The sequence below is a fragment of the Eleutherodactylus coqui genome, chromosome 2 (assembly GCF_035609145.1).
Source record: "Eleutherodactylus coqui strain aEleCoq1 chromosome 2, aEleCoq1.hap1, whole genome shotgun sequence".
Taxonomy (NCBI): Eukaryota; Metazoa; Chordata; class Amphibia; order Anura; family Eleutherodactylidae; genus Eleutherodactylus; species Eleutherodactylus coqui.
In genome coordinates, this window is record NC_089838.1 from 334,073,742 (window position 1) to 334,145,830 (window position 72,089).

The 72,089-nt window shown below is 45.7% G+C and overlaps 2 protein-coding genes across 2 annotated transcripts in view; both read left to right on the forward strand.

The window, feature by feature from the left end:
• The first annotated feature begins 10,264 nt into the window (after positions 1-10,264).
• Positions 10,265-30,382, forward strand: LOC136610377 (olfactory receptor 1468-like). Its single transcript, XM_066589609.1, has 3 exons — positions 10,265-10,460; positions 19,422-19,663; positions 29,450-30,382. Exons 1-3 carry the CDS (start codon positions 10,265-10,267, stop codon positions 30,380-30,382), a joined length of 1,371 nt encoding a protein of 456 aa, XP_066445706.1.
• A 41,324-nt stretch (positions 30,383-71,706) lies between these two features.
• The window catches only part of LOC136610378 (olfactory receptor 10A7-like), a 6,816-nt gene continuing 6,433 nt past the window's right edge, over positions 71,707-72,089 (forward strand). The window contains exon 1 of the mRNA XM_066589610.1: positions 71,707-71,793. Within this exon, the coding sequence (XP_066445707.1) occupies positions 71,707-71,793 (87 nt within the window). The remainder of the gene's footprint in view (positions 71,794-72,089) is intronic.

Consider the following 72,089-nt stretch of genomic DNA (forward strand, 5'->3'; position numbering starts at 1 on the left):
TAGCAGACAGAGAATTTGTTCCCGCAGGGAGTCAGGTTGCATGGTCCTCAGGTGGTACTGTGGTACTCGAGGTGCCTGCGCTCCTGGCTTGAGCAAAACTTTTACTGGTGGGACTAGCAGGAGGCCTACATCACCCAGGCCTGCAGCCCATAGAGAGGGTGGAAAACAATGTATTAAGTGAGATGGTAGTGACGTGGGGGGTAACTCTTCAAATAGAGGAATGCAGGTAAGTAGGCAGATTTCCTCCGTAGTTGGCTTTAGGTCCCCCATTGACACACAGATATCAGAATTTGAGTAGGAGATGGTAGCATGAAGTGTCTGTAACAAATCAGCCTCCAAGGGGTTGAGGGGGCATGTGGGCGAGACAAGAAACTGTGACAAAATGGTCTGGGTGTGGGGCCCCACCTGGAGGGGAACAGTAAGAGGGACCGATCTTGGTTCACCGTCAACACCAACACAGGAGACGGTGTCAGGAGAAATGGTCAGGTTGGCTATCTCTAAGGAGGCAGTACAAAGGGGGCCAGAGGGTTTAAGGGTAGGCAGGGCAAGAAGGAGGTCAGACACTGGGGCTTCTAGTTGTCAACGTGGATGCTGGAAACCTTGATTCTGATTTTGAGAGCTGCTATCAGCCGCCTGGGGACCCCCAAATTGTTGGGCGGAGTTAACTACCGCACGCTGTCCTGACCTGCTGTTATCCATAGGTGGGCAAGAGCGGCAGTTTCTTCTGATGTGGCCAAACCTCCCACAGGCAAAACACTGGGGATTTGATCCTTGGAATCTGGGGAACTGCTGGCCTTGATAGGGAGCATACTGATAGGAAGCCAGTTGGGGATACAGCTGTTGTTGTTGTTAGAGATATTGTAGCTGAGGCGGGAACAACTGCTGCAGGTACTGGAGGGTGACTGATATCTGTGGAGGAGCAGGCACCATGGCTTGGGTTGGCACCTGGGGGCCGGTGTCATTGTCATAAGTGAGGTGGCAGACTTGGTGGAAGGAGTCCCTTCTTCTTCTTTCTCTTCATCCATGAAGGACAGCTGGACAAGTTGAGTCACCATTTTCTTAAATGGAAACGTCTTCTCAAACGATTTAGCAAAGAGTAATGCTACGTGTGCTGCTGAGACATGTTGTACCACTGTGCTTCCAGCAGCACAGCACTCTCAGGGTTAATGATTGAGCTGACTGGGTGTGGTACTTCCTGCTAGCCCATCTCCTGGGTCTGTGCTCACATATAAACCCAGCTCCTGGTCAGTCTCTGTCTGGTGTTCAGGGTGAGCAGTATTGTTTGTTGACGTTCGCTATGTGATCTCTGTCTTGCTGGTTCATGTCTGTTTGTTCGTTTATATTCTGTCAGTTCTGTGTTAGCTTGCTGTGTGACCTGCTATCTGTGTCCTGTACTGTTGCAGCATTCTGTGTGAACTCTGTCCAGTTCTGCTGGACTCCTGGTTAGTATAGGGACTAGCAGTATAATAAGGAGCCGTGAGGTGGTCTGCTAGCTTCCATGTTTTGTACAAAATGTCAACTAATACCTGATATTTGTATTCAGCTTATCATCTGTTACTAGTGGTTGCATTGTGGCTGCTGTATGCTGTGTATTCTGGATCTGTGTGTCCTGTTGTTCGGTCCCTGTCATTTGGCATGTGAATGGGTCCTGTTCTGGTGCGTGGCTCCAAGGATCAGCTAGGGCCCAGGTCCGAAGACTGCTGGGCTACCCTCATTGGAGCAATGTCCCCGCTTAGGTAGGGCCAGGTCAACCTCCTAGTAGTGCAGGGTCAGTTGCTTGAAACCTGTGTGACCCGTGTGCGTACCCTAGTCCACTTTGTTCATGATTGTAACAAGTAATACCTGTTTTGGTTGCATATCTGGGTATTCAGGACAGGCCTTAGCCAATGACTGGCCAATTTTAGTTTTCAGGCCTTCATCAAAGGATTTATTAAAAAGAACATGGTGCGTAGGTGTGGAAATATCAAACCCATGGCTAGAGAACAAAAGGTGTAGTTTGGCATAGAACTTCTCTACTGATTCTGTGTCCCCCTGAGTGGAGTCTATGAGAGATGGAGTGGCGTCTGCCAGTCTGTCTTTAACCCAGGTATACAGCTTATGACAGAAACTAACGCATGATTGATAGGAGGTGTCGTCGGCGTCCTCCAGGATTGCAGCTTGGATAATGGGCCAGAAGGTGGGGCCTACGGCTAGGCGCAAACGTGGGCCAGATCACGGTGTGTTGCAGAGTATATGCCCTGCAGCTGGCAGACTGCTTGGTAGAAAGCCATGGGTGATTTCTCTGGGTCTGGGAGTTGCTTCACCATGGCAGCAACCTGGCTCGGAGGGAAACCCTCATACCTGGTTCCTTGTGCTCTAGAGATCTGCATAAGGGGTGTGTCCTGACTCTGCAGGGTTGGTTGGGTAGGGGGATAGACACTGAAGTAATCTTTTCCATTTGGCAAGTGGCCAGGATACCTTCTATGGTATCCTGCAGGACAGCCACAGAATGTTGTGGGTTGCCGGGGTCATAAATGGGTCCTATTGCATGAATAATGATCCCACAGAGGAGGTCGCCAGGGCCGGTCAGAGCCAGGTTCCCCCGGTCTGACAGGGCCAGTCTCTGCTAGCAGCTTGTCACAGTCGTGTTGTATAATGGGGCCTACTTTCCCCACTATCTGCTTGGCCAGTTCCCCCCTGTGGTTGAGATTAGAGTTAGCGGGGTTGACTATAGCATCAGTAAGGTGAGTGGTGATGTCACCTAGGCTTAAGGTTGATGGTGCGTCCTACGTATCCTAACCCGCATGGGCATTCCAGGTAGTAGATTATATAGTTAGTGGCACAATTAAGTAGGATACGTAGGACGCACCATCAACGCATTGAGAATACGCATTGGACAACACAGGAACAACATAACTAGGGGCTTTCTTAATCACAGCGTATCACGGCATTTCCTACAACATCATAACTGTGATTTCACCGGCTTAAAAGTAACGCCGATAGAAAAATTCACTCGAAAAAAATTTTCCCTTCTAAAAAGAAGGGAAATGTACTGGAACTACAAAATGAAGGCTTTAGCCCCATTCGGGCTAAATGAAGTTTTAGAGAAAAATATTTAACCCTTTGTTTTTATTAATTTAGTTTTAATTGTATTGTCATTATCAATATTTATAATTAATAGAATGCTTACTTGTTATTAACTGGTATTATTATTTATTAATAGACAGTATTATAATTTATTTTTCAATTTATGTTCCATTTTACTAATATTTATTGCTAAACTCATTTAAAGTTGTTCATTAATGCCTTCCCCCCCCCCTCCCCACCAATCCATAACCTCATATCATTTTTTAATACACCATACATCAATGGACCAGTCACTAATTTTATAGTTTATAATAACAAATAATTAATTATCATTTATTCCTACAATCGTTTTATTGATCATTTACATTATTAGGCCTTAGTCAGACGGGCGTTTTTTTGCGCAATTTTTTAAAACTATTGCTTTGCAATGGTATCGGACACATGAGCGCTTTTTATGCGCTCGTCCGATAAATTATAGAACAGAAATCGCAGATCGCACCTATGTGCGATCTGCGATTCCTGTTCTCTTCACTATATGCGCTCAATGGGGCCGGCGGCAGCAGCGCCGACCCCATTGAGAACATATAGAAGACAAATCATTCTTCTCTGCCACAGCTGTAACAGCTGTGGCAGAGAAGAACGATGTTTGCGCATTGAATTCAATGGAGCCAGCAATACAGCCGACTCCATTGAAAGCGCTGAGCCAATCAGGGGGCAGGTCTGACTCACACCCCCTTCACACCCACTGCAGGCCGGCTGCGCGGAGCTCCGGCTGCCGGGACCAGGTGAGTATGTATATATTTTTTATTTTAACACTTTTCTGGATGAATTGCAGGGAAGGGCTTATATATTTAAGCCCTTCCCGACAATTCATCCCACACTCGCCCGCAGTGCATTGCTTTCAATGGAGTCGGCTGTATTGCCGGCTCCATTGAATGCAATGCGCTGGACAGCTCCAGCCCATTTCTAATGAAACGCGGCTAGGAGCAGATTTTTGGGCGATTTTTTGGCATCGGTCACGCGATTTGCGGATGCGCATCCGTCATGCAATCCACAAATCGCGCGAAAAAACGCCTGTCTGACTAAGGCCTTACTGGAGCAATCCATAGTTGCTGTTATCGATGGTTGAGCTTCTTTTGGCTCCGTTCAGCAGCCCAATATAATGGGGCTGTGCCATACCGCCGGTCATGTGACCCCATAGCTACGTGACTATTTAATCCAGTCACGTGCCCCCTCTAAATGACACAGCACACTTTATTCACGTCAGCACACTCCAAATCGTATCCCCATCATTCATTTAACACGGCACACCAACACAGCGTGACCGCGTCACCAACAAACCCCTCTCATTAGAATGACTCGTCACGTAGCCCCCACGTGACCGCGCCATCCAATAAGCTTCATCCAGCTTACTGACACAGCACGCCAAATCAGCGTGACAGTGTCATACACCAGCCCCTCCCCTATTATGACGCGTTACGCGGTTCCCACGTGACCACGACGCGCTACTAAGCATGCCCCCTGTGTTCAATCGCCCCCACGTGACCGCGCCATCCAATAAGCTTCATCTAGCTTACTGACACGGCACGCCAATTCAGCGTGACAGTGTCATACACCAGCCCCTCCCCTATTATGACGCAGTACGCAGTCCCCATGTGACCACGACACACTAATAAGCACGCCCCCTGTGTCCTATCGCTTCCCCTATACTATACTTAGATTATCAAACATTCCACTGCTCGTTTTCTCCTGCAAATTTGATAGTTGTCCCTGGATCCACACACCTTTGATTATAATTGCCCAATTTTAACTTTTATTCCCTCCTTCAGTTGTTTTAACCCTGGCCCTTCCCCCTACCACCACATCATACATCATCACAGTAAATCCCGCCCACAAAATGGCGCTACCCACGGATGCATCTAGCAGTTCTATTTTCGGTTTCATTATAAATGTGAGTACATGCTTTATGTTTTTTATGTATCATATGGCTTGAGAAAGGTGTCATCTAGACACCAAAACGCGTTGCCTGCGTGTTACGTTATCCACAATCGGTGGATTGTTTAATAAAACCTTGGACTTTATCCAGTACACCGGTGTGTACCATCGTCTGTGATTGGAGTCTACACTTCAAGGAGGGGGCTTCTGTATTCACACACCCCCCTCCTCCCCAGTAAGTGTCTTTCCTACATTACCACTTGCCTTTACGCTTATCGCTAAAGACAAAGTGTTCTTCATACACATAATACAAGTACCACGTAGCGCGGTGACAATTCTTTCTTACAATACTGTGTCATATATCTCTTTGTGAGGGTTACCCTGTACTAGGGAACCCCTTTTAATGTCCTGCAGCTCTCCAGTTAAACACGTGGATCGGGTACTTGTGGAACCCCAGTGGAGTGGAGTTTTTGAAAACCTTGTGGCTCGTTCCTACCCTGCTTATCCTTTAACCCAGGTATACAGCTTATGACAGAAACTAACGCATGATTGATAGGAGGTGTCGTCGGCGTCCTCCAGGATTGCAGCTTGGATAATGGGCCAGAAGGTGGTGCCTATACGGCTAGGCGCAAACGTGGGCCAGATCACGGTGTGTTGCAGAGTATATGCCCTGCAGCTGGCAGACTGCTTGGTAGAAAGCCATGGGTGATTTCTCTGGGTCTGGTAGTTGCTTCACCATGGCAGCAACCTGGCTGGGAGGGAAACCCTCATACCTGGTTCCTTGTGCTCTAGAGATCTGCATAAGGGGTGTGTCCTGACTCTGCAGGGTTGGTTGGGTAGGGGGATAGACACTGAAGTAATCTTTTCCATTTGGCAAGTGGCCAGGATACCTTCTATGGTATCCTGCAGGATAGCCACAGAATGTTGTGGGTTGCCGGGGTCATAAATGGGTCCTATTGCATGAATAATGATCCCACAGAGGAGGTCGCCAGGGCTGGTCAGAGCCAGGTTCCCCGGTCTGACAGGGCCAGTCTCTGCTAGCAGCTCGTCACAGTCGTGTTGTATAATGGGGCCTCCTTTCCCCACTATCCGCTTGGCCAGTTCCCCCCTGTGGTTGAGATTAGAGTTAGCGGGGTTGACTATAGCATCAGTAAGGTGAGTGGTGATGTCACCTAGGCTTAAGGCCACGGTGCACGGCCCGCCCCACAAGGGTACCAAATGGTGTTCGGTCCACTCCTCTTCAGCGGCCAGGGAGGACGTCGGCTACAGGAAGTGGACCCGGGCCAGTCGTGACCGGTCAAATTGGCCAGGGGTGGTCGTAACAACTACGGGGGAGGCCTCAGTGGAAGTACCAGGAAAAGGATTGGGCAAGGGAGGTTGATCAAAGGAGCTAGTGGGGCTGGACGGCCCTGGAGACAGGGTGGTGGTTTCGGAGACCTGGCCTCGGGATGGGTCACCAGGAGAACATCTCCTCATGCTTGGCTAGTGGGTTCTGAGAAAGAGTCATAGCCTAGAGCTGTTCTCCTTTGATTCATCCTCTGCACAAACTCTGGGGTATGCAGGAGCTGCATGAGATCCATGGACGGGAAAATGGGTGCTACAGTATCCGACGATTGTGGATTGCCACCGGGGGGACATAAAATGAGCCATCTGGTAGTAATACAGGATACAAGGGTGCGTGGGTTGGCAGTAGGCCACGGTTGGTTGACAGGTGTACCAATATGGCTACTGGAACTGGAATTAGGACGTGGTTCTGGGTTAAGGGAGGAAGAGGCAGGGCCCCCAGTGCCAACCAGAGCAGGAGACATGGAAGTGCCTCCAGGAGTAGCCAGAGGGGCTGGGCTTACAGTGCTAAACAAGGGAGGAGACACGGGAGGGGCTGGAAGTGGTGGAGGAGGAGGCGGCGGTATTACTGAAGGTAACATTGACATGACAGGAGGTGTTCTGGGGCTGTGACAACTAATACAGTACTCTACAGAGGGCGGATTCTGTTGGCCACAATGACGACACACCCAACCCTTGTTGCCATCGCCATTATAGGGCGGTGGCAGTTCACTTACAGGTACTTTCTCAGGCAAATAACACATGTGCATACTTAACTTTCCCTGTCTGTCCCTCTACTCTTCTTCTACCCAAACTTCCTTAGCAATTAAAGCTGACATTTTTCCCCACATTTCCGCACTTTTTAGTAAACCTTTGTCTTTTAAAGCTCCCCTTTTGGTCGTAAGGACCTCCTCCCAGTCACCATACTGTAATCTACGGTGCGGATCCATGTCACACATTTTCATAAGGGTTTTCTTACATTATACAAACTGAGACCCTTGTCTCTCAGCCACTAATTCATCCGCCCGGTGACGGCCCTTAAGGGGCTCCGTCCTTTTTAATACAGACTTAAACATCCTAAAACAACACTAAAACTATACGTCTCACAGAGTACTTTCCTCCAGCTTAAATTATCTGCTCTCCGTGGCGAGATAACCGAAGTTCCCTGCTTCTGTGAGACTAACAACCTCTGCAGATATAACAAACCTACTCCCGCTACTGCTAAAGCAGTACAGACTTCGGAGTACAATTAGACTATAGACTAGTCCCTGGTGGATGATTGGTGCGCTTATCATGGTCAGTGGTCCGTGACGGCGACCCTGAAGCCCACAAGTTACCGTGTAAAACTCTCAACCCAACCTGTCCGGTCACAAAGCACAGATAGTCTCTCCAGCTGCAAGACTCTAAGCGTAAAACTCAACATAAAAATATGCTCGTCTAACCTTAAGTTCTGTGAGTTGATCAGGCTCGGTTGCAGCGGGACGGCTTCTCTGTGGTGTGGATCCGGAAGGTCCAGGTTGTACAGCTCCAGGTTTGCTGCCCCACAGTGGGCGCAAAAAATTGTCAAGGTAAAACTGCGTACAACACCAATCAGGCCCACCCCGTAGCCGGCAGTGAAGGAAAACACTACACAGAGAGGTCTGGTATAGTTCCTCACATGGGAGTCACTGCACACTTTATTGCAGGTTACATGCTGTTTTATACCTCTTTCTGTGTCACTAGGAATGTGTGACTGTCTTATTGGCTCAAATCCACCGCATATCCATATATGTAATGTCCGCAGTTCCGCCTGAGGCAGGGTTAATCATATAGGCAGTTAAGTTAATCATTATCCAGATAAGGCACTTCCAGTTTCCAGTCTTTTTGCAAGGAGTCACGTAGTCAGGCATCCTATTCTTCTGTTAGCTTCAGGTTACATCTCTCTGCCTTGCAAAACTCTGGTGTAATATCTACTCAATTATCATTAAGGTCCATATTAAGTTTTTTGCATTATAGTATTGCATAGTATTAGCACATGTATAAAAAAGGAATATAAATATATATATATATATATATATATATATATATATATATATATATATATATATATATCCATATCTTCTACTGCATACACATATATTTCCCTCTCACTGTGACCTTATGATAGATAGGGCCCACAGACTCACTGGGCCTAAATCCCTCCCTTCCTCCCAACTTGACCCCGCGGGACATCATAGCCCGCATACACTTCTACCATATAAAAGAAGCATCTCCCAAGCCCTTTCTTTGATGTCCCACTCTTTACAGACCTGTCAAAAGCTACAATACAGCCCAGAAGTCATTTCTACCCATAACCACGTCTCTCTGACAAATCAGCATTACATATAAATGGGAATTTTCCACAAAGCTCATTATAAATAAAGATGGCGAACTGCATTTTTTCCATAAAGTGTCATCCGGAGAAGAAACTGTCAAGGCTTGGCGGTACAAACCAAGAATATCCCAACTGCTAAGCCTGTAAAGCAAATCTAAGGATGGATCCATAAGAATTCTGCCCACTGATTGTAAGATTTCCTACTTAATGGAGTGAGAGGTTGCCATGCTTTGAAAGAACTTTCCACCCTGGATCTGTGACAGGTGTCAGATCTGCCATGAATGAAAATCCTTAGTAGGACTCTGGGTTCCTGGGGTGCCCGGGTTTTCATGCAGGCTCTCCTGTCAGTGAATGTGCAAGGGGTCAAGCTAATTTTTGAACTTTTAGTTACACTTTATAATTCTATGCTCTCATCCCAAAGAATGCAGATTCTCTTTGGTTGCAGCTCCAAATTCATGTTTCTCAATGATTGTAGATATTTTTCACTTAACATAAATGGTCTGAACTCCCCATTTAAGAGGAAAGCTGCTTGCCGTTTGCTTACAGGAAACACACTTTGCGGCCTCTGCACCTCCAAGAATGACTCATGCAAAATTCCCTACGATCTTCTCTGTCTGCGCTGGCACAAAGCAGGCTGGGGTTGTGATTGCCGTAAGAAATTACATTAAATTTTCAGTGGTAGATCAGATATTGTCTCTTAAAGGCCGCTTTATTATCTTGGTATGTGCCGTCAACTTTATCCTGGTGATGCTAGTTAATGTCTATGCATCAAACTCTCAACAGATCCATTTAAAAAAATGTGCTAGATAAGGTGCAAAGACTGTAAAGAGGAACTTAATCATTTAAATGGATTTCAACATGATACCAGACAGAGACTTTTACACTACCTTTCAACCTACTAAAAAAAATATCGACAATGTTTTACAGCTGGTTTCCCTACTGACTATATCAAAGGCTGAGGATGAGGCATCAGGAGCTCCATTGTCTTCGGTGAAGATAGTGGAGACAATAGCAACTGGGAAACCCTTGAAGTCCCCAGGTCGAGATGGCTTCGCCAATGAATATTTTAAATTATTTGTGAACCAATTAGCCCCTCATCTGATAGTGGCACTTAACACAGCAGTTCAGATTGGTAGGTTTCCTGAGCAACTTCTTCAAGCTACAATAGTAACCTTACCCAATCTCCTTACTGAATTCAGATGCTAACATTTATGCTAAAGCTATAGCCAGACGCCTCCGTAAAAATCCTACCCAGCATGATTCACTCATATCAGGTGGGATTCACTAAGTAGGCAATCTTAGGACGATACTCATAGAATTATTAATCTCCTATATTCTGTGGAGCCCTCTCAGACCCCAACAATATTATTAACATTGTTCACTGAAAAGTCCTTCAAAAGAATCTATTGGAGATATATGTTTGAATCCCTGGAGAGGTTTGGTCTTGGAGAAAACTCCATTAAAGCTATTAGGGCTCCCTTTATTAACCCTACAGCAAGGGTATTGGTAAATGGTACTCAGTCGAGGCCTTTTAGATTTACCAATGGCACTAGGCAGAGATGCTCATTGTCTCCGCTGCTCTTTACTATGGTCATCAAGCTGTTAGCTGGATTGTTCTGTAACAACCCGGAGATACGTGGAATAAATGCAGGTCTCTGGCGACATAAACTGGGGCTCTTTGCTGATGACATTATTCTCACACTAATGGATCCCCTGGCGTCTCTTTGTGTGGCCTACCGAACAATACAGTATTACGGCAAAGTTTCTTATAACTTAAATTCCAGTAAGTCACAAATTTTAGGAGCCAATGTACCTGCGGATCTTAGGGAGGCTATACAGGGAGTTTACCTTCGGTAGGCAAACTGATAGTGTGCAATAGCTGGTTATCACGCTAATGTACCCTTTAAAGCTACTGAAAAAAAATGTCATTCCCCTACTAACATCTACACAACATGAACTTATTTCCTATAAGGAAAGTCGCCTTTCCAGGTTGAGCAGGATCTCTATTTACAAGATGCTAATGTTACCTAAGGTTCTATATGTTTTTAGGGCCCTGTCGGTCTCAATACCGGAAAATATTTTAAATAAGCTCCAGAGCCAAATATTAGACTTCGTATAGGATGGCAAAAAACCCAGAGTGGTAGCAAACATATTAGCACTAAGGTTGGGAAAGGCAGGAGCAGGGATACCAAAGTTGGAAGTGTACTACAGAGCATCAATTATCAATCAAGCTAGGTTGTGGCTATCCATGGAGGGGAATTGAAAAAGCACTAGTAGATTTTAGGTCCTTGAGAGCACTACTGTGGGCGTCCCCTATAACATTTTCTGGCACTAGAAATCAACCTTCCAAGCTTGCCCCCAACTATTCAGGCTTCACTGGAGACTCGGCATGCTTTATCTCAGGCTTGGGACCTACCCCCCCAACTATGTAAACCAAATTTGCTCATACAAGTGTTGGATACTTTATCAGTGATTTATCGACAGGCATTTGGAAATCTACAGTGGCGACGCGGGTTGACAGCATACTAAAAAGAGAGGCAATTAAATCCTTTGAAAATTTACAGCTTGAAGAAAAAAAGATTACGCTATTTTCAAATCCGCTCTATCCTGGGCTCTTCAGATATGCACAGTATAGAGGTTCCAAAGGTGGTTCTCCAGTTCCTGGGGGAAGAGGTCTGTCTAATAGATCCTTCTAAAAACATTTACAACTGTCTGCAATTATTTGGTCCGAAAGAAAGTGCATATGATTAATTGGGAGAGGGAGTTGAAAGGCGTATTTTCTATAGAGGCTTGGGAGGCAGCATATAAATCGGCATCACAAGTGGTGCGGAGCGCAGGGATTCTTGAAACATGCACAAAAATTATAACGTGCTGGCACCTCATTCCCATGGCACTGAGGAATAGGGATGATCAGTGCTAAAGAAGGTGTGGCCACCCGGGGACTTTGCTTCATATATTTTGGGAGTGCCCATGCTTAGGGCCATATTGGGACGAAGTATACTCTATGGCACATAAAGTTACAACTACCCATATTACTAAGTGACCTGAGTGTTGCCGTTCATTGAACTCAATAAATAGCTGAGCGCTGCCTGTTTAGATGTCCTATCTTTTGGAGGTGCGAGTATTTTGCTCCTGTAAAAGACTGACATGCGAACACATCACAGGAAACCAATGATTCTATCAGACCCACTTTTTTTGCGCACATAGGCACACGAAAATCAACGCTCGTCTGACTTCGCCCTTACTTTACAACTTCTGCCTTGAACTTTTGTATAACACTATGTATAATGCTGTGCAAATGTTTAGAATTTCAAAGCAGACAGGAGTTTCAAGATGTTCTGTCCAAGCTCTTTTGAAGAGGCAAAAAAATGGGCAAAGTAGAGGACCGTGTATGCAGTGGTCAGCCAAGGAAACAGTACAGCTAACTTCCCTTTAAAATCAGAAGATGTCCAGCAGTGCTATCAGCTCAAAACAGGCAGAAACTAGTGGACCCAAGTGCACTCGGCTACTTTTCAGATTACATATTTAGTGCTCCCAAGTTCAGGGTGAAAAAATTAAATTATTAACTAGTAGAGATGAGCGAACTTACTCGGTAAGGGCGACTTCGCAATCGAGCACCGCGATTTTCGAGTACTTCACTACTCGGGTGCGCCGGGGGTAAGCGGGGGGTTGCAGAGGGGAGTGGGGGGGAGAGGGAGAGAGAGAGGGCTCTCCCCTGTTCCCCGCTGCTACCCCCCGCTCCACCGCGCCCCCCCCCCTCTGCCCCCCGGCGCACCCGAGTACTTTTCACCCCAGTAGTGAAGTACTCGAAAATCGCGGTGCTCGATTGCGAAATCGCCCTTACCGAGTAAGTTCGCTCATCTCTATTAACTAGTGATTGTTTTAATTCCACTTGTAGGATTGACCTCAACCTACTGTCTAAATGAAAATGTACTCTTGCCCTAGAGTATACAGGAGGCACATAGAGTATGCACTAGAGGGTGATGGCTGGGAAAAGACATTTTTCTAAAGGGATTAAAAAATAAATATATATATATATATATATATATATACACTTTTGATATTAGTGTCCACAGAGAACTTGCAATTGTTTGTACACTTGTGAAAAAAAATAAAATAAAAACTACCCCCCTGCCGGGGCTCAGCCGCGGCTTTTGCCGCTGTCCCCGTCTCTGTAGTTCGGAACGATCAGCAGACTGGGATTTAAAATCCCCGCCTGCTGGTAGCTCTGGGTGTGGTTGACTGAAATTCTTCAGCCAATCACAATCAGAGCTACCAGCAGGCGGAGATTTTAAATCCCCGGCTGCTGATAGCTCAGCAGCGCTACAGAGACGGGGACAGCAGCAGAAGTCGCCGCTGAGTCCCGGCAGCTGTCAATGGCTTTGCAGGGAAGGGCTTCATAAGCCCTTTCCTGAAAAGCCTTTTAAAATAGTGATAAAAAAAAAATACTCACCTGCCGGGGCTCAGCCGCGGCTTCTGCAGCTGTACCCGGCTCTGTAGTTCTAAACTATCAGCAGCCGGGGATTTAAAATACCTACCTGCTGGTAGCTCTGATTGTGATTGGCTGGACTGCTCAGCCAATCATAATCAGAGCTACCAGCAAGTGGGGATTTTAAATTCCCGGCTGCTGATAGCTCAGTACTACAGATTCGGGGAGAGCAGCAGAAGTCGCCGCTGAGCCCCGGCAGCCATGAGAAGGGCTTCATAAGCTCTTCCCTGAAAAGCCAATTGAAAGTAGTATAAAAAAAAATGTACTTACTAGAGATAAGCGAGCACCAAAATGCTCGGGTGCTCGTTACTCGAGTCGAACTTCCCGCGATGCTCGAGGGTTCGTTTCGAGTAACGAACCCCATTGAAGTCAATGGGCGACTCGAGCATTTTTGTATATCGCCGATGCTCGCTAAGGTTTTCATTTGTGAAAATCTGGGAAATTCAAAAAAGTGATGGGGACGACACAGAAACGGATAGGGCAGGCGAGGGGCTACATGTTGGGCTGCATCTCAAGTTCACAGGTCCCACTATTAAGCCACAATACCGGCAAGAGTGGGCCCCCCCCTCCCAACAACTTTTACTTCTGAAAAGCCCTCATTAGCATGGCATACCTTAGCTAAGCACCACACTAGCTACAACAAAGCACAATCACTGCCTGCATGACACTCCGCTGCCACTTCTCCTGGGTAACATGCTGCCCAACCGCCCATTTTAGTAATAGTAGCAGTCAAGACAGGCCCCAGTAACAATTCCAAAGCAGCAGTATAGGGGGAGCACAGTATTAGTTCCATTTGAGTAATAGTAGCAGTCAAGACAGGCCCCAGTAACAATTCCAAAGCAGCAGTATAGGGGGAGCACAGTATTAGTTCCATTTCAGTAGTAGTTGCAGTCTAGACAGGTCCCAGTAAAATATCACTAGCAGCAGTATAGGGGGAGCACAGTATTAGTTCCATTTCAGTAATAGTAGCAGTCAAGACAGGCCCCAGTAACAATTCCAAAGCAGCAGTATAGGGGGAGCACAGTATTAGTTCCATTTCAGTAGTAGTAGCAGTCTGGACAGGCCCCAGTAACATATCCAAAGCAGCAGTATAGGGGGAGCATAGTATTAGTTCCATTTCAGTAGTAGTAGCAGTCTGGACAGGCCCCAGTAACATATCACTAGCAGCAGTATAGGGGGAGCACAGTATTAGTTCCATTTCAGTAGTAGTAGCAGTCTGGACAGGCCCCAGTAACATATCACTAGCAGCAGTATAGGGGGAGCACAGTATTAGTTTAATTTGAGTAGTAGTAGCAGTCTGGACAGGCCCCAGTAACATATCACTAGCAGCAGTATAGGGGGAGCACAGTCTTAGTTCCATTTCAGTAGTAGCAGCAGTCAAGACAGGCCACAGTAACATTCCCGTTGCAGCAGTTTAGGGAGATAACAGTCTCTTTCACATTTCAGTAGTTGCAGTATAGACAAGGCCCCAGTTACATTTATGTAGCAAAAGTGTAGGCCAACCCCACACACCTTGCTGTAGCATGAGTGCAGGCGAAGCCCATAAAAATTACTAGGATTACACTGTAGGTGAGGGCCCAAAAAATTGGTGTACCAACAGTACTAATGTACCTCAGAAAAATTGTCCATGCCCAACCAAGAGGGCAGGTGAAACCCATTAATCGCTTAGCGTACTGTGGCTTAATTTGTAACTAGGCCTGGAGGCAGCCCAGTTAAAATAAAAATTGGTTCAGGTGCAAGTTTCAACGCTTTAATGAGAATTGAAACCTATAAACATTGTTTACAAAAGTAATATGACTGAGCCTTGTGGGCCTAAGAAAAATTGCCCGTTCAGCGTGAGGTTTCAGGAGGAGGAGCAGGAGGAGGAGGAGGATAAAAATAATACACAGATTGATGAAGCTAAAAGGTCCCCCTTTTTTATGGTGATAGAGAACAATGCTTCCATCCGCGGGTGCAGCCTACGTATTGCTTAGGTACCGCTGCTGTCCGCTGGTGGAGAAGAGAAGTCAGGGGAAATCCAGGCTATGTTCATCTGTATGAGTGTAAGCCTGTCGGCACTGTCGGTTGACAGGCGGGTACGCTTATCCGTGATCATTCCCCCAGCCGCACTAAACACCCTCTCTGACAAGACGCTAGCCGCAGGGCAAGCAAACACCTCCAGGGCATACAGCGCGAGTTCAGGCCATGTGTCCAGCTTCGACACCCAGTCGTTGTACGGAGCAGAGGCCGGTGATATAGACATGAGGGTGCTCTGACTATCCAGCGACATACTGTCTTCCCCCGCCTCCGTTTCCGAGCGCAAAGCGTCTGCCTTTATGCTTTGCAGGGAACTTCTCAAGAGGCATAGCAGAGGAATGGTGACGCTAATGATTGCAGCATCGCCGCTCACCATCTGGGTAGACTCCTCAAAGTTTCCAAGGACCTGGCAGATGTCTGCCAACCAGGCCGACTCTTTTGTAAAGAATTGAGGAGGCTGACTCCCACTACGCCGCCCATGTTGGAGTTGGTATTCCACTATAGCTCTATGCTGCTCATAGAGCCTGGCCAACATGTAGAGCGTAGAGTTCCACCGTGTGGGCACGTCGCACAGCAGTCGGTGCACTGGCAGATTAAACCGATGTTGCAGGGTGCGCAGGGTGGCAGCGTCCGTGTTGAACTTGCGGAAATGTGCGTTGAGCTGGCGCACCTTTCCGAGCAGGTCTGACAAGCGTGGGTAGCTTTTCAGAAACCGCTGAACCACCAAATTAAAGATGTGGGCCAGGCATGGCACGTGCGTGAGGCTGCCGAGTTGCCGAGCCGCCACCAGGTTACGGCCGTTGTCACACACGACCATGCCCGGTTGGAGGCTCAGCGGCGAAAGCCAGCGGTCGGTCTGCTCGGTCAGACCCTGCAGCAGTTCATGGGCCGTGTGCCTCTTCTCTCCTAAGCTGAGTAGTTTCAGCACGGCCTGCTGACGCTTGGCCACCACTGTGCTGCCACGCCGCGCGACACCGACTGCTGGCGACGTGCTGCTGCTTACACATCTTGATTGCGAGACAGAGGTTGCGTAGGAGGAGGAGGAGGAGAGTGGTTTAGTGGAGGAAGCATACACCGCCGCAGATACCAGCACCGAGCTGGGGCTCGCAATTCTGGGGGTGGGTAGGACGTGAGCGGTCGCAGTCTCTGACTCGGTCCCAGCCTCCACTAAATTCACCCAATGTGCCGTCAGCGAGATATAGTGGCTCTGCCCGCCTGTGCTTGTCCACGTGTCCATTGTTAAGTGGACCTTGGCAGTAACAGCGCTTGGTGAGGGAGACGTGGTCGTGCAGGGACGACACATCGGAAAAAGTAGTGGCGCCTGGAACCGAGTAGCGGGGGGCCGCCGCCGCCATCATGTTTTTGAAAGCCTCCGTTTCCACAAGCCTATACAGCAGCATCTCCAGGCTGATCAATTTGGCTATGTGCACGTTTAATGCTTGAGCGTGCGGGTGCGTGGCGGCGTACTTGCGCTTGCGCTCAAACACTTGCGCTAGTGACGGCTTGACGCTGTGCTGAGAGACATTGCTGGATGAGGCCGAGGACAGCGGAGGTGAACGTGTGGGTGCAGGCCAGGAGACGGTCGTGCCTGTGTCCTGAGAGGGGGGGTGGATCTCAGTGGCAGGTTGGGGCACAGGGGGAGAGGCAGTGGTGCAAACCGGAGGCGGTGAACGGCCTTCGTCCCACCTTGTGGGGTGCTTGGCCATCAAATGCCTGCACATGCTGGTGGTGGTGGCTCCCCGGCTGATCTTGGCGTGACAAACCTTGCACACCACAGTTTGTCGGTCGTCTGCACTCTCTGTGAAAAACTGCCAGACCTTTGAGCACCTCGGCCTCTGCAGGGTGGCATGGCGCGAGGGGGTGCTTTGGGAAACAGTTGGTGGATTATTCAGTCTGGCCCTGCTTCTACCCCTGGCCACCGCACTGCCTCTTCCAACCTGCCCTGCTGCTGCACTTGCCTCCCCCTCTGAAGACCTGTCCTCAGTAGGCGTAGCAAACCAGGTAGGGTCAGTCACCTCATCGTCCAGCTGCTCTTCCTCCGAATCCTCTGTGCGCTCCTCCCTCGGACTTACTGAAATTACTACTACCTCACTGATAGACAACTGTGTCTCATCGTCATCGTCCTCCTCACCCACTGAAAGCTCTTGAGACAGTTGCCGGAAGTCCCCAGCCTCATCCCCCGGACCCCGGGAACTTTCCAAAGGTTGGGCATCGGTCACGACAAACTCCTCCGGTGGGAGAGGAACCATTGCTGCCCAATCTCGGCAGGGGCCCGAGAACAGTTCCTGGGAGTCTGCCTGCTCCTCAGAATGTGTCATTTTCATGGAGTGAGGAGGCTGGTAGGAAGGAGGAGCAGCAGCCAGAGGATTCAGAGTTGCAGCTGTGGACAGCGTAGAAGACTGGGTGGTCGATAGATTGCTGGATGCACTTTCTGCCATCCACGACAGGACCTGCTCACACTGCTCAGTTTCTAATAAAGGTCTACCGCGTGGACCCATTAATTGTGAGATGAATCTGGGGGCCCCAGAAACTTGCCTCTCTCCTAATCCCGCAGCAGTTGGCTGCGATACACCTGGACCAGGAGCTCGGCCTGTGCCCACACCCTGACTTGGGCCTCCGCGTCCTCGCCCCAGTCCACGTTCTCTAGGCCTACCCCTACCCCTCAGCATGGTGTATTACGAGTAGAGCAGAAACAGAACGCTGTAATTAAATGTGCCGCTTATTGACCTGTGGTTGGAGGCTGACTTCGCTTACGGAACGCACAGCAGAGCCAGGAAACAATTATGCGCAAGGCTAGGTATTAATCACCGACTATTATCCCCAGCACACACGCCGTAAACTGAAGACGGTCTTTGCCAGGCCAAATATGTATATTTTTCCACTTTTTGGGAAAAAGCCCACTGCCTCTGATATACACTGTATTTGGATTTCCCTGTTGGAGGATGACTGTGGTTACTGAAAGCCCAGTGCAGCCAGGAAACAATTATGTGCAAGGCTGGGTATTAATCACCGACTACTACCCCCAGCACACACGACGTAAACTGAAGACGGTCACTGCCAGGCCAAATATAGTATATTTTTCAACTTTTGGGGGAAAAGCCCACTGCCTCTGATATACACTGTATTTGGATTTCCCTGTTGGAGGATGACTGTGGTTACTGAAAGCCCAGTGCAACCAGGAAACAATTATGCGCAAGGCTGGATATTAATCAGCGACTACTACCCCCAGCACACACGCCGTAAACTGAAGACGGTCACTGCCAGGCCAAATATAGTATTTTTTTCAACTTTTTGGGAAAAAGCCCACTGCCTATATAGCCAGTATACCTCTTTCCCTGTACCACTGTCCCTGCCTCACCAGTACTGCCCCTATACTCAGTAAAATGACTGCAGACTGAGGACTCTATGGTCTGCACGCCCGATATACAAAAAAAAAAAAATTGTGCAACACTGCTAAAAGCAGCCTCAACAGTATTGCACACGGTCAGATGTGGCCCTAAGATCCTATGGCCATTCGTACAGTCACTTCCGTCCTTTGTCTAGGACACCCCGGAAGTTTTGCGGCATATAGAGGGCATACACGTTGAAGAAGGGGTGTACTTGGCCTCCCTGGATATCGAGGCTTTATACAGTTCGATTTTGCATGACATAGGCCTGAGGGCGGTACACCATTTCCTCAAGCAGCGAGGCTGTGATCACATTAGACACAACCAGTTTGTATTGGATCTCCTCGGCTACATACTCACCCACAATTACTTTTTGTTCGACGGCAAGATCCTCCACCAGATCAGGGGCACCGCGATGGGGAGTCCAGCTGCCCCATCTTACGCGAATCTGTTCCTGGGCTAGTGGGAGGAGTGTCTTCGTATTTTCCGAGAATAATAGCATGTGGACTGAAAACATACTAATTTGGCACCGCTACATCAACAACGTTTTCTTACTCTGGTCGGGAACGAAAGTTGACTTTCAGAATTTTGTTCAACACTTGAACACGAATAACATCAACCTCAAAGTCACTTCCGATATACAAGAACAGTCCTTAGCATTCTTGGATATCTGTGTATCGAAAACTCCCCAGGGGTATCTATCCACTACCCCTAAACAGGAAAAAGACGGCTACCAATAGCCTCTTATCCTGGCAAAGTTTTCATCCCTTCCCCCTACGCCGGGGGATTCCAAAGGGACAGTTTTTTAGGCTAAAAAGGAATTGTTCATCAGAAACCACATTCCTTAATGAAGGTACTAAGCTAAAGGAGAGATTTCTTCATAGGGGATACCCCCCCAAGATATTGGACCAAGCCTTCGATTTCACCAAAAAGCAAGATCGAGCTACTATTCTCAAACCAAGAACAAAAACGTTGGATAATATATTACGGGTGATTGGTACCTACGACGATGTAGTACCATTCATGCAAAACCTTCTGCGGAAGTACTGGCATATTTTGAAAGATGACCCGGATATTAAGGATATCATCCCGGATGTACCTCTATCTACATTCAGAAGGGGTAGGAATCTTAGAGATCACATTATCAAGAGTCGGCTGGATGCTACTCCGAGGAAACTAACGTGGCTAGGGTCTTCCCGTCCCAATGGTACCTTTCCATGCAATGGATGTGAAGCATGCCCTTTCATCAAGAAAGGAAAAGAATTCCAGTGTGCTATCACTGGTTCCTCGTACGAGATCAGGGACTTCATCAACTGTAGGTCATCACACCTAGTATACGTTGCCACCTGCCCGTGCCCCAAGAACTACGTCGGTAAAGACTATTCAAGAGTTTCGCAGATGCATCTTGGGGCACGTAGGCAATATTAGAAGGGGGGAGAGCACCCCTGTGGCTAATCACATGTGTCTTGTGCATTCTAACGATATGTTCAACATCAAGTTCCAAGGGGTTGAATGCATTCGCTCTTTTGGTAGAAGAGGTGATACCAACCGAAGGGTCCTGCAAAAGGAATCTCAGTGGATATTTCGGTTGGATTCAGTCTCCCCGAAGGGTCTCAATGAGGTCCTTCCGTTTGGATGTTTTCTTTGACTCTATAATGTTCCACCTGTGGGATGTTTCTTATGTCGTCCTTTTCTCATGCAAATTTCTATTGTGTGACTCATTATCTTACATCTTGTTCTTATCCGTCATTTTACCCTATTACCCATGCATTAATTTACTGTAATGCGTCGCATTACTTACCAGCCTACATGTTTTCATCTTGTCAAACTAAGACAGGGATTGGGTATTTTCACCCACCCCTAAAGGGGCATTCTATTCTTAACAACAGCCCCTTCATTGGGGCTCTCCATACCCTATTATGGGCTATCATGCATCCCTCTGGTATACCCAGGTCTCATACCATGGGGTTTTCCATGTCATCTGTATACCTTTTATTACTATGTAATACACCATTTTCTAAACAAGCGGCCACTATCCTATATCAATCACGGCCACCCTTAACTGTTCTATTCTTCCTAAACGATAGTCCTATGTAGGCTTGTATCATACATTATACATATGCACACATTCTCTACCACATCATCGTGGCTAGTACGGCCCCGTCCGGTATTGTCACATGTCTATTCCGTATCCTGGCGGTCTGTTGGGCATGTTTCCGCCCTCATAGCATCTTTTGTTGCCATGGTGAGGAGGCACTTGAGCCGACGTCACGCTCCCCGCGGGGCGTGTGTCCGCCTTTGGCTCCTCCCCCTCGCGTTGCTATGTCTATCTTTGTATGTGCATCCTTCTTTTGCGCGGTCCGTTGGGCAGGTCTCTGCCCTCTGAACATCCTTGCTGCCATACGAACGAGGACACAGGCCAGCACCATTTTCCATAGCGGGGCATCGATCCGCACTGGCTCCTCCCCCATGCGTCATCACGTCGTCACGTGACCACGCACATACGGGATGTCGTGTCTGGCTGTCATCGGCTCCCCGTACCTACACTAACACCAATCGGGCACTCTTGGTAGATATGGCATGTTCTACTAGCCCGTTCTGATTGTCTTTTACATGGGCCAGGACTTAAGCATTATGATTAGCGGCAAAGCATCCCTTACACTAACATAACTACGTATGGGGGCAGTTATCCACACTTGGCTCCTCCCCCACACGGCACTGCATCGTCATGTGACCATACAGGGACGCAATTACTCTATCATCGGACTGCTATCAATATAGTATGTTCTACTAGCCCGTTCTGATTGTTTTTTTTGCATGGGCCAGGACTTAAGCATTATGATCAGCGGCAAAGCGTCCCTTACACTAACATAACCACGGATGGGGGCGGTTATCCACACTAGGCTCCTCCCCCACGCGTCACTGCATCGTCATGTGACCATACAGGGATGCAATTACTTTATCATCGGACTGCTATATATTACCCGGACCGGCACGAATGCCAATCGGGCGCTTTATACATTCTGTTGTTTTGCAATTTTTACCCACAGCATGTATTAGTTTTTTTGTACTGTTACAGGCTGCTGGCTGTCTCACATATTAACATTCACCAGGTATCCTCCCATGTGGGCGTATACTTTACCTTTATGTGCATAGACATTGGCTAATAGGGACACACCCTCACAGGGGGTGTGAATGATCAGCCTCCTTTAAGTAGACACGGTCACCCATAGACCACATTATCCTCCAGTCTACCATCCAGGCTGGAGGTGCTGCTGCATCTCTCTCTCTCTCCTCTCTCATTCCATTTTGAATTGGGGTTACTCCTCTACTATCATCAGTATAGGATTAGACAGCAGATTGGGTACTAGACTTGCCTAGACCATTCGTTCTACTGCTTTTATTTCTACCTATTAGGGTTTATTTCTCCTAGCAGTACTTCTTTTTGAGTGTTCGGGTCACCATTTGTCCGTACTACTCAGTGTTCTAAGCGCTTGGTCTTGATACCTACCTGCCACCACGTAGGAAAGAGAAGGCAAGGGTGCACATTCCTAGGATCTCACGGTCATTATCCGGCCACTGGTTTTGGGACTGCTGCATGCCTCCTATCTGTTAGAAACGGCAGCTTTTTCTTACACTGTTGTATGGGCGTTCATGCCCATCCTTTAGATGACAATTTTATTAGGTTCCTGACGAGTCTTTTGACAGAAACGTGTTGAACCTACTAGCATTTGTGAACCGATTTAATCTGTGGTCCGTTTTTTTCTGGATACACACCTCTCTTTTTGGTCATCTGCCTTATTCTTAACTGGGCTTGTTTCCCAGTATCACGAGTTTTATTTATCTGAGATATCTATGAGTTGTTGACCATCTATGGGCCACTAGCCCTTAACCACGACCGGTTTAGACTTAATACATTAAGCGGCATCTAGTATTCAGCACTGCCTCCTTTATCGGTAATCATCTAACATAAGCCAATACCTTCCCATGGGTTACTGCGCAGTAGAGGGCCTGTCTCATAGTGTCTTTATCGTTTGCTCCCATGCTGAGCTTATATTAGTTTTGTGTGTTCGTCTCTTTACGTGATGTCGTGTCAGTGAGGCACTCAAAGTTTTTAAGTTTTGTTTATTAAAGGTTATATTTTAAAGGAATACACACAGTGAATATTTGTGACACGTATGGGATACGATTGAACTGGATGATTGTGTCAGAGCAGGGAAATTAAGGTAATCAAATAACTAGTTGCCGTATGAGTTAACCAGAACTTCAATGAACTAATGACCCGTCTGAATATTCTGCTAACATTTGTTCTAAAGCAGAATATTTTGAACATATATGGTAAGAACAGCAAGAATGACTCATAATATAACACAGATGTCGATAACTTCATGGACAAAATATTCAATATATTTTGTTGCCAATCATCTACTACGCATGTCTAGAACCTGAATAGCCATATTAGAATGACGTATATACCCATAACTGCGCAGAAGCAGATATGCCACGTAATGTAAGAACAGCATAAATAGCAGTGATCTTCAGGGAGGAGTTGGGACTCGTTTTGTTGTGGTCGATAGACGTATCGGCGTACTATCCGGATCCTCTTGACAATCGTACCTGGAGATCCCCCGATTGCGGAGTGATGCTACAATATCCGGTGACGTATTGATGCTTATCTTTGTTACCCATGTGATCTCAATGCCTATATGTTAATTAACTATTTTACTTACATATACTAAAGAGTAAATAAACTCGTGTTTTATATTTGTCTTACCTCAGACTGTGTGCTTAACGGGTATGTTAATGAGGTTAAAAAATTGCCAAAATCTTGAGCAGGTAAGACAATATTGTAAATTGTTACAATTAAATTCATAGGAAGAAAAGAAGAAGAAAAAAAATTATAAATATAAGCCTCCAAATAAATGGATTCTGAATAAAATGTCATAAAATTTTCTCCAATCCCCTTATTTAAACCATAAGGTGTTGGTGTGTTTAAACGATATATCCAGAACATCTCTTTTCTACGAAGCTGGCCAATCGAATGGGAGGGAAGGTGTTCCAGTGGAGTTACTTTAAGGGATTTGGTCTGATGTTTATGAGTCTCTGAAAAGTGTCAGGATACAGTGTGTTTTGTGAATTCTCTCCTGATATTAACCCTTTGCAATCCAATTTTGGATTCAGGGTTTCCTAGGGGTGTTCTCTTTCTGACATTATACAATGGCACCATCTGCTGGCTAGAGCCAGTACTGCGGTATGTGACATGCTGGAGAGGCCCCCGACAGAGAGCGGCCAGTAATCTACAGTAAGAATACTCTGCTGGACGTCTTCCGACATCGGAGCTGTACAGCCTTTCAATCAGAATGTCTTTAGACGTCAGACAGCGGATTGGAAAGGGTTAAACATACGGCTGGAGACTCGACTTCTCGATGCGTTTTTTGTTCTTCCTACATATTTGAGGCCACATGGGCACTCCAATAAGTATACGACAAATTGTGTTTTACAACTAAGTTCATATCTTCCTAATTGAATCTCAGTAGGGTTTTCTCCCTCTCCCATATCTCTAAATGTTCTGCCATGCATAATGTGCGGACAACATCTACAATTGGAAAGCCCTAGTTCAGAAGTCGCTGTGAATTTTTTATTTTTAATTTTGGCGTAGTTGATTCCATTCTTCTTTTTTATCTCAGGTCCTTTCCCTCTCCTTCTCTTTATTGATTTCTCTTTGTTTTCTTGCTTGACTCTTTTCTTATTTCTTATGTCTTCATAATTAGTTTTTTCTTCATTCTTATCTACATCATTTTGTTCTCTTTCCTCTTCTTCTAATATTCGTCTATACGAATCAAATAATCACATAATTTTTCAGGATACTTTTTTTTCTATTAAAAACGCTTTTTTGAAACGCGTTTCTATAAAACGCTCATCTCTAACCACATGAGTTGTGGCAAGGCCATTGCAGGGCCACTGCAGCAGTTGGGGAGCTGCCCAGAAAAAAAAAGGGAGACAAGAAAGAGCCCTGCAGTCGAAGAGGGCCAAAGTTTGACGACGGGCCATATCCTTGGGTTGAAGCGCCGCACTGCATGCAGGAGGAGAGGGAGACTCACTCTTCAGATTGCCAGTCACCGCAGTACAGAAGATCCCCCACAAATGATGCTGCCGGAGAGTGAACTACAAATTCTGGCATTGAATTGGGTAAAATGCCTGCCCAGAGGAAGCGGACACATGGGACTGTAACAGCTTTACCATTTTTCCTGTGAGTTGGGAATGGTTTGAGTTGACCTTCTGCCAGGATAGGGGATATGTATCTTAAATTTCTATCTATGAAAACCCTCCAAATTGGGCAATTAGACCAGCCAGGCTTGTTCCAGATTGATGCTGCTTGGGCGCATCTCTGGATACCAATCATATCCCGCACCTTCCATCATATCTTATGTATGATCACTTGGAAAGAATGAATAAAAGTAATTTTAGAGGACATTTTACTTTGCGTTCAACTTTTTCTACTGCTTTTAAAGATTGTTTGCTACACTGATGTCAGACTAATTTCTTTCTTGTTTTCTGTTTTCTTGGAGGAAAGCTTGTGATCTTGGGGACAATTAGTTACATATTACTAGATTTTAATTTCTCAGTGGATGGTGACCCAGGAGACGTGAGAAGCAAGAATATCCACAAGTGGCCTTCATTCATCTGTATACATAGAGGTGCTCATCCTGCATTATGTGGTGATATCAGCGAGGTGCTCATCCTGCATTATGTGGTGATATCAGCGAGGTGCTCATCCTGCATTATGTGGTGATATCAGCGAGGTGCTCATCCTGCATTATGTGGTGATATCAGCGAGGTGCTCATCCTGCATTATGTGGTGATATCCGCCCATCATCTCACACGCTGATTCATTTGGGAAGATTTGCAATTGCATTCTAAATGGATTAAGAAAAAGCCCAACAACAACATCTGTTGATTCTCATCAGCAGAAGTACATGGATGTACCTGACGTAAGTGCTGTACAGCCCCTTACTGGCATTGAGAACAATAATTGTCAATACTTTTACTAATCTGTATAAACTTGTGAGGTCCAAAGAAATCTTTCCTGGCCTCTGCTAGTTATCTATATTTTTGCCTTATTCCTTACTGCTGCCCCTGGCTGTATGTAATCCAGATAATAATCTACCCGATAACGAACACAAAGTTAAGGCCGGATTTACACAAACTTATTGCGTGCACACTTGCACAAGGAAAAGTTGCGCAAGCGATACGCAGAAAATAGAGCCAATTGATTTCAGAGGGTTCATGTACATGCACGTAGTTTGTCTGCACATTTCGGTTGCGTAAAACAATACGCAGCATACTTTATCTTCCTTTGCATTAGCGCCGGGTGAGAGAACATTTCAATGGCTGACAGCATGGGGTTTTTTGGCATATGACTTGCGTGTGCAAAAACTGCAGTAAAATAAGCAGATGTGTGCAGAAATATGGAAGGCCTATTTTGCAAAAATGTGGTGAAAATAAGCCCGCAAAAAGCATACGCTCATGTGATCTGGCCAACGTCCTGGGACTTGCAGATTCCTAAACCCATTAGGAGGTTTCTGATAAAGGCATGCGATAGCAATAGTGTGCAGACTGGCTTGTTACATAGACACATGAATACATTTGGGGCCAAATCTAACACTGTACTAAGTAACCTCAGACTTACATTCCCATTTATAACCCTACTTGTGGACGCCTGTTACTTCAGAGTCCGTAGGTCCATCAAGCTCAACTAAACAATGGGAAAGAAACAGCCCTTTCCATAAACAGGGATGGTATTTGTTGGAAAATCCTCTTGGCCAGTCAGATCAAACCTCTGTTTAGTGGCTTGTCAGAACATTTATATGGCTTGTTACATTTTATATGTTGGTTTTTATATGTACAAAACCAATAAAAACCTCCCAGAGACGCCATAGTAATACACATTGTATCTGATCCTTAGCTAATACCCCACCCAACCCTGGCCACACAGCTAGAACGTCAACTTCTTGTCTCTCACAGCTATGTAACGCGCAATGCGAAAAGCAAATACGCATACGCTCATGTGAGTCTGGCCTTAATGTCAAAAGCCTTGTAGACTGTGAAAAGTATTCACCAGAGGATCTCTCTTAACCCCTTAGTGACAAGCCTATTTTTGCCTCAAGGACCAAGGAATTTTAATTGTCGCAGAGCCTTAACTCGTTGACATAGCCAATGATGGGTTTTCTTTTACTACTATTTGCACAATAAATATGTTTTTGAAGAAATGTAATTGAATCTGCACAATCAAATTCTAAGACTCATAACATTTTTACTTTTTCTTACAAAGCATCTATGAGAGTTCTTGTTTTTCGCAGGATTCGTTGCAGTTTTATTGGCACAATTTTGAAGAATATGCAATTTGTGGATTGCCTTTTATTGCTTTTTTGGTAGGCAAGCAAAAGAAAAATCACTATTTCAGCATTGTTTTTCAAATTATTTCTATGGCATTCATCATGCTAGATAAATAACAAAATACTTTCAATGTCTGTGTCATTACAAATGTGGTTGTATCTATTAAGTGCTGCTTTTTTGAAGTTTTGTGGGCCTTTCTTTATTAAGGGGTTTTTTAAACTCAATTTTTTTCTTTAAAATAAACTTTATTGAATTTTTTACACTATTTTCAGTCCCTCGAGGGAACTTGGCGATGTGATCATTCGATTGCTAGGATAGTACACTGCATTATTTATGTAGTGCATTCTACTAAGCTTATAAGTGCAGCCTATCAGACTCTGCTGCAGGTGAAGTTTAATAGACTGCATTAAATGGCAGACATGGAGGCAATTTTTCATGCTTTTGTCTGCCATGGAAATCCATTGACATTGTGGAGTGCCAGTGGGTGACAGAACTAGCCCCCTACCTCTGTCATCTGCTTACATCCTGCCAATGCTGTTGACTGTGGCATGCAAGGGGTTAAACTGCCAAGATTTGAGGCTTCTCCATTCCTGGCAGTTAGTGCAGGAGCCTGTTTGTTAGTAGTCAGCCAAGCCACCATCTTATAAAATATGTATGTGCAGGTTTAAAGCCCATTAGTAAGGTCAGTAAAAAGTCTTACTGGGCTTCATTAAGGTGTTAAAGGGATTTCCAGGTAAAATACTATTGACGACCTCTCCATATTATAGGTCATCAATTGTTGATTGGTAGGGATCTGCCGCTCAACTCCCAGCTGATTAGCTGAGTGGGCACCTGCTATCAGCGCCACTGCACACAGGGATTTGAGCTGCTCCGACCCTTGTTTAGTGGCCAAAGCTTGTAACTGCACACTAGGGTCTCAATGAAGCCAGCAGCTTCCTCTCCTACCCCTTTGTGTAATAGTGCTGACAGAAGGCACCCAATTAGCTGTTCCGCTGGGATGGGAAGCAACGGACTCTGGCCAATCAATTATTGAATAACTATGCTGAAAACTCAGTTAACAACTTAATTTAATGACAGAATAAATGGTACTGCATCCCATCCCTTTAGTATTTTCTTTTCCATATCATTATTATCTAAATGAGATATTTGTTCTAATTCTCTTATCCATTTGCTGTAACAAGAGGAATCTAATTGTGTTGAGTTTATTTTCTTGTGATAAGTTTTTGCCTTCCTGAGGAACCACTTTGCAGAAATCCACGGATTTTCATCTCCGTTTTTCAAAAACCATAGCTTTTTAATTTTTTTTCTTGACGTATGAGGGTTGTTTTTTACGTTGCCAACTGTAGTTTCTATTGGTGCCATTTTTGGGTACATTAGACTATATTGTAAAACTTTTATAATTTTTTAATTAAGATAGCAGGGAGAGAAAACAAATCAATTCTGCCATCCATTTATGAGGTTCTTTTACAGCATTAATCATGCAGCATAAATGACACAATACATTTTTTCTACGAGTTGATATGATTACAATGATACCACAATTCTTATTTTTTTTCCTAATCTCTGCATTCAAAGTCCTGTACCTTTTTTTATATTTCCATGAATGAAGCTCTGTGAGGGCTTATTTTTTGCGAGACAAGCTCTAGTTTTTATTGGTTCAATTTTTAGGCACATACAACTATTTTGATCACTTTTATTGTGTTTTTGGGGAGGCAAAATAAGCATTTTGCCTCAGTTTTTTATAGGTCTTTTTATTGCTTTTTGCTGTGCAAGATAAAAATCATGTTCAATTTATTGGATATATTGTTATGGATAAGATGATACCAAATATGTAGGATTTAAATAAAAAAAATAGGCTAAAATGGGAAAAAGCACAAAAAAGTTTTTTTTTTTTTTTTTACATTTTTCTTCTTATTTTTATCTTTTCTTTACACTTGTTATGTCCCTGTAGGTGACTTATACAATAGTACCTATGATTGCTATGATAAACCAGGACTTCTGTTCTACAATGTTTTATCGCTTGTATTAGCAATTGTAGGCACTGGCAAAGCAGGGCGGCTGTATCTGGCGTCCTGTTGCTATGGCAACCCACCTGGCTCTCTGCGATTACATCACAAGAGTACGATGATGTCACAGAGGGAGTGTGCTCCCTCTGTGAACCCTTTACATGCCGCCATCTACATAGAGTACAGCAGGGGAGGGATTAACATCAGCGGTCCCTGTCCCGATGCACTCCGGCTGTTGCAGGGAGAGGCCGGCTATTGGTGACAGCCGACTCCCGCTACTGGAAAGCGCAGATCTCTTAGGATACTTGGCTATCTGTACGTCCTGTTGTGTTACGTACCTCCCTGCCAGGACGTACAGTTACGCCCTGTGGCGGAAAGGGATACATTTTTTCTAATTATAATTCTCATATTTCTAGGACTTGCTGTTAGTAGATGCTGAAGAATGCTCTGATGGCATCTTTTCTACTTTTAAACACAGGGAAGGAATCTAACCGAAGTCACACAGTTCTTCATCTTGGGATTTCAAGCTGACAAATATGTAAGAATTATCTTGTTCTGTCTGTTCCTGGTGGTTTACTGTGGAACATTATGTGGGAACCTCCTGATTATCACCCTGGTGTCCACCAGCAAGACCCTCCACACTCCAATGTACTTCTTCATCTCACAACTGTCCATCAGTGACATCCTGTTATCCACAGATATTGTCCCCAACTTGCTCCACATCCTACTGAATAATGGAGGGACCATTACGTTTATTGGATGCATGACTCAATATTATTTCTTCTGTGCCTCAGAACTTTTTGAATGTTTTCTCCTCACAGTGATGTCTTATGACAGATATGTGGCCATATGTATTCCTCTCCGTTATGCTTCTATAATGTCAAGGACTTGTTGTGTGACATTTGCCATCATTGCTTGGTGCTTCAGTTTTTCCAGTGCAATGATTTTTTATGTCACAATATCAATGTTAAAATTTTGTGGTCCGAATGTTATTGACCATTTTTTCTGTGACATAAATCCTCTGCTGGACATTGCCTGCTCTGATACCTTCATTGTTCACCTCGAAATCAGATTAATAGGTTCCCCTCTAGTAATCATCCCAACCATATTAATAATTACATCTTATGTCAAAATTATTGTTGCCATTTTAAGGATCCCATCCAGTACCGGTAGACATAAAGCCTTCTCCACCTGTAGCTCTCACCTCATTGTGGTCTCTATATTTTACTGGACTATATTCAGTGTTTACATTATTCCAAAACAAGAGCAAACTTTGAATATTCACAAGATTCTATCATTACTCTATACTGTATTTACTCCTTTCATCAACCCCCTTATATACAGTCTAAGAAATAACTCTATAAAGAAAGCTGCCAAAAACTTAATAAAATGTAATTTGTTTCTATTATAAAGATCTGTAGAAAAATTGATCTTGTTACATCTAATGGACCCAATTTACTCCTTCTCTATGTGCACCTTAGTCACATGTTGGGTGTCATCGTATAGAATGGACTTGGGAGCTGAATACATCATGGGTGTTGGCTGTTTCTGATCGCAGATCGCAACAAATAATGTCGACTATTAGCAAAGGTTAATAACTTTCCACTTCTGTCTGTTCCTCGTGGTTTACTGTGGGACATTATGAGAGAATCTCCTGATCATCACCCTGGTGTCCACCAGCAAGAACCTCCACATGCCAATGTATCTCTTCATCTCACAGCTGTGACATCTTATTATCTACAGATATTGCCCCCAACATGTTCCACATCCTACTGAACAATGGAGGTACCATTACTTTTATTGGCTACATTACCCAATTTTATTTATTTAGTTTCTCAGAGATAGTTGAATGCCTTCATTTCACAGTGTTGTCTTATGACAGACATGTTGCCACCTGTAATCCCCTTCGTTCTGCTTTTATAATAACAAGGACTAGTTGTATGAAATTTGCCATTATTTGTCATGTTTTAGTTTTTCCATTTCCTTGATTACTTCATTCACAATGGAAATGTTGAAACTTTAGGGGCTGTATGTTATGGACCATTTTTCTTTGGACATTGCCTGCTCTGATATCTTTATTGTTGATCTTGAAATCCCATTAATACTTATAGCTATAGTTTTCATCCCAATCATAATAATAATTACATCTTATGTCATGATTATTCTTGCTCTATGAATGAGTCAATGTGGTAGACAAAAAAAAGCCTTCCCCACTTGTAGCTCCCACCTTACTGTGGTCTCTATATTTTTTTGGACTATATTCAGTGTTTATGATTTCCCAATGAAAGAACAAGCCTTTAATATTTGTAAGTTCCTCTCATTACTCTATACTACATGTGTCAAGCACAAGGCCCGCTGCCTCATGTTCTGTGGTATGCGGCATGCCGACGGCGGCTCACCACTGTAGCGATTACCAGCAGGGGTGCCACAGCTCCCCGCTGGTAATCGCACTGCTACCGCTGATCCCACCACACACTCTGTGTGCAGCTGGGATCCTCCTCCCCTGAGTCTACTGCTCTTCAGTTCCGCAAGAGATGACTCAGGGAGGAAGTGTTCCGGGCTACACACTGACGTCAGTGTGCACCCGGGCGTATATGAACTTTTTCTACAAGACTTCTGCACTATTTAGCAATTCCAGCAACCTGATTGGTTGTCTGGGTTGGTTGATTCACAGTGATTGGTTGTTTGGGTTGGCTGATTCACCAAACAACCAATCAGATTGCTGGAATTGCTCAATAGTGCAGAAGTCTTGTGGAAAAAGTTATTATGCCACCCGGGCTCAGCATGGTCCGAGGAGGAGCGGCGCTGACAGCAAGGAGGAGGTAAGTATATGGCTGGGGAAGGGGGAAGTTAATATTGCTGCTGGGGGTGGGGGGTTAATATTGTTGTTGCTGGGAGGAGGTTAATATTGCTGCTGTTGGGGGGGGGGGGGAGTTAATATTGTTGTTCCTGGGCGGAGGTTAATATTGCTGATTGCTGCCGGGGGGGGGGGGGGGGGGAGTTAATAGAGTTAATATTGCTGCTGGGTGGGTGGGGGTTAATATTGCTGGTGGGTTGGGGGGGATTAATATTGCTGCTGGGGGGGTTAATATGCTGGGAGGGGTTATTATTGTTGCTGGAAGGGGGTTAATATTGTTGCTGACAGGGGGCTAATATTGTTGCTGACCGGGGGTTAATATTGCTGCTGGGTGGGGGTTAATATTGCTGCGGGGGGAGGGACTAATATTGCTGGTGGGAGAGGGGGTTAATATTGCTGCTGGGTGGGGGTTATTATTGTTGCTGGGTAGGGGGGTTTAATATTGTTGCTGGGAGGGGGTTAATATTGTTGCTGGGAGGGCGGTAATATTGTTGCTGGGAAGGGGGGGGGTTAATATTGCTGCTGGGAGGGGGTAATATTGCTGCTGGGGGGGTTAATATGCTGGGAGGGGTTATTATTGTTGCTGGAAGGGGGTTAATATTGTTGCTGGGAGGGGGTTAATATTGTTGCTGGGAGGGCGGTAATATTGTTGCTGGGAAGGGGGGGGGTTAATATTGCTGCTGGGAGGGGGTAATATTGCTGCTGGGGGGGTTAATATGCTGGGAGGGGTTATTATTGTTGCTGGAAGGGGGTTAATATTGTTGCTGACAGGGGGCTAATATTGTTGCTGACCGGGGGTTAATATTGCTGCTGGGTGGGGGTTAATATTGCTGCGGGGGGAGGGACTAATATTGCTGGTGGGAGAGGGGGTTAATATTGCTGCTGGGTGGGGGTTATTATTGTTGCTGGGTAGGGGGGTTTAATATTGTTGCTGGGAGGGGGTTAATATTGTTGCTGGGAGGGCGGTAATATTGTTGCTGGGAAGGGGGGGGGTTAATATTGCTGCTGGGAGGGGGTAATATTGCTGCTGGGAAGGGCTTATATTGCTGCTGGGAGGGGGTTATTATTGCTGCTGGGAGGGGTTTAATATTACTGTAGGGGTCGCTATTACTACTGGGGCCACTGTGGGGTACCCTGTTACTACTGGAGCCACTGTGGGGTACCCTGTTACTACTAGGGCCGCTGTGGGGATCGCTATTACTAATTGGCCCACTGTGCGGGTCAATATTTTTACTGGGGCCACTATGAGAGTCACTATTATTACTGCGACCACTATAGGGGTCATTATTAGGGCTCGTTCACATGGGCATAATTGCATTTCGGTCGCACAAATATGCTACGTATTTGGGCAATCGAAAATCCCTTATGCCTATGTATTTGGGCACGCAGAAAAGAACGCAGATGGGCCCACTGAGATGGTGCGCAAATGTGCACTGAATACACAGGTTTCCTGTGCATTCACCACGTATCTGCGTGGCCCATTCACTTCAATTGCCTATTGGGGTGCGTAGTACGCAACAAAATAGGTCATGCTGTATGAAAAAATACATCATGTGAATGACTCATTGAAATCAATGGCTTCTATTCACTGCATATATTTTGTACGCAAATACGCTTGTGTGAACAGGCCCTTACTGTTCTGTCTTACAATCAGCCCTTTGAAGGTCACCAAAAACCTGATGTGGCCCTTGGTGAAAATGAGTTTGACACCCCTGCTTTATACTGTATTTACTCCTTTCATCAACCTCATTATATACAGAGTAAGTAAGGGCTCACTTCCACTGGCGATACGACATCCCTGCAATGCGAGATGAGTGAACATGATAATGAAACCAATGGTTTTCAATGGTTTTATTCTCATTAGTGATGTTTTCACTGTAATATTGCATATCAAAGAAGAATCTGCAATATCGCCCATTGTCTCCAGTGGGGTCGGCAGCAGCAGCGCCTGCCCCATTGAAAACATAGGAAGTACATTGTGCTCTCCTGACACAGCTGTGGCAGAGGTCCATGATGCTTTCCCATCTTCTGTCTTCTGTTGGTCGGGGATTGAAAAATTTTGCCTCCAGAAACCGCTGCCTCTGATTGACTGAGCACTGTCGCCAATCAGAGGCAGCACCCAGCCATCATTGAATGACAGCTGAGCACTGCCTGTGATTGCTCACAGCATTCAGCCAATCACAGGCAGCGCTCAGCTGTCATTCAGTGACAGCTGGGAGCTGCCTTTAATTGTCCACAGTGCTCAGCCAATCTGAGGCAGCGCTTCCTGGAGGTAGGATTTTTCAATTCCCGGCCACCAGAAAACAGAAGAAGATGGGAAAGCATCATGAACCTCTGCCACAGCTGTCACAGCTGTCAAAAGGCCTTCCTGCGGTCCCTGCGGGGATGAAGGAATCCCCTGCCATAGCTGTCACACCTGTGTCAGGGGAGAGCAAAGTACTCCCTATGTTTCCCTATGCTGGTGGGAGCCCCATTGAAAACAATGGGCGATATTGCAGATTCTTCTTTGCGATGCGAGGTTACAGTGAAAACATCACTAATGAGAATGAAACCATTGAAAATCATTGGTTTTATTCTCATGCGGTTTCACTCACTCTCACATCCCAGGGAAGTCATATCGCCAGTGGGTGTGAGCCCTTACTTAGACTGCATAGAACGAGGTTGATGAAAGGAATAAATACAATATAGAGTAATGAGAGGAACTTACAAATATTTAAGGCTTGTGTTTTCATTGGGAAATCATAAACACTGAATCAATAAAATATGGAGACCACAAGGAGGTGGGAGCTACAAGTTGAGCAGTTTTTTTTTTTTGTCTACCAAGACCACATTGAGTCATTAATATAGCAAGTATAATTATGACCCATTGAATGCAATGAGATAGCATTGTGGACCTCTGCCACAGCTGTCACAGGGCCTTCCTCTATTCCCATAGTCCCCGCGGGGATGAATGAATCCCCTGCCACAGCTGTCACACCTGTCACATCTGTGTAAGGGGAGCGCAATGTACTCCCTAGGTTTTCAATGGGGCTGACTCTGCTGCCACCAGCCCCATTGAAAACAATGGGCGATATCGCAGATTGTTCTTTGCGATGTGAGGTTACAGTGAAAACATTGCTAATAGAGATGAGTGAGCAGGCTCGGATAAAGCAGTTACTCAAGCGAGCATCGCTCTTCTCGAGTAACTGCATTCTTGTCTGAGCAGGCTCAGGGGGACAGTTGGGCCAGCGGGGGGGGGGGGGGGGAGAGAGAGAGATATCTCTCACTCTCCCCCCGGCTCCCACCCGCTGCCCCCTCCCCCCCCCCCCCGAGCCTGCTCGGACGAGAATTCAGTAACTCGAGAAGAGCGATGCTCGCTTCAGTAACTGCCATATCTGAACGTGCTTGCTCATCTCTAATTGCTAATGAGAATGAAACCATTGAAAATCATTGGTTTCGTTATCATGCCTATTCACTCACTCTCACATTGCAGGGAAGTCATATCACCAGTGGGTGTGGGCCCTAATAGTGATGTAAGTAAAGCTGCCAAAATGTAATACTAACTATGTGGAGTCATGAGAAAAAGCAACCTCTTTGAGTTCTATAGTTTTATGTATCATGACATTATTAAAAAGAAAAAAAAACAGCCAACATGCAGAAGCAGTGTGTGTAAAAATGTAGTACACCCCACAAATCAAAACTGGCTCTGGCAGCAATAAATTGAAGTAATGGTTTTCTTTATGACTTTATCAGTTTCTGACATCGTTCTGGATACATTTTGTCCCACTCTTCTTTACAGCATTGTTTCATTTCATTGAGGTTTGTGGGCATTCGTTTATGCACTTATTTCTTAAGGTCCAACTTCAATATTCATGTGGGTTGAGGTCTGGGCTGTGACTGTGGCATTGCAAACCTTGATTATTTTCTTTTCTAGCCATTCTGATGTAGACTTGTGGTTGTGCTTGGGATTGTTCTCCAGTTGAATGACCAAGTTTCGGACAAGCTTAAGATTTCGGTTTGATAACTCTAGAATATTTTAATATACAAAAGAGTTCATGGTCAACTCAAGTACAGTAAGGTGCCCAAGTCCTGTGGCTGCACAACAAATCCAAATCATCACCCCTCTACCACCATGCTTAACTGTTGATATCACATATTTGTGCTAATCTGCTGTGTTTCTTTTTTGTCAAACATGGTGCTGGGAATAATGGTGTCAGGGTACCAGGGAAAGCAGAAGCCGGGGATCCCTGCAACGTAGCCCACAACCCCTGTCCCTGTATACTTGCCTCCACTCCGGCTAACCCCAGGCAGGCAACTGGGCGACCGTCCCTACACTGGCTAGGGGAAATGATACCCCAATCCCTGGAAACAGAGAACAAATACACAGACAAACAGACAACCAGAGCGAAGCACAAAAGGGAAAACAGCAAACCAGTCCAGGAGCAAGCCCAAGGTTAAAGGGGTTGTCCGGCCATAAACATTAGATCTCATTACTTCTGTTTGCCCATTTCCATGCACTTTGTAATATACATTGTGCATGGTAAATGAGGCAAACAGAAGTTATTGACTTACCTGTAGGGGTGCCCCCCCCCCTGTGTTGCTCCTCGGTCGTCCCTGGTTACGACAAGAAATCTTCTTTTCTTGTCGGGCCGGCTCCAGGTCTTGACGGGACGTCGGGGACGCGCTTCTCACTTCTGCTCTCTACTGCGCATGTGCAGTAGAACTTCAGCTGTTGGGAACCTCTCCCAGGGGGCGCGCGGCTGCTGGCATCTGTAAGGTAAGTGGACGGCCGGGCTCTCTCAGGGGGGGGAGGCGGAGGGGGAGGGGGGTGTGTGTGTGTGTGCTGCTGGTGGTGACCGGGCTGTCAGGAGTCCCGGGGGGGTAAGTGGACGGCCGGGCTCTCGCAGAAGGGAGGGGGGAGGGTGTGTGTGCTGCTGGTGTCGGCCGGGCTGTCAGAAGTCCGGGGGGGAAGGGGGGGGGGGCATGTGTATGTGTGTGTAGGGCATGCTTGGTGCTACTTTCACTTTCAATAGCCGACGATCGTCAGCTATTGAAAGTGCTGCTAGAGATCAGGATCTGCTCCTACAGCTCTGACAGGTGTAGCAGTAGATTATTTCATCTTCCCCAGCATGTTCCCTCATCACTGGAGGCTGTGACACTGCAGTGTCCAGTGATGAGGGGACATGCCGGGGAGATGAAGGAATCTCCTGCTAACAGCTGTCAGAGCTGTAGGAGCAGATCGCACTGCTCTCCCTGCTCTCTCATTACTTTGAATGGGGCCAGCCGGCTGCTGGCTCCATTCAAAGCAGTGAAGCGTGCATGCCAGTCCTCCAGTCATGTGGCCGGTGTTATCGGGAGCGCGCACTGAGGAGAGAGAGGCAGCGGCGCCATCTTTGAAAAATCCTTCAGGCAAACTTTATAAGGTAAGAAAAGGAATAAAAAGGTGAGCAAAATATCGTTTTTCATGGTTAAAGCTGTAATGTGTGATGCTTCTCCACTACAGGGCATTCATTGGGGAAAAAAAAAATCAGTTTCGCCGGCGGACAACTCCTTTAAGCTCAAAAGTCAATCCGGAAAACGCAGTACAGACAGGAGGAGACTAAGTCAGGTCAGGGGAAAGCCGAGGTCAATACACTTATAAGCAGGAATACAGAGGAATGCTGGTGAATGACAGGAAGCCTAATCAAACACTGGCAGTGTCAGGTGGTAACTGAGGGGTTTAAATGCTGTCAGAGCTCCCGCCCCAGCAGCTGATTGGGGCAGAGCACCTGACAGCAGCAGGATAATCAGAGGGTGCTGGGAGAACCTCCTTCAGCACTAGCAGACCTAGGTCAGAGGAGATGCAGCAGGCTGCCATGGCAACAGGAATGCAGCACTGGGCAGCAGCCTCCACATTCCTAGCACTCCTGCGGCGTATAGGAGCCGGGCGGCCAGGAGTGGTGACCAGCGCCGGAGTCCCCCTGCACCGCACACCTGCCGCCGGAGCAACAATGTCAGCAGTGCGGGCACGGCGACCCCGATAGCCGCCAATCCTGACAAATGGCCAAACATTTGGCCTCATATTTTGACTCTAGAATACTTTTATTATATAGATGAGTTCATGGTCGACTCAATGACTGAGTTGGCATGAGGTGTTTGTGCTGATATGTTGTGTTTAGGTTTTCACCAATGTGGTGCTGGGTATTCTGGCCAAACACCTCCACTTTGCTCTTATCTGTCCTAAGGACATTGTTGCAGAAGTCTTGTGGTTTGTTCAGATACAACTTTGCAAACCTTAGCTGTGCTGCCATGATCTTTTTTTTAGAAGAAGAGAATCCTCAGATGACAACTAACTCATGGAACCCACTAGAAGAGGACAAACAGACTGAAACAAAATAACACAGGAAGGTGGGAACGGAGGGATAAACGGGGGTAAGGGATTACTAACTCTATACTTTCCCTTACTGATCTTGCCTAAAGCTTGGCTATAGTCCTGACAAGGGCTACTCCATGTAATGTAATAGAGTCGAGCACTGCGTGGTGCTTGTCTCGAGTAACGAGCATCTCGTACACCCTAATACTCGAACGAGTATCAAGCTCGGACGAGTACGCTCGCTCATCTCTAATTACTTACTCTATACTTTCCCTTACTGATCCTGCCTAAAGCTTGGCTATAGTCCTGACAAGGGCTACTCCATATCCCGAACCTCAGTAGATTCCCTATATAACCTGAGTTAGTGATAGGACCCAAAGACAGAAAATGAAAGAGACAAGATGGGACTGGAACAGGAGAAAATAATGAAAATAATCACAAAGGCAACAACTTGAGGTTCATAGCTAAAAAGCTCACATGAACATACTTATAATGGCCACAGCAAGGCACAACTACCAGGCTTCCCAGGTGAGGCTGATCAGGATACTTAAGTGTATAATTAAAAACTGCGAAATCCCAGGTCGCTTTAATATCAGAAAGGCCAAGAAGGTCATTTTAATCTTTGGATTTGTCTTTTTGCTCATTATTTCTACAGTATTGCCATAAAGCAATGGCACTTGATGACTTTCCCTAACTAATAAAGTGCCGATCGCACGACCGTCCTCCGTGACGCCTCTGCCCCCTACAACTACTGGGTGTCGAAGCTGGACATGTGGCCTGAACTCGCGCTGTATGCCCTGGAGGTGCTTGCTTGTCCTGTGGCTAGCGTCTTGTCAGAGAGTGTGTTTAGTGTGGCTGAGGGAATCATCACAGATAAGCGTACCCGCCTGTCAACTGACAGTGCCGACAGGCTTACACTCATAAAGATGAACAAAGCCTGGATTTCCCCAGACTTCTCTTCTCCACCAGCGGACCGCAGCGATACCTAAGCAATAGGTAGGCTGCACCCGCGGATGGAAGCATCGTTCTCTATCCCCATCAAAAACCGGGACCTTTTTGCTTCATCAATCTGTGTATAATATTCCTCCTCCTCCTCCTGCTCCTCCTCCTGAAACCTCACATAATCACGCTGAACGGGCAATTTTTCTTAGGCCCACAAGGCTCAGTCATATAATTTTTCTAAACAATTTTTAGACGTTTCAATGCTCATTAAAGCGTTGAAACTTTCACCTCAACCAATTTTTATTTTAACTGGGCAGCCTCCTGGCCTAGTTACCAATTAAGCCACATTAACCAAAGCTATTAATGGGTTTCACCTGCCCTCTTGGTTGGGCATGGGCAATTTTTCTGAGGTACATTAGTACTGTTGGTACACCAATTTTTGGGGCCCTCGCCTACAGTGTAATCAAATTAATTTTTAGCCCACATGCGTTACAGCTGACGTTACATCAGCTGTGTTGGGCACTGCAATGGGATGTATTTATGTACCGCCGGTGGGTTCCAGGGAGCCACCCATGCTGTGGGTCCACAGGGAGTTGTAACTGCATCTGTCCACTTCTAAAGAACCCCAGTCTGACTGGGGCATGCAGTGTGGGCCGAAGTCCACCTGCATTGAACATGACATTACCTCAGCTGTGATGGGCACTGCAATGGGATATATTTATGTACCGCCGGTGGCTTCCTGGCACCCACCCATGCTGTCGGTCCACACGGAGTTGTAACTACATGTGTCCACTTCTAAAGAACCCCAGTCTGACTGGGGCATGCAGTGTGGGCCGAAGCCCACCTGCATTAAACATGACATTACCTCAGCTGTGATGGGCACTGCAATGAGATATATTTATGTACCGCCGGTGGCTTCCTGGCACCCACCCATGCTGTCGGTCCACAGGGACTTCACAATAGGGAGTTGTACCTGCCTGTGTCTATGAATTAAAAACCCTGGTCCGGTTGGGGCATGCAGTGTGGGCCGAAGCCCACCTGCATTTAATCTGACGTTAGCTCTGCTGTCCAGGGCACTGCAATGGGATACATTTATGTACAGCGGGTGGGTTCCAGGGAGCCACCCATGCTGTGGGTGCACACGGAATTCCCATTGCGGAGTTGTACCTGCCTGTGACTATTTATAAAAAAACGCGGTCTGACTGGGGCATGCAGACACCTTGACAGAATGAATAGTGTGTGGCACATAGGTTCCCCATTGCTATGCCCACGTGTGCAGCTCCAGATGGAGGTGGCACAGGATTGGATTTCTCATTGCTTCTATACAGCATTGTGAACTATCGCCCCACCCCTTTTAAAGAGGGTCGCTGCCTAGCCGTGCCAACCCTCTGCAGTGTGTGCCTGCGGTTCCTCTGGCAGACGCACTTATAAATAGACATGAGGGTGGCGTGGCATGAGGGCAGCTGAAGGCTGGGCAGGGACAGTTTGGTGTGCGCTGTGGACACTGGGTCGTGGGGGGTGGGGTGGTTGGGCAGCATGTAACCCAGGAGAAGTGGCAGCGGAGTGTCATGCAGGCAGTGATTGTGCTTTGTTGGAGATAGTGTGGTGCTTAGCAAAGGTATGCATTGCTAATGAGGGCTTTTCAGAAGTAAAAGTTGTTGGGAGGGGGGGGGCACTCTTGCCGCTATTGTGGCTTAATAGTGGGACCTGGGAACTTGAGATGCAGCCCAACATGTAGCCCCTCGCCTGCCCTATCCGATGCTGTGTCGTTCCCATCACTTTGTTGAATTGCCCAGATTTTCACAAACGAAAACCTTAGCGAGCATCGGCGATATACAAAAATGCTCGGGTCGCCCATTGACTTCAATGGGGTTCGTTATTCAAAACGAACCCTCGAGCATCGCGAAAAGTTCGTCTCGAGTAACGAGCACCCGAGCATTTTGGTGCTCGCTCATCTCTAATAGTGGGTAAAATAGTTGCTGCTGCAGATATGCAGCAGTGGCTCCATCCCTCTCAATGGTGTAGGCAGATCAATCTGGGTGCTTTGTTAATTCTGCTCTATCTGCCCCTTTGATTTTAATTAGCAGACAGAAACAGTTGATCTACTCTGTCTGCGTTATTGAAATGAAAGGAGCAAACAGAGATGGAGCTCAGCTATTTCTGTCTGCAGAACAGAGCCAAGAAACCAACCCAGGCACTGCAAACCTGAGAGGTCAGATCTATAGGAACCACATCTTATGTAAAGCGTGGAAGCAATACAATTATGCATTTTTCATGCATTGGAACATTTTCAGTGCAGAGTATTTATCTAGGCATCAAATATAGTGAAAAATAAGCACTTGTGTTTTACCTACTAGCCAAAATATTGTTTAAAAAAATAGGTCAGAACTAGAGATGAGCGAGTATGCTCAACCGAGCTTGTTGTTCGTCCGAGCATTAGCATACTCGTGAGTACTCGTTACTCAAGCAAGCACCATGCGGTGCTTGAGGCAATTTCACCCTCTCCTCCCCACATGTTTAGCGGCTTTTTTAGCCAATGAACATGCAGGGAAGGCTTTCGCACCTCCTGCTATGACGTGCCAACCCTGTGCACATCTATAGCAGTGGTTGGCTGGGCTGATCAGGTGACCTAGGATCATAAAAACTCAGGTCACCTGATGCTCGCCTCACATGGAGGCTGGATTAGCTGAGGGACAGAGCTGCTGTGAATGAGGGAGAGTGTTAGTATAGGTTAGAAGGAGCGTTGAGACAGGGATCCATCTGCAAAGAACCCAACAGTCCTTTTTAGGACTACAACTCCACTTTAGTGCATCATCAGTTTAGCTGCCTCGGACCAGTAGTGCACACAAAGCATTCACAAGCATCCCGGCTGTATACTGCATACTGTTACCGGTTCTATACAGTATACTGCTACTGGTGTACACAGACTATATAGGAACTAACAAAACTCCTCTCATTTGTCATTCTTTAATTTGTTTTTGGCTGAAAGCATTTGCATAATAGGCCCAAGTGTGTGTCCTGTTGATCCACAAGACTGTGCTAATTTTACATTGTCTGTTTTTGTCCTAAAGCCTACGCAAAATACCCTTAGTGTGTGTCCTGTCTATCTGCACTATATAACAAGACAGTACACATTTTACACTGTCTGTTTTTGTTTTAAAGCGTATATAAAATACTCTTAGTCTGTGTCCTGTCGATCAGCACTATATAAAAAGACTGTACTCATTTTACACTGTCTATTTTGGGCTTAAAGCATACGCAAAATACTTTGCAGTTTTCGTAGCATTTAGACACAGCGCATTATACAACATGATCAACACTAGGGGTAAGGGTCAAGGACGAGGACGTGGACATGGGCATCCGAATGAGGGTGTGGGCAGAGGCCGAGGTCCTGAGCAGGGTGAAACAGTGCTTGCCGCTGAGGGAGAAGTAGAACGCTGCCTAGCTTCATCTCACAGTTTGCAGGTCTGCGTGGTACACCATTAGTAAAACCACAACAGTGTGATCAGGTGATCACGTGGATAGCGGATAATGCGTCCAGTAAATTATACACCACCCAGTCTTCCACGCAGTCCACTCACACTAGCCTAGGGACTGGATGTGTGAATCTTCATGCTGATCCTCCTCTCTCCCAGCCTGCTCACTCCAGGAAAAGGAGAGATTCAGAACAGGTGTACTCAAAGGAAATGTTCTCAGGTCCTTTCCCTGAGTCGCAAACAACAGTTCATGAGCCACCTGAGGAGTTTGTCGATGCCCAAAATTTGGACCTTTCACAGTCTCAGAGTGATCATGGTGGGGAATTCCAAGTAGTGTCTCAAGAGGGATTTGTTGATGATGATGATGAGAGCGCAGACGACCGACGAACAGTGTGCAACCCGTGCCACACCAAGATCAGCAGGGGAGCCACTTCTACCAGCCTGACCACCACCAGCATGCGCAGGCGTATGATAGCTAAGAACCCGACGAGGTGGAACGAAGGCATTCACCGCCTGTGGGTCACACCACTGGCTCTTCCCCTGTGTCACATATTGGCACTGAGATGCAATCCCCCTCCCAGGACGTAGGCTCGAGCGTTTCCCACCCTGCATTCACCCCTTCGGCTGCAAAGTCCTCTACTGCCTCCACCAATGTGTCCCAGCGCAGTGTTCAGCTGTCCATAACAGAAGCATTAGAACACAAACGCAAATATGCAGCCACCCACCCGCATGCACAATCGCTAAACATGCATATGAGCGAACTGCTGAGCCTGGAGATGCTGCTATATAGGCTGGTAGAAACTGAGGCTTTCCGCAACCTCATGGCAGTTGCCATCCCTCGATACTCGGTCCCCAGTCGCCACTATTTTTCCCACTGTGCCGTCCTCGCCCTACACCAGCCTGTGTTACAGAATATCAACCGTGCCCTCACCAGCGAGGGTACTGGGAAGGTCCACTTAACCACTGACACGTGGACAAGTGCTGGCAGGCAGGGACACTACATCTCCCTGACGGCACATTGGGTTAACCTGGTGGAGACTGGGACCAAGTCTGACCCTGGGTCCGCTCACGTGCTACCCACACTGAGGGTTGCGGGTCCTACCTCAGTGATGGTTTCTCTGGCTTATTATGCCACCTCCTCCAACCCCCCACCTCCACCTCTCAATTACCATCTGTGAGCACGTCGCCTTCAGTCAGTAGCTCGAGGCGCTGCAGCACTGCCGAGGAGAAGCGCCAACAGGCTGTGCTGAAACTCCTGAGCTTAGGTGACAAATTTCTTCTTTTTAAAATGGGTTGTTTTCTTCATTAATAATGTAGAAGTACTGGCCTCTGAGTTCCCCTTATGTTGGCGTTTGTGGCTAATGAATTGCTGCAACGGAGGTGGCATGGGATGGTACTTACAATCATACATTAATTTGTTTGCGATTTGTCAGCTATGAAGCACAATTTCAAAAGCGTCACACGGCGTACGGAAGCATATCCCAGCGCGGTGTCCATCTTTGCGACTAATTTCTTTACAGTTTATGCTGTCCTTCCCTGGGGCACTGGTTAACAAGCCCCTCAGGGATAGGCAGGGGCTGGGACAGGTGGTAGCTTGTTTGTTGGTGGACTGCCACCTGAATACCATTAAGCAAGTACGAGCTGTCGCTTAAAAAATCTTTCAGGTTTTTACCTGCACTCTTGGTTAACAAATCTTTCAAGGGGTTACCTATGCTCTTGGTAAAAAAAAAAACATTTTAGGGGTTCACCTATACTTTTGGTAAACAAATCTTTCAAGGGTTCACCTGCACTCTGGGTAAAAAGTTCTTTTGTTTTAGATTGGGTTGTTGAATTGTGGAGATGTATAGAAGTACTGGCATCTGAGTCCGCTTTATGCCTACGTTTGTGGCTCATGAAATTTTGTGACGGAGGTGGCACAAGATTGGAATTATGATCATACGTTAATTTATCAGCAATTCTCATTATCATTGTGGGCTATTGCCCACAATTCCAAAGAGGGTTGCTGCCTGGCCCTGCCAACCCTCTGCAGTGTGTGTCTCCTGTTCCTCCTCATCCAATACGCATTTATAAATAGACATGAGGGTGGTGTGGCTATCAAGCAACCGTGTGGCATGAGGACAGCTCAACACTGCGCGAGGAAAAATTTTTTGTACGCTGTGGACTACTGAGTAGGTGAAGGAGTGCGCCTTACCCCATCTGGGATGGGGACAGCTGGACACTGCGCTGGACAAAATTTCAGTACGCTGTGGATGCAGGGTCATGCTTTCATCCTGAGGGGGATTGGACAGCAATGCCAGCGTGTAACACAGGAGTAAAGGCAGTAGTGTAACTGCAGGCAGTGATTGGCCCTTTTTGCACCTAGTGTGGTGCTTAGCTAAAATGTTCCAGTGTGTGTGCCTTGCTGCTTATAGTCTGGCCCAACTAAATTGTTATGGGGGTGACCACCAGGCTCTCGCCCACAATTTGGCTTAATAGTGCGACCTGGGAGCCTCAGATTCATCCATGCATGGTGCCCCTGTGGTTCCCTATCCATTTCTGTAGTGTTTCCATCACTTTCTGATGTTTTCAGGTGAATCACACACCCTCCCCTATGAAGAGCATCGGTCACCTTGAAAAATGCTCGAGTCTCCCATTGACTTCAGTGGGTTTCAGTACTCGAAACGAGCTCTCGAGCATTATGAAAAGCTCGGCTCGAGTAATGAGCACCAGAGCATTTTGGTGCTCGCTCATCTCTAATGAACAATGATCTGCTGACACGGACCAATCGCTGTTTGATTTTTATGCCTGTATAAACTGAATGAAGAATTTATTACCTTTCATCATTCAGTCACTGCCGGTATTTACACTGCATGATTATCTTTTAGATTCCTGAGATCCAGCGAGAACCTGAACGATTATTGTCCAATATAAAAAGGAAATAAGTTTCTCCCTTCTCTATCACTGTAGTTGGGCTCTGATTCTACCTGTCCCTCCTTGACATGTTTCAGTTTACCTTATGTTCAGTCATCTTCTGTTGAGCTCTGTTTAACACCTTAATGACCAAACCTGTTTGCACCTTAATGACCAGAGCAAATTTGGGACATGTGTGACTTTAACATAGAATAACTCAATAAAGGTTTTGCATACCCATATGCAAAAGCTCATAGGAGTCTATTGAATGGCAGCATTCCTTCAATTTAAAATGGCCTTATAAAAAAAACTCTACAATGTTTGGGAGTATTGCCTTATAAGTCTCCTTACTTAGCTTTTAGGTGTCTCCACATCCCTTTTGGGCATTCTCCTTGGAGAGAGAGTATACCATCCCCTGATCCACTCAACCCCTAGGTGTCCCCACACACTTTTTGAATGCTCTCTCTAAGGAGACATGACACCACTTTTGACCCACATCATAGGCACCTCACAGACTAAGCCAGAGATCTACTGTAGAAATGAGCGAAATGCTCGGGTGCTCGTTGCTCGAGTCGAGCTTTCCGCAATGCTCGAGGGTTCGTTTCGAGTAACGAACCCCATTGAAGGCAATGGGCAACTCGAGCATTTTTGTATATCGCCGATGCTCGCTAAGGTTTTCATTTGTGCAAATCTTCAACACCAACGAAAGTGATGGAAACGACACAGATACGGATAGGGCAGGCGAGGGGCAATATGCTGGGCTGCATCTCAGGTTCGCAGGTCTCACTATTAAGCCACAATAGCGGCAGGAGTGCCCCCCCTAACAATTTTTACTTTTGACAAATCCTCATTAGCAAGGCACACCGTAGCTAAGCACCACACTACCTCCAACCAAGCACAGGCACTGGCTGCCGGACACACCGCTGCCTCTTCTCCTGGGTTACATGCTCCCCCCCCCCCCCCCCGCACGACCCTGCGTCCGCAGCGCACACAAAAGTGTCCCTGTGCAGCCTTCAACTGCCCACATGCCACACGCTGGCTGCATAACCACACCACCCTCCTGTTTATTGATAAGTGCGTCTGCCATGAGGAGGAACCGGAGGCACACACTGCAGAGGTTTGGCAGGGCCAGGCAACAACCCTCTTTAAAAGGGGCGGGGCGATAGCCCACAATGCTGTATAGAATCAATGGGAAATTGACGTTGGATCTTCATTGCAATCCTGTGCCACCTCCGTCAGGAGCTGCAAACGTGGGCATAGCAATGGGAAATCCATGTGCCCACACAGTATTCATTCTGTCAAGGTGTCGCATAGCTTAATCGACACCGCAAGGGGAAAGCCATCTGCGCTCTGCCCCCTACCCAAGTCAGTCAATATATTTGTGCCAGACAGGTCAAACACCGCGATGGGAACTAAGTGAGCACCAGCAGCATAGGTGGGTCCTAGGCAACCCATGACATGAACAATTAATAAATCTGAGCGGCCAAACATGGCAGACTTGCACCGCGCTGATGACATAGGCCTCGGCCCACAGCTTCAGCAATCGTAGCAGGAAGCGGACTTTCACTGCACCCAGGACATAGGCCTCTGCACAAACCCTCAGCAATTGTGGGCCTAGAGCGGATTCCAATGCTAGCATAGCTGTGAACGTCTCATTAGCGCTGTATTGCTCCTCTAGTTTGTCCCAATGCAGTGCCCCGGATAGTTGAGCTAACGTCAGATAAAATACAGGTGGGCTTCGGCCCACACTGCATGCCCCAGTCAGACTGGGGTTCTTTAGAAGGGGACACATGCAGTTACAACTCCGTGTGCACCCACAGCATGGGTGGGTCCCAGGAAGCCACCGGCGGTACATAAATAAATCCCATTGCAGTGCCCTGCACAGCAGAGCTAACGTCAGATTAAATACAGGTGGGCTTTGGCCCACACAGCATGCCCCAGTCAGACTGGGTTTTTTTATAAATAGACACAGGCAGGTACAACTCCCCTATGGGAAGTCTGTGTGGACCCACAGCATGGGTGGGTCCCAGGAAGCCACCGGCGGTACATAAATAAATCCAATTGCAGTGCCCTGCACAGCTGAGCTAACGTCAGAATAAATATAGGTGAGCTTTGGCCCACACTGCATGCCCCAGTCAGACTGAGTTTTATTTCATAATAGTCACAGGCAGGTACAACTCAGCTATGGGAATTCTGTGTGCACCCACAGCATGGGTGGCTCCCTGGAACCCACCGACGGTACATTATTATATCCCACTGCAGTGCCCCGGATAGCAGAGCTAACGTCACATAAAATACAGGTGGGCTTCGGCCCTCACAGCATGCCTCAGTCTCACAGTTTTTTTTTGTTTTGCGCCGGATACGTAGAACACCGCGATGTTAGAACTTAGTGCAGCCATACTATGCACAGACCCCTGTAGTATTCCTGTAGCAAACGTATAAGCTGACCCCAATAACAGTTATGTTGCAAAAGTGTAGCTAGACCCCAGTAACATTTCTGTAGTTACAGTATAGACAGACCCCAGTAACATTTTATTTGCAGCAATATAGACTGACCCCAGTAACATTTATGTAGCTGCGGTATTGGCGGACCTGTGTAACATTTCTGCAGATGAAGTATAGGCAGACCCCTGTAACGTTAATGCAGTACCGCTCCTCTCCTTTGGCCCAAACAAGATTCTCTGATAACTGTGGTAACACGAGAGAAAATACATGATGTGCATTGGTGACCCCCTGACCCCAAGCGGGAGGAGGAGGTGGCATTACAAGGCGAAGACAGCATGACCAGCACCCGCTATAGTCTGTGTGGGAACCACGTTAGCGGGCCCAGGGTCAGGCTGGGTTCCGCGCCTCCACCTTAAATTGTGCCTCCATGGGCAAAATCAAACCTTCAGATGCGAAGAAGAGGCAATGGACCACAGTGAACAAAAGTGGAAGCGACAACAGCAATGTGTAAAAGCTAGTATTTTCTGAGACAGGAGGGGCATTCGATAGCAATGAAAAGGAGATTGTAGGAACTAGAAGTCGGAACTCCTCCTCCTCTCAATCAGAGATATGGAAAGGCTTCATTCACCTGTTTTCTGTTGACCAATTCAAAGTGTTAGCAATGCAAGTTTCTATACCACTCATCTTTGTCAGGAATTACCAAAGATGATCACAAGTAAAGGCCTCATCATTCAGTCCTAAATCAGTCCGGGAGTATGTTGATCTCAGCTGGCCTGCTTCCACCCAGGATATGTGCCTTCTGCTACTCTGTGCCCAGCCCTGCAGGGATGCTGTGTTCTATACTTGGCTCTATTCTTACCTCAGCGGTACAAATCAATATGTAATTATTATCTGCACCAGCAAGATGGAAGCTGCTATTGCTCTACCGGTCGGCTGAAAGCCTCAGCTAGGGATAATCGTGGAATACGACCCCGGTTGAATGTAGTTGGTTTGCGGTACTGTGGCCAGGATTTAGAGGGGCAGCAGTATAGACAGACCCCAGTAACATTTCAGTAGTAACAGTAGGGAGAGATCCCAGTAACATTTCATTTGCAGCATTATAGACAGACCCCAGTAACATTTCAGTAGTAACAGTAGGGAGAGACACCAGTAACATTTCATTTGCAGCAGTATAGACAGACCTCAGTAACATTTCAGTAGCAACAGTAGGGACAGACCCCAGTAATATTTCAGTAGTAGTAACAGTATCGAAAGACCCCTTTAACATTTCTGTAGCAGCAGTATAAGCATGGCCCAGTATTAGTAACATTTCATTTGCAGCAGTATAGACAGACCCCAGTAACATTTTAGTAGCAACAGTAGGGACAGACCCCAGTAACATTTCATTTGCAGCAGTATAGACAGACCCCAGTAACATTTCAGTAGCAACAGTATAGACAGACCCCAGTAACATTTCATTTGCAGCAGTATAGACAGACCCCAGTAACATTTCAGTAGTAACAGTAGGGAGAGATCCCAGTAACATTTCATTTGCAGCATTATAGACAGACCCCAGTAACATTTCAGTAGTAACAGTAGGGAGAGACACCAGTAACATTTCATTTGCAGCAGTATAGACAGAGCCCAGTAACATTTCAGTAGTAACAGTAGGGAGAGGCCCCAGTAACATTTCATTAGCAGGAGTATAGACAGACCCCAGTAACATTTCGTAGTAGTAACATCATAGACAGACCCCAGTAACATTTCAGTAGTAACACTAGGCAGAGATCCCAGTAACATTTCATTTGCAGGAGTATAGACAGACCCCAGTAACATTTCGTAGTAGTGACATCATAGACAGACCCCAGTAACATTTCAGTAGTAACACTAGGCAGAGACCCCAGTAACATTTCATTTGCAGCAGTATAGACAGACCCCAGTAACATTTCGTAGTAGTGACATCATAGACAGACCCCAGTAGCATTTCAGTAGTAACACTAGGCAGAGACCCCAGTAACATTTCATTTGCAGCAGTATAGACAGACCCCAGTAACATTTTAGTAGTAACAGTAGGGAAAGACCCCAGTAACATTTCATTTGCAGCAGTACAGACAGACCCCAGTAACATTTCAGTAGTAGTAACAGTATAGACAAACCCCTTTAACATTTCCGTAGCCACAGTATAGGTATAGCCCAGTATTAGTAACATTTTATTTGCAGCAGCATAGACAGACCCCAGTAACATTTCAGTAGCAACAGTAGGGAGAGACCCCAGTAACATTTTATTTGCAGCAGTATAAACAGGCCTGAAGAAGAACCCTGCGTTGGTTCGCAAGCTCGCTATTATTACATCATGTATTTTTGTTAGCCATTAAAAGGTATCAGATCTACAAGATCACGTTGTTTCTCTTGCTGAGAACAATCACATTTTAGACAGACCCCAGTAACATTTCAGTAGTAGTAACAGTATAGACAGACCCCTTTAATATTTCCGTAGCAGCAGTATAGGCAGTGCCCAGTATTAGTAACATTTCATTTGCAGCAGTATAGACAGACCCCAGTAACATTTCAGTAGCAACAGTAGGGACAGACCCCAGTAACATTTCATTTGCAGCAGTATAGACAGACCCCAGTATTAGTAACATTTCATTTGCAGCAGTATAGACAGACCCCAGTAACATTTCAGTAGCAACAGTATAGACAGACCCCAGTAACATTTCAGTAGTAACAGTAGGGAGAGACCCCAGTAACATTTCATTTGCAGGAGTATAGACAGACCCCAGTAACATTTCGTAGTAGTAACATCATAGACAGACCCCAGTAACATTTCAGTAGTAACACTAGGCAGAGATCCCAGTAACATTTCATTTGCAGGAGTATAGACAGACCCCAGTAACATTTCGTAGTAGTGACATCATAGACAGACCCCAGTAACATTTCAGTAGTAACACTAGGCAGAGACCCCAGTAACATTTCATTTGCAGCAGTATAGACAGACCCCAGTAACATTTTAGTAGTAACAGTAGGGAAAGACCCCAGTAACATTTCATTTGCAGCAGTACAGACAGACCCCAGTAACATTTCAGTAGTAGTAACAGTATAGACAAACCCCTTTAACATTTTCGTAGCCGCAGTATAGGTATAGCCCAGTATTAGTAACATTTTATTTGCAGCAGCATAGACAGACCCCAGTAACATTTCAGTAGCAACAGTAGGGACAGACCGCAGTAACATTTCATTTGCAGCAGTATAGACAGACCCCAGTAACATTTCAGTAGTAACAGTAGGGAGAGACCCCAGTAACATTTCATTTGCAGCAGTATAGACAGGCCTGAAGAAGAACCCTGCGTTGATTCGCAAGCTCGCTATTATTACATCATGTATTTTTGTTAGCCATTAAAAGGTATCAGATCTACAAGATTACGTTGTTTCTCTTGCTGAGAACAATCACATTTTAGACAGACCCCAGTAACATTTCAGTAGTAGTAACAGTATAGACAGACCCCTTTAACATTTCCGTAGCAGCAGTATAGGCATTGCCCAGTATTAGTAACATTTCATTTGCAGCAGTATAGACAGACCCCAGTAACCTTTCAGTAGCAACAGTAGGGACAGACCCCAGTAACATTTCATTTGCAGCAGTATAGACAGACCCCAGTAACATTTCAGTAGTAACAGTAGGGAGAGACCCCTATAACATTTCCGTGCAGTTTACAGCAGACACACAGCGGTGTAAACATTTTTTGAATTCTTATTGGCGTGCAGTTGGAGACAGCGCTTATGTAACGCAAACTGCAGCCAGGAAAAAAATAATTCAGAAGACTGCAAGCATGCCTAGCTGTGCAATATGCAATACTGATACACCTGAGCTCACACCAGCCACGCAGTGAAATGCAGAGAGTCACAGCTAGTCTTAGGGATTTTCTGTTTTTTTTTTTTGGTAATTTTTGTGCAATGTAATGCAATGCAGGCTATATTGCGCCAATGTGAGTTTCCCTGTATGGGGGTCTGTCACCGTGCGTGCAGTTTACAGCAGACACACAGCAGTGTAAAAAATGTTTGAATTCTTATTGGCCTGCAGTTGGAGTGAGACAGCGCTTATGTAAAGCACACTGTAGCCAGGAAAAAATAATTTAGAAGACTGCAAGCACGCCTAGCTGTGCAATATACAATACTGATACTTCTGAGCTTACACCAGCCACGCAGTGAAATGCAGAGAGTGACAGCTAGCCGTAAGGATTTTCTGTTTTTTTGGTAATTTTTGTGCAATGCAATGCAGGCTATATTGCACGAATGTGAGTTTCACTGTATGGGGGTCTGTCACTGTGCGTGCAGTTTACAGCAGACACACAGCTGTGTAAAAAATGTTTGAATTATTATTGGCCTGCAGTTGGAGTGAGACAGCGCTTATGTAACGCAAATTTCAGCCAGGAAAAAAATTATTTGGAAGACTGCAAGCACGCCTAGCTGTGCAATAATGAGGTACTACAACTACCAGCAGCCACGGAGTTAAATGCACACGGTCACAGATAGCCCTAAACAGGTGCTCTTTTGGGGTACTTGTTGACAGTATTCTACACTACCACTGTCCCTGCCTCACCAGTACTGCCCCTATACTCTGTATAATTGGCTGCAGGCTGAGAATGCAATAATCTGCAGAGCCCAAGATGAAAGAAAAAATTTGGTGCAAAACTGCTCCTAGCAGCAACAACTGTAATTCACATGGTAAGATGTGGCCCTAAGAAGGACCATTGGGGTTCTTCTAGACAGGATTCCACACTACCACTGTCCCTGCCTCACCAATACTGCCCCAATACTACGTAGTACAGACTGCAGCCTGAGAGGACTATACCTGTAATGGGGCTGCACGTCCAATATAAAAAAAAAAAATGGGCAAAACTGCTCCCTGCAGCCACAACACTAATGCACACAGTCAGATGTGGCCCTAAGAAGGACCGTTGGGGCTCTTGAAGACGTCAACACTCTAACTATAGCAGCAGCACCCTCCCTAATCTCTGCCAGCGTGTGTCTGAGGCGAGCAGCGGGCGGGAAAGATTTAAATACTCAGTGGTCACCTGATCTCGCCAGCCACTCACTGCAGGGGGTGGGATAGGGTTGGAACCTCACTGGAGGAAGTTGTAATGCCTTCCCTGCATGTCTATTGGCCAGAAAAGGCGCTAACATTTCAGGGAAGTAAATGTTATTGACCCGAGTAACGAGCATCTCAAACACCCTAATACTCGAACAAGCATCAAGCTCGGATGAGTATGCTCGCTCATCTCTAATCTACTGTATACCGATGAGGGACAAACACCTCAAAACAGTCTGTATATGCATTGTTTCTGGCTTGGTTTAAAAATCCCAATCATTGTAGACTTTTTTACAAGGTCACTTTGAATGAAGGAATGCTGCGATCCAGTAGATGGCACTGCAGTGGTATTTTTCCCTCTTTCTGATTTTCATAAATTTCCCAGAGGAGCATTGCCTTATAAGTCTCCTTACTTAGCTTTTAAGTATGCCCACACCCTTTCTGGCTGCTCTTCTTGGGGAGAGACTATACAATCCCCAGATCTACTCACCCCTCGGTGTCCCTACACACTTTTGGGTGCTCTCCTTAAGGAGACACGGCATCTAGAGATGAGCGAGCCTACTCAGCCACGCCCCTTTTTTGCCCGAGTACCGCGATTTTTGAGTACTTCTGTACTTTGGCGAAAAGATTCGGGGGGCCCCGTGGGTGAGTGGGGGGTTGCAGCTAGGAGTGGGGGGGGGGGGGGAGAAGGAGAGAGAGGGCTCCCCCCTGTTCCCCGCTGCTACCCCCCGCTCCGTCACGCCTCCCCCCAGCGCCCCCCGAATCTTTGCACCCGAGTACTGAAGTACTCGGAAATCGCGGTGCTCGATCGAGTAATTACTCGAAACGAGTAGGTTCGCTCATCTCTAACGGCACCGCTTGGGTACCACTGAAAGTGATAGCAACCATCAGGTTCACAGTGCCTCAGTCATCTGTCGTTAATAAAGGCTTCTGTAAAATTTCTGTGGGATGCCACCCATTTACATGCATTCTTTGGACCACTCCAAGCAAAGCTTAGGATGGTGACTGCAGGCTTGTCTTGAATGGTTTCTTTCATCTCATGAAGCTCCTGACTCAGTTTTTCTACTCCAGAGACAGTTTGGAGCTCTGCAGTGAGTGATACATCAGGACCCACAACACTTCATTTGTCTGCTGATGGAGCTGTGTGAGGGCTGTTCTGGTGGACAAGCTGTAACTTTTATTGGTACCACTTTCTGATCACTCTTTTTGCCTTTTTTTCTCATGGCAGGAAATGGCTTTGAAGGTTTTGCATAAAAAATATCTCACCCCTTATGGACTGTATAAAATTTATAACAGTGGCAGTAGTAAATGTTATGTGGGCTGCAAAGTAACAGATTCAGCTTAGAACATCATGTGGTAGTGCATAGTGCTGAAGATATTTTGGCTCAAGATTGATCAACCTGTACATGATAAGGCAGAGTATTTTGACTATACACATTAATTAATGATCAGAAACTTAGAGCAAGGGCGGCTATCCACTGGCGTTTGCGATTTTCGTGCGTGAAAAAAGCAGCGTTTTTGGTGCGTTTTCCGCTGCGTTTTTCGCGGCATTTTCGCGCCTTTTTCGCGGCTTTTCCGTTAATTTCCATTGACCTTCATGGGTGCATTAAGAGAAAAATAAGGACACATATGCAACTGACAGTTCCTATGTTAAAAATTGCAACGGACCGGAAAAAAAAAACGCAAGTGGACAGGAACACATTCAATTCTAATTGCTCTTCAGAAAAAACGCAAAATGCAAAGGAAAAAAAATCGCAAGTGGGTGGGCGCCCTAATTCTTCACCTAACAAGTACAAACACAGAAAATCATTCTTAAAACGAGATGTAGTGCACTGCACACAAGCCTGTTTGGGAACTGCAGACCAAGCTGGATAAAAACTTTGCCTAGCAATACTTCACAAAAGGGCTATAAAATGTTTTATTGGGGCTATTTTATTTGTTTTCTGAGGCTGATGAACATCAAATTTCCCCACCAGATTGATTTGCCACTTACCATACATGCTAAGTATAATATTGTCTTGCTTTCCTGTAACTATTTTTATATCCTGTTTGTATCTTTTCATCCTAAATGCCATTCATGGTATTATCTTTCTTGATAGTCTGGATGTCTTTTGATATCATTTATTGAATTTTTTTTAAAGAAACCAGCATATAAGAAAGTTTACAATCATATAGATCTTTTGTTGCAAAACATTAGATCATCTACAAAATATGCGTATATAACATAATATACATTAAGGGAACGTTCACACACAGTAGAAACCCCACAGACCCCTGCATCAGAAAACCCCTAAATCAGTAACATGTATGCAAGAGAAATCTAACCAAAACCCACACCACTGGCACAGAAAATGGAACCAGCCATGCACCCACATCAGACCCTGGCAGACTCAGAGCTCCTCCAACCCTCCGGGCCATCAGTGCTGCCTCCCTGGTAACCAGTGCCTCCAGTGAGTGATGTGCCCACAGGCAGGAGATATGGAAATGGCATCACTTGACCTGCGGCTCTGTGCCAGTCAAAGGCTATGGGGCATCAGGAGAAAGCCTGCGCCCTTTCATGTACATCTACTTTTTATCACTGTAAGACCTCCCTCACACAGGCATTTGCAGAAATGCAATGTTTTTCAATGCTGCATTTATTGTGTTTTCAGCAGCATTGTCATGCATTGTTTACAACATGGATGCTGAAAAAAAAAAATCAATTTTCACCTTGTTGGCGCTGATCAGGTCCCTGCCGCTGTTCTCCGGAGTTTCCGGCAGTTGTCATCGCCGACAGAGGATCCTTTGCTAGTAATCGGGTTTGAAGACCCCGCCTCCAGCAAGATATTTGTGTGATTGGCTGACCCTGTTGAATGTCACTAGACTCAGCCAATCACAGCCAGCACTGGATGCACTAATCACAGCCATTCATTGAATGGCTGTGATTAGTGCATCCAGCGCCAGCTCCCATTGGTGGAGTCAGCGCTTCTGAACCAATCAGAGCAATCTCTTGCTGGGAGGTGGAGATTTCAATCCCTGTCACTAGCAATAGATGCTTTGTCGGCTTGACAAGTAGCCGGCAGCCTGCCTGGAGCTCAGGAGAGCAGCGATAGGGACCCTGACAACGGCAGCTAGGTGAGTATTCCTTTTTTTTTTAAAGTCGTGCAGCTAGCATTTGAGTTTAGCGCTGCGAAAAACATGGTACTAAGTTGTGCCACAGTTTCAGCAGTGCTAAAACCGCTGCCCATTCATTTCAATGAGTGACGCAGATCGGAAAACGGCCAAAGATAGAACATGCATTGCTGTCAAAGCGCAGTGTTGAAGATGCCTGTGTGAACAGTCCAATTGAAATGAATGGGACCATTATGCAGCGTTTAGTGTAGCGCTGAAAAGGCAGTGCTACACGCTGTACAAAAATGTCTGTGTAAGGGAGGCCTAAGTAAACTTGATTTATATTTGAACTGTGTGTATGTGAACCCATTTATTCTCATTGTGGAACTCGTAATAATGCAAGGACTGCTTGGCTGAGTAATTATATTTAAGGTGCATTCAGACGACCGTATATCGGTCGGGTATTCATGCCGGCCGATATACGGCATCTCTCTCTGCAGGGCGAGGAGGCTGGAAGAGCGGGGAGCAGTGCTCTGAGCTCCCGCCCCCTCACTGCCTCCTCTTCCCCCCTGCACTATTTTCAATGAGGAGAGGTGAGACAGAACTTAGCCCTGCCCCCGTCCTGCCTCCTCTCATTGCAAATAGTGCAGAGGGGCGGAGAGGAGGCAGAGAGGGGGCGGGAGCTCAAAGCACTGCTCCTGGCTCTTCCAGCCTCCTCCCCCTGCAGAGAGAGACGTCGTATATCGGCCAGCGTGAATACCCGGCCATAGAGGACACTTAATGGACATTAACTACGCTCTCAACAACAATATCTCAAGTAGGACAAAAAACCATACTGATTGATTTGTAAACTGTGTAAAGATCAACGTTGTCTTCGGGGCCTGTAACTCTTGACAGTGTAACTTGAAATCATTGTTGAACCTGATCACCATGAAAAGATTAGTTGCCAATCATATCTCTTTTCTCAAATGTCCAGTTATTCTAGGAATCCTCGACCCATAATCCTTCTATCAACTTAGACTTAAAGGGGTTGTCCCGCGCCGAAACGGGTTTTTTTTTTTTTTCAATGGCCCCCCCGTTCGGCGCGAGACAAACCCGATGCAGGGATTAAAAAAACAAAACAGATAGTACTTACCCGAATCCCCACGGTCCGGCGTCTTCATACTTACCTTGTGAAGATGGCCGCCGGGATCTTCACCCTCGGTGGACCGCAGGGCTTCTGTGTGGTCCATTGCCGATTCCAGCCTCCTGATTGGCTGGAATCGGCACACGTGACGGGGCGGAGCTACGAGGAGCCGCTCTCCGGCACAAGCGGCCCCATTCAGCAAAGCGCGTCTAATTGGGCGATTAGACGTTGAAGATTAGACGGCACCATGGAGACGGGGACGCTAGCAACGGAACAGGTAAGTGAATAACTTCTGTATGGCTCATAATTAATGCACAATGTATATTACAAAGTGCATTAATATGGCCATACAGAAGTGCTTACCCCCACTTTGTTTCACGGGACAACCCCTTTAAGGACTAAAGATGAGCGAGCTCCAAAATGCTCGAGTGCTAGTTGCTCAAGTTGAACTTTTCGTAATGCTCAAGAGCTCGTTTCGCGTAACGAACCCCATTGAAGTCAATGGGAGACTTGAGCATTTTTAAAGATGACCCATGCTCTGCATAGGGGAAGTTATGTGAATTACCTGAAAACATCAGAAAGTCAGGGAAACACCACAGAAACGGATAGGGAACAGCAGGGGCAGCATGCATGGATGCATCGGAGGCTCCCAGGTCCCACTATTAAGCCAAATTGGGGGCAAGAGCCTGGCGGTCACCACCCAAGCAATTTACTTTGGACAGACCATAATCAGCAAGCCACACACACTAGCACATCTTAGCTAAGCACCACACTAGGTGCAACAAAGGCCAATCACTGCCTGCAGGTGACACCACTGCCTCTTCTTCTGGGTTACGTGCTGGCATTGCTGTTCAATCCCCCACAAGAGCCTGCGCCCACAGCGTACTCAAATTTTTTCCAGCGCAGCGTTCAGCTGCCCTCATGCCATACGCTTGCTTCATAGCCACACCACCCTCATGTCTATTTATAAGTGTGTATTGGATAAGGAGGAACTGGAGACACACACTGCAGAGGGTTGGCAGGGCCTGCCAGCGGCCCTCTTTGAAAGTGTGGGCGATAGCCCACAATGTTGTTGAGAATTGATGAGAAATTAATGTACGATCATAATTCCAATCCCATGCCACCTCTGTCACAAAATTTCATGAGCCACAAATGTGGCCATAAAGAGAACAAAGATGCCAGTACTTCTATACATCTCCACAATTCTACAACGCTTTTTTAAAACCAAAGATTGGTTTGAAGCAGGAGGTGTCGCAAAAGCAGCCACCACAGGTTTACAGTGAAACTGTCAATGTCTCATGAAATCAGTTACGCTTCCTTTGATCGCTATGAGGACCAACTGATCTATGCATAAATTTGAGTAGCCAAGGCAGGACACCACACTGGGAAGCAGATCTGGAGCAGATTCTACGTACCGACCAGCGCTGACCCCCAGGGATGTGTGCGCTTATAAAGCCTAAGCTAATTCAGCTGTTTACCACTCTGGGTATTATATGTCCGCAGACATCCAAAAGCAGACAGTGTGCAATGAGTTGTCTTGTTATACAGTACTGATCAGAATTGCAATCCCATGCCACCTCCATCACAAAATTGTCAGTGGCCATAAAGCGGACTCGGATGCTAGTACTTCTAACCATGTGCACAATTCAAGATGCCACCACAGGTCTACAGTAACCCTGTGAAAGTCTCATTAAATAAGGTACGCTTCCTGTGAATGCTTTAATCCAGTGTCTCAGAGAACTGTGGTAACACAAGAGATAATACATGGTGACCAGCACTGACCCCCTTGGATGCATTTGTCTGTCAGTCCCAAACCAATCCGGCTGCTTACCACAGTGAGAGGAGTTGTAGTCCTAGAAAGGACTGTTGGGTTTAAATTATTCCGATCTCATGCTACCTCCGTCACAAAATACTCAGGAGCCACAAACGTGGCCATAAGGCAGACTCGAATGCTAACACTTCTAACTATATGCACAATTCAGCAAGGCATTCTAAGACAAAAGATTGGGTTGAAGCGGGAGGTATCGCAAAAGATGCCACCACAAGTATACAGTTAACCTGTGAAAGTCTCATTAAATCAGTTACGCTTCCTTTGATCGCTACAAGGACAGTGGGAGCCATAAAGAAATTAGAGTGGCCAAACCAGGCACAGCTGCACCCCACCCAGGTCCTCGGCCTCTGCCCACAACCTCATTTGGGCACCCACATCCACGTCCTTGACCCTTACCCCTAGTCTTCATGTATAAAGCACTGCGTCAAAATGCTACGCAAAGTGTGAATATTTTGCGTACGCTTTAAGCCAAAAATAGATAGTGTAAAATGTGTACAGTCTTGTGTGTCCTCTCGATCTGCACTATATAACCCTTGGGCTTATTATGCAAATGCTTTCAGCCCCAAAAAACTAAAAAAATTAAAAATGAGAGGAGTTTTGTTAGTTTCTATATACTATATACTATATACACCAGTAGCAGTATACTGTATAGAAGCGGTAACAGTATGCAGTATACAGCTGGGATGCTTTTGAATGCTTTGTGCGCACAACTGGTCCCAGGCAGCCAAACAGATGATGCACAAAAGTGGAGTTGCAGTCCTAAAAAGGACTGTTGGGTTTCAATAATTCCAATCCCATGCCACCTCCGTCACTAAATTCTCAGGAGCCACAAACGTGGCCAAAAAGCGAAATCGGATGCTAGTATTTGTAACCATCTGCAGTTTCTGCACAATTCAGCAGCCCATTCTGAAACCAAAGATTGGTTTGAAGCAGGAGGTGTCGCAAAAGTTGCCACCACAGGTATACAGTTAACCTGTGAAAGTCTCATAAAATCAGTTACGCTTCCTGTGAATGCTCCAATCCAGTATCTCGGATAACTGTGGTAAAATGAAAGATAATACATGGCGACCAGCACTGATTCCCAGACCCCCAGGTGTTAGTCTGCCAAGCTGCAGATTCGCCACCAGGTTACATCCATTGTTGCACACGACCATGACTGTTTGGAGGTTCAGAGGTGAAAGCCACAGATTTATCTGCTCCATCAAACCCTGTAACAGCTCTTGGGTGGTGTACCTCTTGGCACTCAAGCTCAGGCATTTCAGCATGGCCTGTTGACGCTTCCCCACCGCAGTGCTGCAGCGCCTTGAGCTACAGACTGAAGACAGCGTGCTCACACCTGCTAATTGAGAGGTGGAGGAGGAGGTGGCATAATAAGCCCAAGCAACCGTGGCCAAGGTAGGACCTACAATCCTTTGTGTGGGTAGCACGTGAGTGGACCCAGGGTCAGACTCGGTCCCAGCCCCCACCATGTTAACCAAATGTGCCGTCAGAGAGATGTAGTGTCCCTGGTTGGCAGCAACTGTCCACGTGTCAGTGGTAAAGTAGACCTTCCCAGTAACTGCGCTGGTGAGAGCATGATTAATATTCCTAGACATGTGAAGTTGTTGCAAAAGTAGCCACCAGAGGTATACAGTGACCTTGTGAAAGTCTCATTAAATCAGTTACGGTTCCTTCGATCGCTCTAAGGACAGCATGAACCATGAAGAAATTTGAGTGGCCAAACCTGGCACAGTTGCACCCCGCCCAGGACCTTGGCCTCTGCCCACACCCTCAACAAAAGTGGGCAGAAAGTGGACTCGCATGCTAGTACTTCTAAGCATTTGCAAAATTCAACAACCCTTTCTAAAACAAGAGATTTCTTTAAAGCAGGAGGTGTCGCAAAAGTTGCCACCACAGGTATACAGTGACCCTGTGAAAGTCTCATTAAATCAGTTATGATTCCTTTGAACGCTCCAAAGACTGGATGAACCATGAAGAAATTGAAATGGGCAAAGTAGGACAATTCATTCTGTGTATGTGTCAGACTGTTGAACACCATGCTGGGAAACCTTTGTGTACCCAGAGAATAGGTGAACCCCTGAAACATTTGTGCGCCCAGAGTATAGGTGACCCACTGAAACATTTGTGTACACAGAGTATAGGCCAACCTCTGAAACATTTGTGTACCAAGAGTATAGGAAGCCCCCTAAAACATTTGTGTACCAAGAGTATAGGCAACCCCCTGAACCATTTCTGTACCAAGAGTATAGGTAAACCCCTGAAAAAATGTGTTTACCATGAGTATAGGCAAAGCCCGGAAAAATTAGTTTGCTAAGAGTATAGGCGAAGGCCTGAAAAATTTGTGTACCAGGAGTACAGGTGTACCCCTGAAATATTTGTTTACCCACAGTGCAGGTGAAACCCAGAAACATGTTTTAAAGATAGAGCTTGTAGTTGCTTAATTTGCTAACAGAGCCAGGAGGCAGCCTTCCGAAAAAAATTAGTTTTAACAGAACCTTTTGACCCTCTAAAAAATTGGCTGTCCAGCTTGCTGTCATGCCGGTTTAGGAGGAGGACGAAGATCAGAGAGGGATAGACCAAGCTTTCCACAAGAGGAGAAGAGAAGTTAGGGGAAATTCAGCCTTTGTTCATCTTAGCAGGGGAGGCACAGGGATCAGGCAGCATGTCCAGTGCATGCAGGGGAACACTCTCCAAGGCCTTTGCCAGTTTTATGGCTCCCCAGCCAGACTGTGTCACCACTCCACAGTCTAGGCTGAGTCGGAGGGAACACTGTAAAAAGATGGTGAGGAAGTACATAGCCGACCATACCAACGTCCTTCGTGATCCCTCTGCTCCATACAACTATTGGGTGTCAAAGCTGGACACATGGCACGAACTGTAGTGCCCCTGCCCGCCAGTACTTGTCCACTCGTCCATTGTTAATTGGACCTTCCTAGTAACCTCGTTGGTGAGGGCACGTTTTATGTTCCGTGAGACGTGCTGGTGTAGGGCAGGGACAGCGCACCAGGAAAAATAGTGGCGACTAGGGATCGAGTACCGAGGTACCACTGCCGCCATCAGGTTGCGGAAAGCCTCCGTTTCTACTAGCCTGTACGGCAGCATCTCTAGGCTGAGTAGTTTTGCGATATGCACGTTTAAAGATTGTGCATGCGGGCGGGTGGCTGCGTATTTCCGCTTTCGTTACAATGTTTGGGTTAGCGACAGCTGTACACTGAGCTGGGACATATTGGTGGAGGCAGTGGAGGATCATGGAGGTGAGGGTGTGGGTGCAGGCCGAGAGGCGCTTATGCCTGTGTCCTGGGAGGGGGATTACATCTCTGTGCCAGGCTGTAACACTAGGGAAGAGGCATTGGTGTGACCCGCAGGTGGTAAATGGCTTTCATTTCACCTTGTAGGGTGCTTAGCCATCATATGCCTGTGCATGCTGGTGGTGGTCAGGCTGGTAGTAGTGGCTCCCCTGCTGATCTTGGTGCAGCACATATTGCACACCACTGTTGGTTGTCTGCGCTCTTAATAGAAAACCTCCAGACCTTTGAACTCCTAGCCCTCTGCATGGAGGCTTGCCGCGAGGGGGTGCTGTGGGGAACAGTTGGTGGATTACTTGCTCTAGCTCTTCTTCACCCCCTGGCCACCCCACTGCCTCTTCCAACCTATTCTGTGGGTGGTCTCTCCTCCCCCTCTGAAGCCCTGTCTTCAGTAAGCTTAGCAAGCCAGATGGGGTCAGTCACCTCATCGTCCACCATCCCTTCCTCTGAACCCTTTGTCTGCTCCTCCCTCAGACTTACTGCCCTAATGACAACCTCATTGACAGACAACTGTGTCTCATCCTCATCAGCCACAAATAGCTCTTGAGACAGTAATTCGAAGTCCCGACCCTCATCTCCCTGAGTCTGTGAAAGTTCCAAATTTGGGCATCGGTCACGACAAATGCCTCACGTGGCGGTGGGACCGTTTTTTCCAACTTAGGGCACGGACCCGAGAAGAGTTCTTGGGTGTATGCCTGCTCTGAATCTCTCCTTTTCCTGGAGTGACTAGGCTGGGAGGAAGGAGGAGCAGCCTGAGGATTCAGAGGTGCAGTGCCTTGGCTGGCGTGAGTGGACTGCGTGGAAGACTGGATGTTGGATAAAGTACTGAAGGCGTTATCCGCTATCCACGACAGCATCTGATCGCACTGTTGTGCTTTTAATAATGCTCTACCATGCGAACCTGCAAAATGTGAGATGAAGCTGGGGAGGAGAGATACGTGGCGCTCTACTAATCCCTCAGCAGTAGGCACTGTTTCACCCAGCTGAGGATCTCGGCCACTGCCCACACCCTCATTCGGATGCCCGTGTGAGTGAAATTTAGATTTAGATTTAGGTTCATCATTCTGATGATTCCTTTAAGGCATTCAGAGAGGTTATCATGGTCCGTTCATGAACCGAGAAACAATTTGTAATCTTGTACTTTCCCGAAATGCTGGAAACACAATTATTCGCCAATTTATTCAGAAACAGTATCAGGATGGACCTAAAATGCTGAGTGTGGAGGGATTATCCTTTAACCCCTTGAGTGGCGGGTTTCCTACCACTCTGTCGTGCCCACCAGGGCAGGTTTTTTTAAAATGGTCTAATCATTGAATTTCAACTAGTTTTGCAGTTGCGTCTCAAGAGCCATAACTTTTTCATTTTTCCATTGACATGGCCATATAAGGGCTTGTTTTTTGCGGGACAAGTTGTGAACTGTTGAACAGGGTGGAGGAAAAAAAGAAATGGGGAAAAAAGAAAAAAAGTGGCCATGTCATTAAGAAGTTAAATAATGTATTAACTTCCTTCTCTGGGTCATTACGACACATGGATACCACATGTGTGATTGTATTTTTGATGTTTTTACAAAGTAAAGGGAGACAAGTGTTTTTATTATTTTTTTAATAATTTTTTTACTTTTTTATTTTATTATTTTTTTATTTTTTATTTTTATTTTTTGTCCCTTTATGGGACTTCCACAGGGACCCATCAGGACCCTCTGATCACATTCCAGAGGTCCGATGGTGACAGCCCTTTACATGCTGCAGTGACAGCCCTTTACATGCTGCAGTCACATAGACTGCAGCATGTAAAGGGTTAACACAGCAGAGATCGGAGGTTTTCTCTGATCTCTGCTGTAAGAGCTGGTACCTAGCTGTCCTCTGTCAGCCAAGCACCAAGCTCTCCCTGCCACAGAGACCATCGGCTTGCTTCTGACAAGCCGATGGTCTCTATGGCAACCTGTAAACAAAGCAGGAGATTGCCGACATATCCGCAATATCTTCTGCTGGTTTTCCAAAGCCCTTGCTTTGTTCTCTGTGGGTCTGTGCAGGCAGAGCACACTGTCACAGCTTGTGGCATTGTGCTCTGCAGCTCCCATAGTGACTATCGGCAGTGGAGCTCGTCCCGGAAAATTTCCGGGCGTGCCACACAAGGGGTTAATTGTTCTGTTTGCAGGACATCAGCAAATACCAATGTGTTTACGCCAAAAATCATATTTTAGCTTGGGAAAAATGTATTTAATCATATGACTTGTATATGCGACATTTGTATAATCCTTCCCATATCTATATATTGGTTACGCCTTTTCATTTCTTTTAATAAAATTACGGTGTTGGGCGGTTTAGAACCAGAACCTATTACCACTGACCCTTACCCTTAGTCTTCACCAGAAAAAAATAAACCAGTGTATACTATCGCTGATACCTAGGGCTCATTCACTGCCCACAGAGACTGATAGATATGAGAGGCTCTATGCAGGGCCAGAAAAAATTAAACCAGTGTATACCACTGACATCTAGGGCGAATTCAGTGCCCACAGAGACTGGTAGATATAGTACGCTCCAACACAGCACCAGCACTGGGGTATATAGCGTACGCTTTGAGCTGACAAAAAACTAAAAATAAAAGAAATGATAGGAGTTTTGTAAATACCTATGCACCCTGTGTACACCCCTGACACTACACTGCATAAAACCTCTAACAGTGGGCGGAATACAGCTGGGATGCTTGAAAAAAAAAAAATGGCCGCACTACTGGTCCCAGCCAGCCAAAATGGCGATGCACACAATGAAAGGAGTAGTCCTAATAAGGACTGTTGGATTCTTGTAGGCAGGATCCCTGCCTAACCGCAACCTAATCCCTACCCTAACGCTTTCCCTATCGCAGCTCTATCCGTAAACTCTGCCAGCATGCACCTGATCCTGCCAGCCACTCACTGCTGTAGACATGCAGAGGGTTGGCATATCAAAGCAGGAAGTGGTAAAGCCTTCTCTGCATGTTTAGTGTCTAAAAAATGGTGCTAAACATGCGGGCAGAAGACATTAAAGTTTCTCAAGCACGGCGTGGTGCTCGAGCTAGTAACGAGCACCAACGACTATGTTAATGTTCGACAGAGCATCAAGCTTGGACGAGCATGCTCGCTCATCTCTATTAAGAACCATTACCTTCCCCTCTGAGTACTGCAAAGTAACTTGCCAGATGCATCTACCCACCCTCCATCATGTGTGTGATCAGATGGGAGGGCATGAACATGGTGTACCTAATTTGCACTAGATAAATATCAGAGATAGGGTAAGAGGGCACAGATATGTTGGGATTAAAAGCCCATAGATAAATATCAGGGAGGCATGAGCATAATAGTAAATAATTAGTCCAATGACAAGAATTGTGAAAGTTTATAGTCTCTAAATTGATGTTAGGGGGCAACTCCAGACCAACGTGTTACCTATGCTCGGGGTTTCTCACATCTCATTATCTCCACTGATATAGAAATCCCCCTCCGAGATTCCCCTTCATTGGCCATATGATTGTCCAATCGAATTGCTTCCTTGAACAACCATCCTTTTTGGGTGAAATTTACAATCTTTTCGAACCAGTTAAAAGTGTTAAGAGAATACCTGAATGAAAATCTATCATCATCCATAGCTAGGACAACTCTGTTTTTTAAAGAAAAGAGAGACTCAACCTTGTAGCCATGCATTGATTATATGGAACTAAATAAAATTACTGTCAAATATCGCTACCCTCTTCCCTTAATCTTGGAATTGCTGGAAAGACTCTGTTCTGCCAAGATGTTTACCAAACTAGACCTGAGAAGGGCCTATAACCTCATATAGATCTCCCAGGGATTGAATGGAAGACCACCTTTAGAACAAGATATGGGCATTTTGAATACCCAATTGTGTCTTTTGGCCTTTGCAATGCTCCTGCCACCTTTCTGCATTTTACTAATGATGTGCTTTGAGATTTTTTAGGATCAATTTGTTGTTGCTTATTTCAATGACAGTCTTAGATTTTCTGACAGCTCAGAGGAACATTGCAGACATATCCAGCTAGTCTCGGAATGTTTCCAACAGAATCATCTTTATATCAAGCTGAAAAAATGTAAGTTGAACAAACCAAGATCCAATTGCTTGGATATATTATCCCCCCAGATGATTTGAGTATGGACCGTAGAAAAATTTGTGGTTGATTGGCCCACCCCAAGAAATCTAAAAAATGTTTAACGCTTTACAGGATTTGCGAATTTCTGCAGGAGATTCAAAAAAGACTTCTCAAAAATCACCTTACCAATCTCTTTGCTTACAAAAAAAAAGCATAAACATATGGATGGTCTGCAGAGGCACAGGGCACCTTTGAAAAACTAAAAGCTCTATTCTCTTTTACACTAGTGCTGGTTCATCCAAACCCAGAACTACCCTTTGATGTGGAAATAGATACTTCAGATTGTCAGGGTTCAAATCTGGTACCTCCTGCACTCCAGTCAGCAGCTCTCTCCGCTAGGCCATAACAAAGCTTGGACAGTTCCTCTACTGAACACCTAGCCATGCTCATGTGTTTTCCCTGGCTGCTCCACCCTCTGTTTCCTTGTCTTAGCTTTGCCTGTTCCTGACATTCCTTCCTTTCATGATTATTGTGGTCCAATCCGTGATCAAGCTCTACATCTGCCTGCTCCCTTGCTTTTCGACTGAGACCTTCTCATACCAACCTCTGGTTCTCTTTCTGACTATGTTACCCGCCTCCTCTATCTGTACTGTGAACTGAGACCTCCGGTTGCTGAACCTTGACTTATTTTCTTAGTACGCTCCCCACTTCTTCCATCTGTACTGCGAAATAAGACCCTTTCATTGCTGATCTCTGGCTTTCCTTCTAACTATACTTCCCGTCCCCTCCATGTGTCCTGCAAACTGTTGCTGACTCCTGGTTCTGAGACCTCCTGTTGCTGACTCCTGGTTCTTCCTTGACTACTCTCCAGACCTGCGGTTACTACTCCTGAAGCTCCAATCTAGTGCCTTAAACCGCTACACTGATGTTGCTGTGCATTTCTGTCTCATATTATATCACCTGCTGAAAGATACTATGATATTGGAAATAAATAACTGTTAGCCCTTTCCGAATGGAGACATTTTTGGAAGGTGCCAATCATCCTGTAATAGTCCTTACTGACCAAAAAAAATCTAAAATTTATCCATGCAGCTAAAAGACTGTCAGCATGATTTTTCTACAGATTTACCTAATACAATTTATTTCTTGTTTTCTGTTGTCTTAGAGAAAACAACCGCAGAGATCTTGGGGACAATTAGCAGTAATTATCTAGATTTTATTTTCTCAACGGAGTGAGACGCAGGAGATGTGAGAAGCAAAAATAACCTCAATTGGCCTCCATTTATCTGTGTATATATAGAGGTGTTCATACTGCAGTATGTGGTGATATCCACCCATCATCTCACACGCTGATTCATTTGAGAAGATTACCTTTAACTCTTTTCATTATATCCTAATTGTGTTAAGAAAAAACCCAACAACATACGTTGATTCTTATCAGCAGAAATACATGGAAGCATCTGATGTAAGTACTGTTACAGCTCCTTCCTGGCATTGAGAACATGAATAGTCAGTATTCTCAGTTACACCTTGGTTTTTTCTATCTGGCTCCATGTAAGTGCAGCTCTTAAGTTCCATCAGAATTATACTAAAATTGTGCCAGAAGTGAACTGAAGGGAAATTTCAAAACTGATCAACATTTTCTGCTTCTCCTTCTGAAAACTTCTAAGAGCAGCTGATTATTAGACCAAAATATTTCCTTCAGCAATTTCTACTACTTTCTTAACTCTGAAACCACTTCACTACCCACAAACCGTAGTGAACCCACAAACCGTAGTGAACCCACAATTTGAACCCACAATTCCAGTTTTGCTCCTTGTCATTGATTGTCATTGCCAAGTTATGATTTTGTGCCATTTTTCTCTTTTATAAATCACTAGAAAATTGTTCTACAAACAAAAGAGGTGTGAGTTTTTCTATGAATGAGGCTCAGCTATTAGCACTGCTGGGGTTCTAGGTTTAAATCACATCAAGGATAAAATCTTTATGGACTTTGAAAAATTCATCCAGATGTTTCCCTTGATCAGATTTGAACCCACGACTCCAGTGCAGCAAAGCAACAGCACTAACAACTTTCTGGAGTAGGTTGAGGTAAAAATCAGCAGAACCCAGACGATCTGCTATTCACTGCCTGAGTGATGGATAGGCTATCAATAATTCCCAACTGGACAACCTCTTTGATATCAAATATAAGACACCTGATTATATAGAATACCTCTAAAAACATTGTAAGATCTTACTTTTAGAAGACTTATTGTCTACAAAACGAACAAAAAAGACAATTCATATATGGAATAAAGATCGGTGTGTTCTTTAAATAAAACAGTGTTCCTTCTTTAACCCCCGGAGGACATGACCTTTTTTTGTTTTCTACTCCCTACTTTCAAAAATCATAGCTGTTTTATTTTTCCACCAACCCCACTACATGAGGGCTTGTTTTTTTATGTGACGAGTTGTGTTTTTCTGATACTGTTTTATGTACCATATAATGTCCAGAAAAACTTTAAAATATTTATCAGTTAAGTGAACACACTGCAGCAAAAATGACACGATAGCTTTAATAGTCTGTTATTATTCAATCGAAGCAGCTGTGGGAGGGTTTGTCTTTTTTCGCGGGACGATCTATGGTTTCTATTGATACCATTTTAGGGTAAGTGCAATTTAGGATTGATTTTTATTACTTTCTTTCTTGAACATGGGGCAACCAAAAAGTCTGGCTTTGCTTTTTATTCTTTCCCAATCAACATTTACCATGTGGGATAAACAGTGTGATATTTTGATGGATAGAAGTTTTACGGACTCCGTATACATCAGCTCCTCTCTATTCTTTTGCATATTCAAAGCCAAAAAAAAACATTTAGTAGCTGCCTTTTTGGATCTTCAGTGACAAAATCCCCATCACTATTATTCAAGGGTCTTGCCTTTTTTTGCTTATATGGTAGTTATCTATGCTTAAATATTTGGGGGGGGGGGGTGTAGAGGGGGGGATTTGTTCTGATTTCTTATATTATGTATTTTAGTTAATGTTATTCTCTTTACGAAGATTTGATTAAACTCTTTGTATGTTTCAAGGTCTCATATTCCTTACATGCCATGTCATGGATTGCCCTTTATCATTAGTTGTTATGGTTGGTTGGCGTATATGTTTGTATATACACAGTTGTGAGTGATCAGGAGCTAATTCTGTGAGGGATAGTAGCCCTCACAGAAAGGATCGCTATATCTAGAGCTAAAGTATGTATTATGAATATTCAAAAATATTACCCTTCAAATGTGAGCAGTACCATCAAGCATGTTATATAAAAATGCAAAATTAATTAGCAAAAGTGAAATTTACATCCCAAGTTGGGATTCCAAACTTGTCCAGAGGCTTGGATGGCTCAGCAGAGAGAGCCACCGACTGGAGTGCATGAGGTTCTGGGTCGAGTCCCAACAGCAGCCCCCTTCCTTAAGGATGGGCTCTTCTGGGAGCATGGGCCTTATTGGCTGGCTCCTCTGGGCCATACCCCTTTCATTTCACTACGTATTGTAATTTACATCTAGCAGTCTCAAGTCCAAAATTGGACCCTCACTGGTGGAGGAGGTGGCTAGCCTCTTTCAGAGAAGGTGTTGTCCTGAAACGGTTTGAGCAAGGATACGTGAAAGACAGGATGGACTTTCAGGCTGATCCTCACGGTTTTGGGAAGGGTCCCATAAATCTTTGCTCTAGCTTGGGAGAGGGTGCATGGGTCTTTAGGTTCTTGGTTGACAACCATAGCTTATCACCAACCTGGAAGATCAGGACCACTTAGTGTTGTCTGTCTGTCACTTTATTAAAGATATCCTGGGTGATATCGTAAGGCTTCCTTCAATTCCCTCTGAGTTTCAGCCAATACCATCAGTCTATGCTTGACTGTTTGGACAAGAGTAGGAAGGCCTGGAATAAATACAGCATGTGTACCGTAGTTAACATAGAACAGGCTCTGGGTGGAGGACCTGTGTTGGGTATTGTTGTAGATGTCAGCTGTGGATAAATAATTCACCCAATTGTCCTGGAGATGGGAGATGAAGTAGTGGAGAAACTGCTCTAGAGTCCAGTTTGTACTTTCGGTCTGGCCATTAGGCTGCATATGAAAGGCAGGGGAGATATTTACGGTAGTTCCCAGGGACATGCAGAAGTGTTTCCAGAACTTTGAGGTGAACTGAACCCCTCTGTCAGAGATCCCATTATCAGGAATTCCACATAGTCCAAACACTTCCTGAATATTCAGTTCTGCAGTGTACTCGGTGGTGGGAATCTTTTCTATAGGGATGAAGTGAGCCATTTTCTTAAGTTGGTCCATGACAACAAGGATGGTAGTCATCCCTTTCAAGGGGGGCAAATTCACTATAAAGTCCTTAAGTATAGATCCTCGCGGCCTGGAAGGGACTCGAAGAGGCTGTAGGAAACCCAGAGAGCAAGCTTGTGGTGTTTTGTTCCAAGTACATACTTTGCAAGAGGTGACATACCTCTTCACATCCCTTCTGCAGTCGTGCCAACAGAAGGAACAAAGTAGAAGTTCTAAAGTTTTTGTGACCCCAAGGTGACCAGCAATATTAGAAACATGGACTAGTTTATGGACTTTGAGTCGACCAGGTGTTCTCACCTCCAAAGCTTATCTATAAAAAAAAGCTTCACATCTTTAGAAGCACGACTCAAGAGGGGGTCTTTTTCGTATCCTCCCTTAAACTGTGTTAGAAGGTCTTTAGAGTGCAAGAGACTCGAAAAAAAATGGCAGGGGGTGGGGATTGTGTTGTCTGTATATGACCTCTCTTCAGGCTCCGAAAATATTCTGGACAATGCATTTGCTTTGCCATTTCTGGAACCGGGGTGGTAGGGCACAATGAACTTAAACCTGGAGAGGAACAGGGCCCATCATGCTTATCTCACAGATAACCTCTTGCAAGTAGAGAGAAATTCTTATGTTCAGTAAGATGATGAGCTGCTTCCAAGTGGCGCCTCCATTCGGTGAAAGCCACCTTGATGGCCAGAAGCTCTTTATCCCTACATCATAGTTTTTCTCCACAGGTGATAAGGTGTAGGACAGAAATGCACAAGGATGTAGTTGCATCTTATCTCCAACTCATGAAAGGATAGCTCCAACAGCAGAGTCATAGGCATCCACCTCCACAACAAAAGGCAACTCTGGTCTTGGTTAAATCAATATTGGTGCTGAAGTAAAGAGTCTCTAGCTTCTTCAAAGCAATTTGTGCCTCCGGGGACCAGTAAAACGTGTGTTTGTTTTTTTTGTGAGGTAGGTGATGTGAGAAATGACCTTTGAGAAGTCTTTGATAAATCTTGTTTCTTCTTTCAAGTTTCTTGGAATGGGTCAATCTAGGATGGTTTTAATCTTGCTGGTATCCATACTTGGGCATCAATGACATAATAGATCTCAAGAATTGCATTTGGGTCTGTCATTCCAAGACTGTCCGAATGTGCCTGTGGTTGGGGTGAAAGTCTTCATTTATTTATATGCTGTCCAAAAAAGACTGTTTCTAAATTGACACAATTGCCAAAAAAATTAAAATCTTCATTTTTTCCTTCTGCTTAGATTCATTCAAAAGCTATGGGGTCAAAATACGCAATATGCCCCTAGATAAATTTGTTAAAGGGGTTGTCCCGCGCCGAAACGGTTTTTTTTTTTTAACACCCC

What these genes read in the sequence shown, in the direction of transcription:
- LOC136610377 (XM_066589609.1), top strand. Translation starts at nt 10,265, where the DNA reads ATGGTCATCAAGCTGTTAGCTGGATTGTTCTGTAACAACCCGGAGATA. An exon ending in TTCTTATAACTTAAATTCCA is followed by an intron (nt 10,461 to 19,421) that starts GTAAGTCACAAA and finishes TCCTTAATGAAG; the next exon opens with GTACTAAGCTAAAGGAGAGA. An exon ending in TTAAGGATATCATCCCGGAT is followed by an intron (nt 19,664 to 29,449) that starts GTACCTCTATCT and finishes TTTTAAACACAG; the next exon opens with GGAAGGAATCTAACCGAAGT.